This window comes from Cupressus sempervirens, chromosome 5 (genome assembly GCF_028749045.1).
Source record: "Cupressus sempervirens isolate cs-2001-9-10 chromosome 5, ASM2874904v1, whole genome shotgun sequence".
Classification (NCBI taxonomy): Eukaryota; Viridiplantae; Streptophyta; class Pinopsida; order Cupressales; family Cupressaceae; genus Cupressus; species Cupressus sempervirens.
The window spans coordinates 930,318,204-930,390,292 of NC_143122.1; the positions used below are offsets into that span (position 1 = coordinate 930,318,204).

General features: G+C 34.4%; 1 protein-coding gene across 5 annotated transcripts; it reads left to right on the top strand.

Moving 5' to 3' along the window:
* Positions 1–16,513: 16,513 nt before the first annotated feature.
* LOC149559003 (uncharacterized) lies at positions 16,514–54,996 on the top strand. Of its 5 annotated transcripts, none has more exons than XM_089832953.1 (4): positions 16,514–16,656; positions 16,747–16,846; positions 54,266–54,320; positions 54,487–54,996. In XM_089832953.1, the coding sequence occupies exon 4, from the start codon at positions 54,505–54,507 to the stop codon at positions 54,946–54,948; it is 444 nt and encodes a 147-aa protein (XP_089689079.1). In that variant the 5' UTR covers positions 16,514–16,656; positions 16,747–16,846; positions 54,266–54,320; positions 54,487–54,504; the 3' UTR covers positions 54,949–54,996. The 5 variants fall into 5 exon arrangements, with proteins under 5 accessions (XP_089689079.1, XP_089689078.1, XP_089689076.1 ...); XM_089832952.1 differs by having other exon boundaries at positions 16,747–16,789; XM_089832950.1 differs by having other exon boundaries at positions 16,515–16,656; positions 54,482–54,996.
* Positions 54,997–72,089: the final 17,093 nt, after the last annotated feature.

Genomic DNA, 72,089 nt, shown 5'->3' on the forward strand with positions numbered 1-72,089 from the left:
AACATAGTCAGGATCAAGCAACTATTGTCAGGAATGAAGGAAGAAATTAAGGAACCAATGGTCATCTATTATGATAACACAAGTGCAATCAACATATCAAAGAATCTAGTGATGCACACTAAGAAAAAACACATTGCAATCAAGTATCAATTTATGAGAGAATTAGTTCAAGATAAAGAGGTAAGATTGGAATATGTTAATAGAAAGGAGCAAGTTGCTAACACATTTACGAATCCATTACCTAAGGATGCATTTTTGTATCTAAGAGGTAAACTAAGGGTCATTCCCCTATTTGATGCTCACTAGAGTTGTTAGTGAACAGATTGTCTTTTGAAGAAATACATGCAAATATGACCCTGAATGCCCAAGTGAAAGGACAAACCAGCACCAATAGTTGGATAGGTTATCAGGGATTGATAACCTTCCTCTGAATTTTTATCGCGTACAGCTCCCCATGCAAGATTTATAGTGAATTAAATGTGGATGCTTTTACCAAAAAGCACGAAAGGATACCAAGCATCTATCTGTAAATACAAAATAGATGCGAAACTTAAGGATTGAAAAGAAAGGAAACAGAATACAACAGATTACACAAAGTTAATTTGTTGTACATTGTATCATGTAACAAGGATAACTGTGTCTTTTATCTTCTTGAAATAATTAAAATCAGAGCCTTGTAAGATATTAAGAAATGACAACATAATAAAAGAACAATGACATCAGACAGTAATTTTCAGAGAAAACTGAAAATGACTCAAAGTTTGAATTCAGTGGAAGGAAAAACACATTGTAATCAAAGTTAAATGCATTTCACCTCTAGTCTCCCTTCCCTGACTATAAAGATCACAAAGCTTCTTTCACACATTACAATCCAACCATCATTTAAACAAACAAAAATTCTTCTACCGTATTACATCAAACATCAAAAGATTGTAACCCTCTCTCAGCTACAAAGTTCTGAAAAAGAGGCAGAAAAGCTCATGCTCTGTATCTCTCTGCCCCTCAAGAAGATGAAACTGTTCTGTCAAAATTTCCTCCTTCCTTGCCTAAAGCCCAAAGTCTGCAGTTTTGGAAGTTGGAAGAATTCGGAACCCCATCTTTGCTATTGTTGGGTTATTTGTTTTCTTCTGTTGTAGGTTCCTTTTTCAGTTTGGGTAACTGATTCTTGAAAGAAAACTATCTCCCCCTTTCGATCAGTTCATCTTCCAGTTATAATTGATTTGGAACTGTTCCCACTTCCCTTTTTACTCATAATCATAGAACACCGTATATTTCTATTTTCACCAATATGACTTCTCCATATAATATTTTATCGGGTCCATACTTTATAGGCATTATATCAATTAGGGACAAAGTAGTGGGGTGGTTTTTATGGAATTAAAGGTGAATGTATGTTAGGACAGGTGGCTTTATTAATCAAATTAGGAGTTTTGATTCACAAACCAATGTATTGGGAAATGAAGGTATTCCTCTTTAACATTACTCGCAATCAGGATCCTTTTGTTTCCTTCATCGTTTCGTTGACAGGGGATAAAGAATGGCTTGAGGTTGAGTGGCAAAAACATGTACATTTTTCCATCGATTTACATTGTTTGCAATTACCTTATTTTTTCTTGTGTCTTCTTTTTCAGGTTTCGGGAATTATGCCAAACAATTCATACACACACCTTGCCAAACATCCCACAACTTTCTTCACATATTTTCATGTGTTCAGCTTATGGGATGATGCCACCTATCTATAAGTTGAGCATAAAAACTGCTTGGGCTTCCAAGATAGCCACCGATGCTTCAATCACACCTTTCTCTGAACCTACCATCAATCAGATCAGAAGAGAAATGACTCCAAATGCTTCCGTTATCTTCACCCGATATGCAATCGCATGACACAGACAAACCAAAACCTTGAGGGCAGAATGAAGCACATTATTATGTTGGAGCAGTGTTAAAAGGTCCTCTGATATATCTTCCATTGACCCAATTTCTATACCCACCTTAGACTTTCATTTGCTTACTCTCTAATAGAAGATCACAAAATTGGGCAAGATCAATACATTTCAATAATCAAACTTTGATAGAAAAGGTTGTTGTTCCTTATTTAATCATGACCAGGCAATGACCGATGATGCCATAAGGAACTGCGGGTATGTTCCTACCCATTGACAACCATTACAACTTCCAACAAGGCATCATGGGCCATCCTTCATTGTAATAGTCTCGTGGTTATCCTAGTACTCGATTTGAGTACTTTTCTGGTTCTTTAAACACCCTAGCCAGTCATTCTCTATCTGGAAGATTATATTATCTTCTCACAAATTAGCATGAGCTTGTGAGCTTCTTATGGTTTCTAAACCTTAAAAATGGGTCTTGGTATCTAACTGTCTCGACTTCATTAAGAGATTGTGAGTCATTGAAACCCTTTCCTTGTCATCTTTCACACATGCATGATCTATGTGGATTTGCACCGCTTAATACGTGATCCTTCATGTTTGCTATCAGAAACATCTTTCCCAACTTTAACATAATGTGTCACCTTTTGTTGAGGTGATTTCCTCAAACTACCATGAGGCCCGCAGCTCCATATTGCCCATGTTCACTAATTTTTGGTATCTCCTTATTCATTAATAAGATCATCAATGATAATATCTTCTCTGAATAGAACCTCAGCATTATGGACCTTGTACTCATGCGGGATTTGATAACAAAGTTTTTCATCCACGCGAATTGATGACATTGGATCTGCATTTCGAGCCCAGAATCTAAACTTCACTTGTTTTGAACCTGCAAGACGGGTCAATTGAACAATCGAACCACTTTGAACTACTTTGAACTAAGGTTCAAAGTGGTTCAAAAACATGAATTACAAGTTTAAAAATTATGACCATATCAGTTACTAACAGGGGCTCTAACTGCGGGACTGATTTTGATACAAAATCAAAGAGCTCCAGTAATCTCTGGGAAAAGAATAGTGCTTTACCATTGGGCAATAGAGTCAACTAAGAAAAGAAGAATGGGAGCTTCTTGTAGAGAGGGTGGAGGGGAGTAGGGTAAAACCAACCAACAAAACAAACACCTACACTACTGGCAAGCACGAAGCTTGCACATTATTCAAACTACACTACGCACACCAAAAAGATATTTACAAAGTATATACAAAGGTAGGAAGAAAACCTACCATAAAGACCAAAAGAAAGAAGAATCAAGTAAAACCATTTACTGGCTGAGGGAAATAGGAGCCTTTTCAAATCAGTAGGATGTACCTTAATGGAATAGCTCCAAACCATTTCTCGTTGATGACTCCTTCAATGCCAAACTTCACACTGATTATGTGCATGCATATGCTGATCCAACCTTCTTTTTCAAACAACCACAATTCATCATAGCATTCCTTTTGACTTGAGAGTTGATCTTCCACAAGATATGATTTCATTTCAAATTGAAAAGGAAATATTGTTGAAGTTTCTTCAAGAAAAGATGCTTGATATTTAGAAATGTTGTCATTAATACTCACCTTTTGCATGTGGCTCTTAATATCATGATCAATTTCCAGGCAGAAAGATGCCTCCTCTAACATGAGATCAAGTCCCGAATGTACAACATCTCCACTTCTTCCAAGAAACAAACTGTCATCAAGCATGCAATGTATGTTGTCTTCTTCCTTTTGAAAGGTGTCGTCAGAATTGCTTCTACAATCCAGATTAGAGAAACCATGCATAGAAGACTGAAAAATAGATTCATTTACCAATGTTTCATTTTCAACTTGATTTGGATGAATACCTGAATCAGCCTGAGAGGAAAGATTTGGCTTGATTGATGATAGAAATTTCTGCATAATATCGTCTTCCTCATTGAGAAAGGTGTTTTTCAGCATTTCGATTGAGTCATCAAGTTTTTCCAAAAGAATTTCATTATGAGAAGCTTCAGCCCAAGACATCTTTATCTCATCACAAACATCACTTCCATATTCAGAGTGACAAGGTTCTTCAATGGGCTGACCACCATTTTCACAATCAAACGTATCACTTTCAGCTTCACTTGGTGGAAGTAAAGCATCATTGTTGTGCACACCAAGCATCTCATCTGCTTCTTCATTTATCAAATCTTCATGGTGTTCAACCTCATTACCACAATCTGAATTTTTTATAGCAAGGCCATCTTTTTTGATAACTAATCTTTCTTGTTGTTGTGGTATTATGGATTTGTGAGATTCTACCTTTGGGCTAAAGAAAGAATGTAGAATTGCCTTCTCATTTGAGTCTACAAGCTCTTTGTTACTGCTTTGCTCATTTTCACTTACTGATTCTTGCACATGGGGTTTCTTTTTGATGAGGATAACACCATAGAAAGATTTTAACCAGCCCACTTGTTTTGCAAGTTCTTCACTAACCTCTCTGATAGGATTGTTTTGGAATGGTGGGATGAAGATAAAAATATAAGATGTATCTTCTTCTTTTGCTGGAACCCATTCCTTAAGGATTTCTTGATTTGTAAGGAAGACTATTCGGCATTCTTCCTCAATAGAGCCACCAACCTCCATCCTTGGGGAGGTACCTTCAGATTTCTGAGAAAAGAAAACACTGCAACTGTGATTCTTTTCCCCAGCAGAGTCGCCAAAAATCTGTTAGTAAATAGATTGTCCTTTGAAAAAATACATGCAAATATGACCCTGAATGCCCAAGTGAAAGGACAAACCAACACCAATAGTTGGATAGGTTATCAGGGATTGATAACCTTCCTCTGAATTTTTATCGTGTACAGCTCCCCGTGCAAGATTTACAGTGAATTAAATGTGGATGCTTTTACCAGAAAGCATGAAAGGATACCAAGCATCTATCTATAAATACAGAATAGATGCGAAACTTAAGGATTGAAAAGAAAGGAAACAGAATACAATAGATTACACAAAGTTAATTTGTTGTACATTGTATCATGTAACAAGGATGAACTGTGTCTTTCATCTTCTTGAAATAATTAAAATCAGAGCCTTGTAAGATATTAAGAAATGAAAGCATAATAAAAGAACAATGACATCAGACTATAATTTTCAGAGAAAATTGAAAATGACTCAAAGTTTGAATTCAGTGGAAGGAAAAACACATTGTAATCAAAGTTAAATGCATTTCACCTCCAGTCTCCCTTCTCCGACTATAAAGATCACAAAGCTTCTTTCACACATTACAATCCAACCATCATTTAAACCAAACAAAAATTCTTCTACCATATTACATCAAACATCAAAAGCCTGTAACCCTCTCTCAGCTACAAAGTTATGAAAAAGAGGCAGAAAAGTTCATGCTCTGTATCTCTCTATCCCTCAAGAAGATGAAATTGTTTTGTCAAAATTTCCTCCTTCCTTGCCTGAAGCCCAAAGTCTACAGTTTTGGAAGTTGGAAGAATTCAAAACCCCATCTTTGCTATTGTTGGGTTATTTATTTTCTTCTGGTGTAGGTTCCTTTTTCAGTTTGGGTAACTGATTCTTGAAAGAAAACTATCTCCCCCTTTCGATTAGTTCATCTTCTAGTTATAATTGATTTGGAACTGTTCCCACTTCCCTTTTTACTCATAATCATAGAACACCGTATATTTTCGTTTTCACCAATATGACTTCTCCATATAATATTTTATCAGGTCCATACTTTATAGGCATTATATCAATTAGGGACAAAGTAATGGGGTGGTTTTTATGGAATTAAAGGTGAATGTATGTTAGGACAGGTGGCTTTATTAATCAAATTAGGAGTTTTGATTCACAAACCAATGTATTGGGAAATGAAGGTATTCCTTTTTAACATTACTCGCAATCAGGATCCTTTTGTTTCCTTCATCTTTTCGCTGACAGGGGATGAGGCATGGCTTGAGGTTGAGTGGCAGAAACATGTACATTTTGCCATCGATTTACATTGTTTGCAATTACCTTATTTTTTCTTGTGTCTTCTTTTTCAGGTTTTGGGAATTATGCCAAACAATTCATACACACACCTTGCCAAACATCCCACGACTTTCTTCACATCTTTTCGTGTGTTCAGCTTATGGGATGATGCCACCTATCTATAAGTTGAGCATAAAAACTGCTTGGGCTTCCAAGATAGCCACCGATGCTTCAATCACACCTTTCTCTGAACTTGCTATCAATCAGATCAGAAGAGAAATGACTCCAACTGCTTCCGTTATCTTCACCCAATATGCAACCACATGACACAGACAAACCAAAACCTTGAGGGTAGAATGAAGCACATTATTATGTTGGAGCAGTGTTAAAAGGTCCTTTGATATATCTTCCATTGACCCGATTTCTATACCCACCTTAGACTTTCATTTGATTACTCTCTAATAGAAGATCACAAAATTGGGCAAGATCAATACATTTCAATAATCAAACTTGGATAGAAAAGGTTGTTGTTCCTTATTTAATCATGACCAGGCAATGATCAATGATGCCATAAGGAACTGCGGGTACGTTCCTACCCATTGACAACCATTACAACTTCCAACAAGGCATCATGGGCCATCCTTCATTGTAATAGTCTCGTGGTTATCCTAGTACTCGATTTGAGTAATTTTCTGGTTCTTTAAACACCCGAGCCAGTCATTCTCTATCTGGAAGATTATATTATCTTCTCACAAATTAGCATGAGCTTGTGAGCTGCTTATGGTTTCTAAACCTTAAAAATGGGTCTTGGTATCTAACTGTCTCGACTTCATTGAGAGATTGTGAGTCATTGAAACCCTTTCCTTGTCATCTTTCACACATGCATGATCTATGTGGATTTTCACCACTTAATACGTGATCCTTCATGTTTTCTATCAGAAACATCTTTCCCAACTTTAACATAATGTGTCACCTTTTGTTGAGGTGATTTCCTCAAACTGCCATGAGGCCCGCAGCTCCATACTACCCATGTTCACTAATTTTTGGTATCTCCTTATTCATTAATAAGATCATCAACGATAATATCTTCTCTAAATAGAACCTTAACATTATGGACCTTGTACTCATGCGAGATTTGATAACAAAGTTTTTCATCCACGCGAATTGATGACATTGGATCTGCATTTCGAGCCCAGAATCTGAACTTCACTTGTTTTGAACCTGCAAGATGGGTCAATTGAACAATCGAACCACTTTGAACTGAGGTTCAAAGTGGTTCAAAAACATGAATTACAAGTTTTAAAATTATGACCATATCGGTTACTAACAAGAGTATAGATTAGTGATTCATCAACCATACTACATTGAAGATCTATCAAGCTGATGGAAAGATTTATAGGGCTCATTACTTATGAATCAATACATCAAGTTCATTGTATACTCATTGTATTGAGTCTTTGACATTTGATGTCAAAGAGGGAGAGATTGAATATGTCATGTTAATATCAAAAGAATTAAGGGAGAGTTTGGTTAATTTTATGAATTAGAGGAAGACATTTGTATATCAACAAGAGGGAAAACTTGATCAAATGGAATCTAGAGGTAAGATGCCAGAGAGAGAATCTTAGAGGGAGTTCTCATGGTTGAAGAATTATAATGAAAGTAAGGATATTCTAAATCATTGTATTTTCTCTAAGATTTCTCTGCATAATGACATTTTGTGTTTCCATCAATACGAAAGAGGGAGATTGTTGATAACAATTATTCAATTGTATGTTGTCATTGATGTTACACAAATGTTACACTCTAACTGAGCACTGCCAATAGTAACTGAGCTTAGAAGACTTTAGTATTAGCTGAGCAAAAGTTTAGAAGAAGCCAAGTTCAATGATCAAGTGTAAACCAAGCTAGGTTGATCACTGTAGGATTCTTGTGTAAACTGAGTTAGGTTAGTTACCAAGGAGTTCAATGTAAACTGAGTCAAGTTGGTTACCAAGGAACTCAATGGTAACTGAGTGACCTAGTTTTACTATCAACTGACATACAACAAAATAGTTTTTGGTTAATGCAAGCTGACTTAGTAGATGTTAATTGTTTGTTTGAAAGGATATTTAAGCCGACTTGACATTGGGTTTCATATATATGAAGGGTCAAGCTATGGATTGAAATATGGAAGTTGTGAAAGAAGATAAGATGTGAATAAAGAAGGATATCTGATTAAGGGTAGAAAATCTATGGAGCTACAAAGAATATTCTAATCATGAAGGATCTAGAGGATAAACCAGAGTAGTGATTTGAATCTACAAATTGGTTGATGCATTAGCCAAGTCAATCATTATTACTCTCTAACAATTGTAGTAGTGAAGAAATCTCTTAACATAGTTGACTTAATAGTCATTTTGTAAATCCTCTAATAAGGTGACATTTCTAGATTGAAGTGTTTTAAGACCTCTAACAAGGCCACTCATAATAGGGTGATTCAAATCCTTTAACAGGGTCACACCTAATAGTATGTTTTGTAACCTTTAAAAGGGTTGGCTCCTAATAGAGCTCTCTTCATAAGAATGAAAATTTGCAACTATTTGCATTGGTGGTTTTCCAAATTTGGGTTTCCATGTTAAATCTTGATGTCTCATGTGTTCATGTCATTTGCTTATTGTTTTATCTTTCTGCAACTAAGTTACTAAAGGTTAATACAAATTAATATCTCAAGATTGCTTTGTTAACCGAAATATAGTGAATCTTTAGTACCAACCAAGTTGTGTAAGGATTTGAATTAATAAGACATTTGTATTGACATCTAAGGAGTTTGGAATTTTTTTAGTGGTAACTAATTCACCCCCCACCCTCTCAATTACTCCTCTTATATTTCTAACAGTCCCATCTAGTTATTTTTTCCTCTTCTCTTCTATTTTTCTCCAACTGAATCCCCCACCACTAGATCTTCACATTTCCCTTTAGTTTTTCCTTTGCAAACTTGACCCTATTAGGATCCTCAATATTTTCACACTCAAAGTATTCCTTCAACTTATTGATCCAATCAATCAACTCCTCTGGATTAAGATTTCCTGAAAATGTGGGAACCTCAAACTTAGGTCTTTTTCTAATCTTGGAGATGGCCTTAAAATTTTTCTCTTCCTTTGGGTTAAGAATTGCCTCTACTTCAACATTTTCTTCTTCTTCATCCTCATCCTTTCTTTCATTTCTTATGACAAGATTTATTCCTCTATGCATGTGTTCTTCTAATGCTTGCATCTATCTCTAGAGGGCTTTAAAACCCTCAACTATAACACCTACAACTCTTCCACCACACTCTCTTCATGGAGGTATTTTTGTGCTTCCATTGAAACCCTAGTACAAACTGCCTCACAATCAATGATCTGTCCACATGATTGGCCCAAACCATGGTCCTGGTGTGAACTACATCACAGTTGGCAAACTGTCCATACACTCAGGAACTCCAGCTCTAATACCACTTGATAAAGGGTGCTCCCCTTGATACCATAGACACATAACATAAACAAAGAAACAACAACAATTTGAGAGAATAAAATATGAGCTTCTTATTATCATTGCAAATGTAGAATTATAGAATTTGGAATTACAATATGCTAACCCACAAGGCCACCTTCTTTTCCCTTTAAACCCTAACACCTCCATTCATGGAATGACCAATGAGAGGACCAGATCAAAGACCATGGCTTCAACTCATATGTCTCTAGAGGTGCCTAGATCAGGAAAATTTAGAGCTTTGACAAAAAAATCACATTCGCGAGCTTGAGATCACCAGTTCGAATCCCACCTCAAATGTCATGGCAATCCTTGCGGCCAGCAAGGTATTGACAAAACTTCTGCCACATCTTGACAAGCTCCACACATATAGTACAATAGTCCAATTGGGTATGCACTATGCTTCCTAGCTCCAGCCACCATGCCACGTCCACACAACTCTGATACAATGGTTGCGCTAGTAGCGTAAATGGACAATAGTCACTTCTTACATGTCAATTGCTTGGTTTACAATAGTTTCAATTATCATTATTCTTCCTCTTCTACTACTACTCCTCATTCGAATCAAGTTCCACTCCTGGGAAAGCCAACATAACTTCATTACAAAGAAAGAAAACCCTATGTTATAAGAATATTTTACATAATCTTAACTAGACACATTTTAAGAATCTTATGCAGATACCATTTTCAAAGGATTACATGTTTTTTTAACTTTAGAAATCTCTCTACAAGTATTTAAGATTGACATATAAATGTCATAATTTTTTTAAAAAAATTATATAATAGGTTATGTAGTACAATCTCAAAATTTAATGTTGATAAAGCTAAACAAAATTAAACTTCAAGTATAAAACATAATGATGTTTCTATAATAAATTTTTGATTTATCTATTTTTTTAATATTAAATTATAATAGTGATGAGATTAATGTTTTAAATTAAAATTCATCACTTTCAATATTACTTTTGGACCAACCATACATTATACCATATGCACATTCACATCAAAATAATAAATAAAAATAAAATCATAATAATTATACATTTCCTCTTTGTCCTTTGAATAGTTTATAATTGAGTATAAGTTTTAATAAAATTAGATTAGTTAAAATTATGAATTACTAAAAATTATACAATTTGATTTTGGAAATTATTGCTCACAAGATCTTTCACGTAAGTGTTCAAAACTTTTATTTCAAATTTATTTATTATTTTAAGTTAACTATAGACATCCCTTAAACTAAAATTTAATAAATTAAATTTTAAATTTTATGATTTGTCTTTATATAGATATCTATTTATTAAATTAATGATGAATAATTAAATTAAAGTTGATTAATATCATTAAACTTTAATGATGTAATTAAATAATGAAGTTAAGACTGTAACATTAAACTTTTGAGTTTGAAAATTAAAATAAAAAATTAGACAAAAATGTTAGATATTATAATGCAAATAAAATTTAGAAATAAAATCAAGCATGAAAGACAGAGGGAGAGAGGAAGAGAGAGAGAGTTGGGGGGGGGGGGGAGAGAGATGGGGTATGGAGAGAAAGACGATAACTAGGGTCTATGAGAGGTAAAGATACATGAGAGTTGGTGGTAATAATAGGAGGGGACGAAAGAGAAGTGGGAAAGGATGAGAGACACGAGATAGACATAGAAAGAAACTTTTAGAGATAAAGAGGCATGCAGGAGGGGAGAAGTGCGAGAGAGAGAGAGAGAGAGAGAGAGAGAGAGAGAGAGAGAGATGGTAGTTAAGGGGAATAGATGGTGAGAGGGGGATGGATATGGTAGAAAAGGAGAAGGGGGAAGGGGAGAAATTTGGAGAGAGAATGAGGATGAGGAATCAAATGACGTAGAGAGAAAAAAAGAATAATTGTGGTAGGAATAGGTGGTCATGGTGGAGAGAGGTCATAATGGGGAAGCAATGGTAAGAGAGGGAGGGACATTGAAGAAAGGTTACAGGAGAAGCATAGAGAGATGAGTTAAATATAAAAAAGAGGATAATTGAAGCAAAAAACAAACAGAGATGAGCATGAGGAGAGGAAGAGTAGAGTAAAGGGATGAAAAATTATAGGAGGGAATATGTGAGAGAATGATACAAGGGGATGGGGGTGAGAGAGAGGTAGACATAGTGGAAGATAATGCGAGATATGTTTTCATTGAACACTTGATTAACAAATTATATATTATAAAAATTAAAGCTTTGACAACTCTTTTCTTCTCTCTCTCTCTCTCTATATATAAGCCCCACTACAACCTTTTCTCTATTGCAAATTATAATCTAATCTTAATAATAAAAATTATGCTACTGCTAATGCAAATCAAAACTCTTATTTCAACTCTAATTATTTGAATCAAAAACATATATTTTGATTGTATTAATTTGATATAAGTGGTAACATAATTTTTAATTTTTGTTTTTTGAAAGGGAATCTATTACATTAAACAAATTTTTGAGGTAAACATATACATACCATAAAATATTATATATTCAATTGATTATAATTTACTATTATAGATTAACTATGATAATCTATAAAACCTAGATATATCCTTTGGAGGTGCCTATTTTCATAATCAGACTCATGAGAAAAGTATCTCTCTATTATTACACTATCTATAATTGTAATTTTAGAGTAGTTATGCCTTGCATTTTAAAAGGATGATGAAGCATCTTAATAACAATAATTTTAAAAATAATGATTATGATATTTCTAACTATAGCTATTATAATTAATTATAAGAGATCCTTGATCCAAAAAGTTTTTTTCTAATTTAATTTATAAAAAATCCTATAATTATTATAGTAATACATAATAGTATTAATTAACAAAGATTTTTTTTCAATCTCTTGTAATTAACGTCTATTGAAATATGTTTAAACATATTGAAGAAAAAAATGATAAGTAATTTCATAATATGTAATGATAAATCAACCAACTAATTAATCTTATATAATGCACCCTTTCTTTCAATATTAATATCAAAATTATAAGTTTATATATTTTTATATAATATTTTAATCTATTTATTTGAATATATTAATAACTAAAAAGTTTTATTAATTAAAAAACCTCCTAGCCCTAGAGATGAATGTGCTCTCATGTAATTAGAAGGATATGAAGACCAATCTAATATATAATAGTATGAAAAAACAAACATTTTTTTTCAATCTTATATAATGCACCCTTTTTATCAATATTAATATTATAAGTTTATATAATTGTAATATAATATTTTAATCTATTTATTTAAGTATATTAATAAATAAAAAGTCTTATTAATTAAAAAACCTCTTGGCCCTAGATATGGGTTTCTTGATTGGCTTTCTTTAAATCAACAGAACCTTTGGTCATCGTTGTTTTCCATTTAGGGTGTTCCTCTAGCCAAGACTCAAGGTGCCAGTGCTTTGCATTTTTTCAAACATGACATCAAGACTCCAAAGGATCTCATCTCTAGGATCTCCACGAGTCTTAAATCTTGGGAGGATATTCAGGTCTAGTTCTGTCTTGTTGACCTAGATCAATAGACTTTTGATCTTTTGCTCTCTGCCCTTCTAGATCCTTTGATCCACAAGGTGGGAAACTGTTTGCATGACCTTGGTGGAAAGACTGGAAGTGGTATCATGCCACACCCTTCATTAGTTACAAGCCTAACTTAGGATATTGTTGGCTTTCTCCCCATCTTCCTATGGTGGATACTCTCAACCAACGCTAGCATCTTCAGTCTTCTACTTATCATTGGAGAATGTGATTTGACACTATTTGGAGTGCTATCACTGAGCCAAAGATTGCCCATTTTTTTTGGTGCTTGTTGTTTCAAGGGCTTCTCCTTGGGCCGCGACACAAGCATCTTGGTGGTCCAGATCCTAGCTATCCTTTTTGTGGGCATCTTGAGTCTTTTTTTGTATTTTTTTTGGTTTTCTAGGCATGCTCAGAATTATTGGAATTGGATATATGGTTTTTTCAAGCCTTTTAGGCTAGAACCCTTTTCTTGGCACATGATTGTGCTAGGTGATTCCCCTAGGATCCCTAGGAAATTTGCCTAGATTTGGCATACTTTTAGGATGGAGATTTTGTTTACTTTATGGAAGGATAGAAATGTTGTTCTTTTCACTCACAACTTTCTTGATATCAATGGTGCTCTGTACAATAAAACATGCATTTGTAATAATGCCATGTTGCAGATATAAGTCCAAGCTAACGAGGTGGCTCTAGAGGTGGCTCACCTTTAGGAGCTACTCAGTCACTAGGGTAACGCACCTTACACGGTCGCTAGAGTGCCTCCTGACTTTGCTGACCATACTCTGCCTTGGGGTTGCTATTAGGGTCACAATTCTTTTTCTTGTCACCACTCGCACACCACACTTGCAGGCTCCCCACCACCGCTCTCCAAGTGGTGATGATGATGGTTGGTAGCACCGCTTGGCTTCTTCGCCCCACTGCGGCTCTGGTTGGTCCCTAGTTCCTGTGGTTCCCCCTCCTACTACTCCTCTTGGTGTTGCTAGCTCTGAATGGCCTTTCCACCTGAATTTGGCTATCTCTCCATCGCAAGCGGAAGAGAAAGATAAAGAACAAATTGCTGATGACGGTGCTAATGGTTGGGCTGTTCCTAGTCCACTTGCCAATCCCAAGGATGCCTGGGGTTTTAATGAAGGTAATGAATCATCTCCCTCAGCTGGCACTGCTTTTGTAGCTTAAGGGACTGCTTAAATGTTTTTTTGATGAATAGTTATTGTATCCAGCTTCGACCGTGTGAACTCTTGTAGGGTGATCTTGTATCCTCGAGTCCCTTTTTTGTGAATTTGTAACTAGTATATTAATTTATTAATAGAAAGGGACTATTCATTCTAAAAAACCAAAAAAAAACCTCCTGGCATTGATTTAGAGAATGAAAATGAATGATATTGATAATCTTTTTAAACCCCTCTTCAATTTTTATCTCTTTCTAATTTTTTCTCCTCCATCTCTCCTACAAGAAAAAATGCCAAATACAGATGAAAACCCACTTAAAAGAGGTGGTTGTAGGCCAACTAGAATATTTATCAAGTAGGAGCCAATTGAATTAAGGAGGAGCAGAAGCAAGAATAAATTTTCGGAGTATGGGGAGTAACTGAAATGACAGTGAGAACATTGAAACGACATAAACAATAAATGAGATTTCTATTTTCCTCCATTGTTAAATGAAAACAATGTAACTCCCAAAAGAGAAGTTGGTGTATGTTAGCTACAAATTGAAACTTAAACCTATGCCACACTAAGGCAAGGGTCTCATGGGAGGGCTTGGGCTCTATTTTTGTGGAGCTGGTGACCCCATGATAACATTTTAAGGGGGGCTAAAGGTTTATTATCTTTTCCTATAAAATAAGAGCCCCAACTTTTTAGCCCTTTTGAGTTTAAGGCTGGGGTCCCATGGGCACCCGCTTCCTTAAAAGTAGAGCGGTGCCGTTGAGATTTTTTAAGCATATCTAAAAAGGGATGCGATCCTATGGATTTATATGTGAATCTGCTTTAAAAATCAGCCCCTAAATTCAAGGAAGATGATTGTCTGGTGAATTTTGAAAATTAAAAAATATATTTCTTCATAAATTTGTTTAGTGGGATTATTTCATTTTGGTGGGAAAATGAAAAGTAGGTTTGACAAATGGTAGAAATCTTCTCTAAGTTGATGGGGCTAAATCTAGCCCGAGCCCATTTTCACCCGCTCAAATTGAGAGGGCTAAAAATATAGGCCTCCTATTTTGTAGGAAAAGAGTCAAATTAAAGCTTTAACTCCCTCTAAAATATTACCGTAGAGCCACCTGCTCCACAAAAATAGAGCCCAAGCCCCTCCCATGGGACCCTTGCCTAAGGGGGTGAAAGTGGGGTGGGGTTGGAATAGGGAAGAATTTTGCCATTTGTCAAAAAGCTCTTCAACTTCCCACCAAAATCAATTAATCACTTTATTTTTAAAATTTATGAGACAACTAGATTCCTTTATTTTAAAAATTGATTTTTTAAAGAGGATTCAATTTCAAAATTCATGGACCGCTTTCCTCTAAATATTCTTAAAAAATCTCAGCAGCACCTGTTCTATTTGTAAGGAAGCGGTATAACATAAATTATAATACAACGAAATTGCCAATTTTAATTTCATATTAAACAAGAGCTCTTGAGAGCTTGAGTCCCTGCCTTTTGGTAGTGGTGAAAGATATTATAATTTGGAATAATAAAAATTAGAATAAAGAAAAAGAAAAAATGTCAATAACAACATTAATTATTTTGATTTTTGAATAATTTAATTCATGAGCAATTGATAGAATGAAAATATTATCATAATTATAAATTGTCTTCTATTTTTTAATAGATATTTTTTTTCTTTAATATAAATTAAAAGTAGACATTTGATATGTATAGTTTAACGGAATCTACTGATATCATTTTAATTACAAAGAAATAAAAAATGAATTATATATTTCAAATAATTTGACATTATGTGAGTAAATAATTATATTTCAATTTAAAAAAAAAAAAAATTTAATTTAATATATAGAATAAGTTTAATTATCTTGATTTCTTGATAACAATTAGATTTATTTGAATAAACAACATATACATATGTGTATATACATATACATATATATGTATACACACACATATACACATATATATGTATATGTGTATGTATATATGTATAAATATATGTATATATATTTGTGTATGTATATATATATACAATAATAATTTTTGAATATACTAAAATTTTAAATTCAAATTTATAAAATTAAATTCATATTTTATATAAAATTCTAATACCATATTTTTGAAACGTTATTATAACTATGTGACTTCATTAGTTCATAAGATTTACCCCTCTCAAAAAAATTAGATAGCCCCCTAACATAGACTTTTTAAAATTTAAAAGTTTTAGAAAAATTTAGAAATGCAAGCGGCAGAGAATAAATTAAGTTAATTGAAGATACAAAGTACATGTGTAAAGATGCAAAATAGATTTGAAAAATAAAATACAATATGAAAGCCACCTCATAGTACAAAAATTCAACATTTGATGAATTCAAGATTCGTGGCAGATGGGGATTGGAGCCCTCGGCTGACCGGCGTTTTTTCAAGAATTGTTATCCGTTTGAGGTACGCTTCTGGAGGTGCCTAGGATGTATGGGCCTGACGTGGCAGGAGCAGGCCTCCCTTGAAATCAAGTGGGAACATTAGTTCCCTGCCTATTAATAAATATCAATAAATAGACATTTTGTCTGCGGCATAGACGCTTCCATCACAGAGTATGTGAAATTTTTAGGCCTGCAAGGGAAGAATTGTCAGTAGCTTTAGTTTCTTAAACCTTTTTTAATCAGTGTTTGTGTGTCGTACAGATTTTCGGAGCACTATAAAAAGAAGGTGCAGTTCACCGCGCAGGTTTTTTTCCTCTTTGATCTTCTCTTCTCCGCTAATTATTAGTGTAATTGTTGACAGGTAGTTCTAAACACGCAGCGCGCATTCATATAACTCGCTGAATGTTAAACAAATTTCATATTTTCCATTTATGCACAATGCAAGGGATTCTGTCAAGTTTGTGTTTCTCAACGTTGCCTAATCAACAATATATGTATCCTTGATCTCTCTCGAATCATGCATGCAAGATTATCCTGTTGTTCTGTCTGACTTCCATTATTTTTCTTACTACATTTTATCGCCTGAAATTAAGGAGCCCCCGTTAATAACATACAAATTTTATTTATGTAAGATGGATATGTGGCAGAGTTGGGCGAGGCTCCTGGATTCAACATTCCCCATTCTTTCGAAACTCTCTGTTAGTTTGGGTTCCTTTTCATATATGAATCCGGTTTTATTTTCTTCAATTCAAGGAAGTACTTAGTCATGCTAGACATGATTTATAGAGATTAACCAAAACATAAATTGCTAAATTTATGAGGATATTATCCTTACTCTATTTCAAATTTCTTCTGTGAGCATCTGGCCATATATGTATATGGCATTTTTAATCTTATCATTCTGTGAAATTGTGGGAATCTCTTGTGTGTGTTTTTTCATAATCGTGTGCAAGTATACCAGTACCAGCAAAAATGGTGGGGAGGGGAAAAAATGGGGATAATAAGGCTTGCATAAAAAAGAAGCAGCAGCAACGCTTTACTCCCCGTCATCTGCCGCATGCTTTGCATCCCTTACTGCAAGATTCATTTCAATAGGCTATTGAATGGGGAAACTCCCATACTTGATAGGGATTACGGCTTGGAGGGTTGCACGATTGCTATTATTTAGTTGTTACAGATATCAGTATAAAAGCATGCATCATCAGTACGAGACTTTTTCTACTGATATATATATATATGTGTGTGTGTGTGTATGTGTGTAAGTATTTGATGGAGGTTAGTCCCTTGTAATCTCTTCTGTGTAGGAGATGTGTTTAGGGGTCATGGTCCTGAGCTCACTACGGTCTGTAAAACATACTGGAAAAAGCTATGGTGGATTTTAAAATGACTGTTAGTTTTACATTCAGTTCAATGACAGTTAGAGATTAACCAAACTTAAAATTTCTGAATCTGCGAGGATATTTTTGTTGCCTTAATTCAAATTTCTAATTGGTGCCTTGCTTGCCAAATTTTATATATGATAAAACATACATAAGCTAGTTGTGCTTGGAGGTGTCTACAATGACAAAATGAATTGGAAAATTCATGTAAACAAAAACCCTTTTTGAATAAATTTGACCTCTTCGTTGACAGTTATGGATGCATTGGATGCAGTGGAAGAATAAATAGCCTCAAGCTATGCATATTACAATTGAAATCTATAACAGCTAAAGCTGCTAGAAATGTCAGACGACCAATGTTCAGAATAACCTAATCATGGTAAATTGCATCCCCTGCAGCTGTGTCAGAACCGCTATGCACTGCACGCTGGTTCAAAGTGGCCACAAATAGTAATTTTATGCTTCACAATTACAGAACAGAATAATTATGATTATTGAAGATGAACATAGTCATTTACTTGTTTAAGAATGGTGATAGACGATCATAGTCATTGTACTCTTCGACCCATACAGTGATTGTAAGTGTCACAGTAAAATATGCAAAAATAGTACCAATTACAAATGAAGGGAACAGGGGAATCACAATAAAATAGGGTACTAAAATAGAACAGAGCCAACTATAAACTAAGCTAAACACAACATGTAGATAACAGTATGCTACAGCTTACAAACAACAGTTCTATTGATTGAGAACAGAATATACAAAATATTAACTCTATAGCATTCTCAGTAGTCTCTATACTCTCTCACAATGCAATTACATGGTCTCACAATGTATGTTTTCTACAGAAACATAATCTTCTTTGATTATATTTCAAATGCACTCTACAGACTTATGAGTTCTCTCAAATTCTTTGATTACACACAGCCCTTAACATTATATATTGGCCCCTCTGATTTATAACCGTACTGAAGAGGTTACAGTGCATACGTGTTGTTCAAGTAACTTATTGGTTAAGAACTACATAAATGTGAAGACAAGATCATATCAGTGGTTGAGTAACTTGGAGCTCCCAAGATGGTAATCGGATTGCAAGCTGTGAATGTATGCCAGTCTGTAAAGTCTGGACTGAGAGTTGGCAGAAAATTCCATAGAGTTGGTGCAAGCAGCAGTTTGGACTGAGGCAGTGGAAATAGTTGGCAAGGGAGAAATTATTTCCAAAAACGTATATAGAATTTTGACTTCAATGAAAATGTCTTCCTCAAAACATATGTTTAGATCTCTATTTTCTTTTATCAGTACATAGATCTCATATGTTGACAGTGAATAAACTCTTAACACAGATCAGTGAATGGATTCCTGAGAGAGAATGAGCTTAGATTAATGACTCTATTTGATGGAATAGTTAATAGTTGATAGGACAGTCACAGTGTTTGATAGAACAGTGAATTGTTAGAAATATTAATTTCTACTCCTAAAACGTATTTAATCATATCCGTCATTAGATGTTTCTAGAATTTTACGTTTAGGTTTAGGGTGTGTTGGCTGAAGTATTTTTCAGAAGTTTGAGTTGGCTATAGTAGATATTTTGTCTTGTTGGCTAATGCTAGATTTCTCTAGAATATTGTACACTTGCCTATAAAAAGGCACTATGTATTCATTTGAAATCATTGTGAATGAAATATAATATGTTTTTATTGTGCCGCAACACATTGTGTTTGGTGTTTTGTTATTTTTCTTGTGCCTTTGCCCATCCAAAGAGTGGTATCAGAGCTTGGTTAAGAAGCGGAGTTTGAAGGATTGTGCACAAGGAGGATTGCAGCAAAGAAAGGGGATAGGAAGTTATTGTGAGATCTGTAAGTTTTTTTATTGCCCTATTTAGGGTTTGTTATATCTGTGAATTTTGTTTATAAGTTTCTATCAAGCATGGCTTCAGGGAGTTTTCAGGCTTCAATTCCAATGTTTTCTGGAAAGAATTATGATGATTAGGCTTTTAGAATGAAGCTTATATTTGATTCCTATGAGTTATTAGATATAATCTTAAATGGTTATGTTGAACATGTAGATGAGTCTACTTTAAATGCTAATCAAAAGAAAAAACTTGATTAAAATAGGCAGAAGAGTAAAAAAACTTTGCAGATTATTGGACAAGCTCTGGATGACTGAGTTCTTGGAAAAATTAAGCCAGTTGTTACAGCCAAGCAAGCTTGGGACATTCTTGTGACTGCATATCAAGGTACAAGTAAGGTAGAGATTGTTAAATTGCAAGCACTTAGAAGAGAATTTGAGAATTTACCAATGAAGGATTCTGACTTTGTAGAGTAATTTTCAAATCATGTTATGAATGTGGTTAATCAAGTAAGGATGAATGGTGATGAGCTTTTTGATCAAAAAGTTGTAGAAAAGATTTTAAGAAGTTTTCCTCCTAAATTTGATAATATTGTGGTTGCAATTAACGATTTTAAGGATTTAATAGCATTGTCTATAGATAAGGTGTTTGGGTCCTTGTATAATCATGAAGATAGGTTGAACAAGCATAATGGTCGTTCATTGGAGAATGCATTCAAAACATAAATGACATTTGGTAGAGGCAGGGGAAGAGGAAATTTTGCATTTAGAGGAAGAGGAAGAGGAAGAGGCAGATATAATTTTCAAAAGGAAGAAGGAAAGAGTCCAGATCTAGGAGGAAGGAGAAATCAATACTTCAACTCAAGGGGATGCAGTAACAACCAGACATCTCAAAGGTATGATAAAACAAATGTTCAATGTTATTATTGCAAGAAATTTGGACATTTTGCAAATAAGTGTAGAAAGAAACAGGCTGATATGAGTAAGCAAAATGCAAATTTTTCTAAGAGTAGTTCTAAGACGTTATTCATTACTTGCAATGTAGCCCAAGAGAGTTCAAATGATTTCTAGTTTCTAGACAGTGGTTGTAGCAATCATATGACAAGAAACAAAGATATTTTTGAGAGCGAGATAGATCAATTAAATCAGAAGTGAAGTTGGGAAACAATGAGATAATGGAAGTGGAAAAGGTACAATCAATGTCATAACAAAGCATGGTAAGAAATCTATTTTTATGTATACTTGGTACTTGGTTTGAAACATAATCTTATAAGTGTGGGGCAACTTAGTCAAAAAGGTTATAGAGTTATTTTTGAGAAAAATGTGTGCACTATATTTGATATGCCTCCTAGTAACTTGGTGATTGCAAGGGTAGAAATGACAAATAACAGAATGTTTCCACTTCAGATGAAGAGCAATATGATTGATGAAATTGCAGCAAGTTTCAAGGCAACAAGTCAAGATCTAACATGGATATGGCACTTGAGGTATGGTCATTTAAATCTCAAAGGATTATCTTTATTGCAAAGAAAGGAAATGGTAAGAGGCTTACCCCCAATTGAAGCATCATTAAGTCCGGCCAAACATCATACAGAGAGTTTTCCAAAAGGGATGTCATATAGGGCAAGGGTACCTTTAGAAATTGTGCATTCAGATATATGTGATCCAATGAAAATGCCATCATTAGAGGGGAGCATTTATTTCTTAACATTTATTGATGACTTCAGTAGAAAGACATGGGTTTACTTTCTTAAATACAAATTTGAAACTTTTGGCAAATTTAAAGAATTCAAGGCTTTTGTTGAGAAACAAAGTGGTTTACCTATCAAGGTATTGAGATCTGATAAAGAAGGAGAGTATAAGTCAAATGAGTTTTTAGATTATTGCAGGGATCATGGAATCAAAAAGCAATTTACTACTAGTTACACACCACAGCAAAATGGTGTTGCAAAGAGAAAGAATAGGACAATAATGGAGATGGCAAGAAGCATGTTGAAAGTTAAGAATCTTCCTAATGAGTATTGGGCTGAGGCAGTTTCTTGTGCTGTTTATATTTTGAATAGGAGTCCAACAAAGATTATGAGGGACATGATTCCACAACAAGCATGGAGTGGTAAGATTCATAGTGTTTCTCATCTCAAAATATTTGGTTGTATTGCATATGCACATGTTCTTAAAGAAACTAGAAGTAAGTTAGAGGACAAGAGTGAGAAATGTATTTTTGTTGGCTATGATGAGCAATCTAAGGCATATAGGTTGTTTAATCCTATCACCAGAAAAGTCATTGTGAGTAGGGATGTTGTATTTAAAGAAGATGAATCTTGGGATGGAAATATAGATACAAATGTTACAGGTGCTGCAACAATAACATATGATGAGAATGATAAAAAGGATCATGAAGATCAAGAGGATCAAGCAAGTGACCAAGAAGGAACTCCACCACGAAGTCCTCAAGGGGATCACTTAGAAAATGAAGTTGAGCATGGAAAATCTTCGAATTCACAAGTAAGTAATAATTCAAATCCTATACTTGAACAAGTGGGATCAAGCAAGAAAACTAAAAGCTTGAGTGAGATTTATGATCAAGTAAAATAGATTTGCAATCAAATTTTGCTTTATTTACTCAAGATCCTATATATTTTGAAGATGCAATTAAGGAAAAACATTGGATTAATGCAATGAATTATGAAATAGAATCAATTGAGAGAAATGATACATGGGAATTAGTTGATTTGCCTAAGAACAAAAATTGCATTGGTGTAAAATGGGTTTATAAGACTAAGTTTAAAGCTAATGGAGATGTAGACAAATATAAGGCAAGGTTAGTTGCTAAGGGATTTTCACAAGAATATGGGGTTGACTATAATGAGACATTTGCACCTGTAGCAAGACTTGATACTGTCAGAATACTATTAGCTATTAAAGCTCAAAACAAATGGATGGTTCACCAAATGGACGTCAAATTAGTATTTTTGAATGGATATTTGGATGAAGAAGTCTATGCACAACAACCACCAAGATATGAAATAAGAGGACATGATGACAAAGTTTATAAGTTGAAGAAGGCGCTCTTTGGATTGAAGCAAGCTCCAAGAGCTTGGTATAGCAAAATAGATTCATACATGATGGAGAATGGATTCAAGAGAAGCACCAATGAACCTACATTATATACCAAGATCAATGAACAAGGTCATATTTTGATTGTTTGTTTATATGTTGATGATTTGATCTTCATAGGCAATTTATCTATTGACATGTTTAAATCAGCAATGAAAAGGGAATTTGAAATGAGAGATCTAGGATTGATAAAATATTTTCTTGGCATTGAAGTTACTCAAAATGATAAATGAATTTTCATTTGCCAAAGTAAATATGCAAAAGATATTTTGAAAAGATTTAGATTAATATTGTAGTCCAGTTTCTACACTTGTGGTAGTAGGCACCAAACTAAATAGAGAAGATACTGAGAAAGGGTTTGACTCAACTATATTCAGAAGATTGGTTGGGAGTTTGATGTATCTCACTACTACTAGACCAGATATTATGTATGGAGTGAGTTTAATCTCTAGATTCATGGAATCACCTAAGAACTCACATTAGCAGGCAGGAAAAAGGATTTTGAGATATACTATAGGAACTATGAATCATGGCATTTTGCATTCTACTTTAGATGATTTTCAATTAGTTGGATATATAGATAGTGATTTTGTAGGGAATACTGAGGATAGAAGGAGCACATCTAGATATGCATTTCATCTTGGGACAAGTGTTGTCGCCTGCGCATCAAAGAAGCAACTTGTAGTAACTCTCTCATCAGCTGAAGCAGAGTATGTAGTAGTAACAACAGCAACATGCCAAGCAGTATGGATGTGAAGGATTTTGAAAGACTTAATGCAAGCTCAAAATGGACCTACTACAATCTATTGTGATAACAAGTCTACTATTGCACTTTCAAAGAACCATGTGTTTCACAAGAGGACAAAGCACATTGACACAAGGTATCACTTCATTAGAGAGGTGGTTAATAATAGAGAAATTAATCTACAGCATTGCAGATCAGAAGAGCAACTTGCAGATATCTTCACCAAGGCTTTAGCATAGGAACAATTTGAGATTTTGAGGGAAGCATTGGGAATTGTAAATATTCATGATGTAGATAGTAGAAATTAGGGAGGAGTGTTAGAAATATTAATTTCTACTCCTAAAACTTATTTAATCATATCCGTCATTAGATGTTTCTAGAAATTTAGGTGTAGATTTAGGGTTTTTCGGCTGAAGTATTTTCCAGAAGTTTGAGTCGGCTATAGTAGATATTTTGTCTTGTCGGCTAATGCTAGATTTCTTTAGTATATTGTACACTTGCCTATAAAAAGGTATTATGTATTCATTTGAAATCACTATGAATGAAAGATAATATATTTTTATTGTGCCACAGCACATTGTGTTTGGTGTTTTGTTATTTTTCCTGTGCCTCTACCCATCCATCATGAATATGACCCTCAAAACATCAGTGGCTGCAGATCTCATGAAGGTGAATCCTTCGTGATAATGAATATATTATATCTTCTATGGAATAGTGAATACACCTACAAGAACAATTAATGGACCTTGGAAACAGTGAACAAACCCTTCAAGAATAGTGAATAAATCTTGTGGGAGTCAATATCTCTTTCATGCTGCTACTGTTTTATCAATTGATGTTCTTTTCATGGAAAGTGTTGTTCTTTCCTTAACAGAAAACTCAAATCGTCTCGCAAAAACACTTTCAATCAGATTCTTTTACTCAAAACCTCGTCCATCCATCTCCAATTTGACCCATGCTTCCAATTCATGCCCAATTTTTAGGGAAGAAATTTCATTTGCGCAATGTGGGTCAGATTCTGACCCATCTTGGGCATTTTTCTAAAAACCAAATTGATCATTTTAATTATATCTCTAGCCTATTCGATTTCTTCTTTTTCAATTTGGCTAAGTCCATGTTGATTCCATGTTCACATAAAAATATTGGGCCAAAAGGAGCAGAAATCACCTAGATTTGGGCAAAATTCATAAGGAAGGTCGAACTCCCATCCATCTTGGGCAATCTCAATCAAACTCAGTCATTTCCACCAACTTTTGGGCCCCTTTTAAGTTGTTTTATTTTTTCATATTTTGTCAAGTTCCATCAATTGGCTTGATATCCCAAAGGATTTTTCCAAAAGGTGAAGGTGGAATTCGGATAATGTTGGGCATTAATGCCCATAGAGGGTCGGGCATTTTTTCATTGTTGGCCTCTTGCTTTCCCTTGCTTAGAAATAAAGTTGCAATACAAAGAAACCTCCTTGTATAAAAATCAAGCATCTCTTTGAAGACAAACAATGCTAGTTGAATTTTTCACACGATTAAACTTTTCTTTTGGCTATCCCCAATGTGTGGGAAAGGCTGAGAATGTCACAATTACCAATATTGAGATGCAAAGAATCTCTCAAAATGATCCCTTTATTATAATCTTTGAGACCTTTTGGTGTGGGTTTTAGTCCACTACAACATGCAGAATAAAACACTAAATGTTTCAAAGTGGAACATTTAGATGCTCAATCCTCTCTTTATATAAGGTCATCTCTCATACTAAGCTTGCAAAGTAAGATCATAAAATGACTTCAAGGTTTCTTTAATTTGTGAATACTTTCTTAGTGAAACAATGTGATTTGTTGGTTATCACTTAGAGGACTTATGCTATTCATTCAATGGATATCAAATGCTTGGAATACTAAAGATTTAGTTTCACAATATGTAGTGAAACTTCAGTTTGATTTTCCAACTTTTACTTCAATGAATGCAAGGAATCATGGATGGACTTGGACTCAACTATGAAACTCAATCAGCAGCTCCGCCCACCTAGTACAAGCTTCTTAGGAACATTCAAATGGTTTTCAAATCAATACCCACTCCCTAATCCCATCAAATGGATGCAAAAGATTGAATATTAATTGAAGTTAAGTGCTTTCAATCATCGGCTAGCCACACAAGGCACTCCTACCATCAGCAAGAGGCTAGTTGCCTCGAGTTTTTTGAGTCACACAAGCAAATATCCACAATTACTTTTATTCAACTAAACCACTTCAACATGAAAAGAAATCTACTACAAGATGTACATTCTTCGAAATCCATGGTGCAACTTTTGAGCACTTAACCAAACTATTTACCATACCAACTAGTTATATATATATATATGGATTTCATACTAGAGGAGACAAAATATTGTGTTCTGGTGGAATCAACATTGTGTTGGCAATCAATGTAATCCCTAGAATTGTCCTCACAAACTCCTTCTATGTTGTAGGAAAGGGAACGACTTCTTCTTGCAAAGCGCCATGAGTAATGTTGATGAGTGTTTTATGAAATTGCGAAATGCCCTATATCCTCTAAGAATCAAAGAAACCATGTATGCTAAGATTGCAAAAAGATCATAGAGGCGGCTACAAGGTTCCTACTTGCAGACTTGCAACTTTAAGTTGGATATGTGCTCATTGGCTTGATGTATGTTTATAATCCAAAGGGACCTACTCTATTCCATCTAGAGATATCAACTTTCATTATAAATGATATTGTAAATGCAAGTACTTGATCCTATTCTAATTTCACTACATTTACTTGACACTATTCTAGTTGCATGACAATGTCTAAATAGAAAACTGAAATGTATATATAACCGATGGGAACACTTCATTTTTTTCCAAAATCTCTTTATCTACTTTAGTTGGCTATTTAGACACTACCTAATCGTACCCCTTACTTCCAAAAGTCATTTCCCCCTTTCCTTGAACGTGAATGATTTTTTTGTTTTCTTCCTTACTTGACCTTGACTTAGCAATTTTCCTAGCTCAAAAGGTATACAAATAAGGAAAATAGACCCTTTGCTGCTTGGATCTGATAACTACTTCCTTGACTTCATTAGGCCTTCGTTGATTTTTCATAGACCCTTGCACTTGAATCATCCACCTGTATTATATTTGAACAATTTATTTGATGACAATTTAAGGCAACTTTACCCCTTCTATACATCTTGACAACGAATGTGGCACTAAACAGATGACTTTGTTCACATTTTCTCTTTTTATCCTTTTTATGATCCTCTTGGTGGAAAATTGGCTTGCTTAGGGACTTGTCTTTTCTTTCTGTGGTTCCATTTGCTGTGCATTTTCTAGTCTCATCTTCTTGGTGGAAAATTGACAAGGATGAGACTTATAACTTCATCACACCCAGCAACCAAATGGAAAATTGGTTGTGATAGGGACAATTTCAGTCTCTTACTTGTTCTTTAAAACCTTGACAATTCATTGTGTTGCCCAAGTGTAAACGTGATGCTCAAAGGGATACATTCAAATCATGTCTTTGTCTTATCTCACACTCGTGTATTTCAAGAAAAATAAGGGCTTGGGACTCCATTGCTTGTCCTGACTGCAAGATTTACCACATGCTGGAATTATTTGTCTCATTCAAAGTAACGTGACTCGGACCCGGCTCGGACTCGGCAAGGGTAACTTGACTCACTACCCGGCTTGGACTCAGCAGTGACTCGGTGGTGACTTGGCAAAGTGAAAAAACCTCGAAATTTTGAAATTTTTTAGGATTTAAAGAACATTCCATGCACCCATTATTGAATAAAGCTTAAAGACACAATAACATCGTTAAATAGAAGATAATTTGATCATAATGCACATACTTAAAAGTTAAAACTTTAAAAGTCAAACATACATTGATTACATAAGTACAATACTACAAAGGTGAATTACTAAATACTATATTACTAGTAACTAAACAGTAGCTGAAGGAAATATTATAAAAGTAAATTGTAAAACATTTAATATATAAAATGATAAATCCATGCAACCCATCAAAATGTATATGTATTATGAAATCCAACACATCAAGATTTAATAGTCATCATCAAATGTTCCAAATTCTGATCATATGTTAAGTTAAACAAAAAGTTAAAACAAGACTATAGCTATGGCTCCTAGTCGGAGTCCTCATCATCATCCTCATCGTCATCATCATCGTCATCCTCATCCTCATCCCCAACCTCAACCTCAACCTCAACCTCAACCTCAGGCTCAGTATAATCTATAAAATGCCTCTTAGTAAGGCCTCTAAGGTAGGTCCTGCATGACTGATTAGCCATAGCATCAGCGTGTGAGGTGCCTTTAGGATCAACTGTAGTCTCTGGCTTTGCCAATGCCTGTGAGGTGCTACTAGGATCAACTGCAGTCTCAGGCTCTACCAATACCTATGAGGTGGAGCTCTCTGGTCCTCTGTTGCCATAGCCACAGCCTCAGCCTAACCCTCTCTATTTGCCTAGTCAACCCACTATAGGTCCTCATCATCAAAGACAGTATCAGTAGCCTCAGTGATCCACTCAGACTCTGGATCAACCTCCTCTAGAGTAATTAGAGAGGTGTCACTATCCAAAATCTCCCTGGTCCTAATGTGCAGGTTGTAATGCACAAAGACTAGCTTATTCATTTTCTCCACAGACAACCTGTTACGCCTCTTCGAGTGGATGTGCTCGAACATGCTCCAGTTGTGCTCACATCCAGAAGCGCTACTTGGCTGGCTCATGATGCGGATGGTGATTTGCTGAAGGTTTTTGGTTGAAAGCCCAAACATTTGCCACCATCTATCTGAATTTTGAAAAAACAAAAAAAAAAATATTAGTCTCATTTCAAAATTTGAACTTTAAAGCTAGAAATTTATAAACTAGATTGTATAAAACTTAAGCTGCAATTTTTACCTGGTTGCAATTTTGTACGACCTTCTTTGCAAATTTGACTTGAAAAAATGGGCCCTGATGCATTATTATAGGCATCCATCTCAAGCAATATATCTGCGGCATTAGTGGCCATCTTCGATATCATAGTGTATAGGCCACTAAGAACCTCCTCATCTGCCTTCAAATCTTTACAGAAACAGTATGCCGGATTGAGGTAATAGGTTGTTGCATGGATGGGCTTATGAAGCTGATTTTGCCATCTCCTATCAATTATGTCCCAAATAGGGCCATAGTTTTCTTCAACTCCTACATATTTGGCCTTAATAGCCTCCTTGGCCATATCCATGCCCTCATATATGTAGCCCATAGAGGGCTTCTCCCCATTAGCAACTCGTAGGAGGGCTACAAGGGCTCAGTGATCTACAAAACAATTAAACAAAAAAACAATTTAGTGTATAATGACACTTCGCAAAGTTGCACAATGAAAATAAAACAAAAATATGTATGAGATAAATTAATTTATAAAATTTTAAGACTTAAGCTTTTAAAATTTAAATTACCTCCACAATCTTCGAACATGGCTCCCAAAAACCTTTATTATCATAAATGCATTTTGTTGCATCTATCCCTGTAGGGGTGGTGGCAAAGGAGGAGGAACTCCATTTTGGACCAACAAATATGCACCTCAAACCTAACCTTGAACCTGGCAAGGATTTTAGTGTGATAAAATCAGAGGCAAATCTTGTGATACTGGGACGAGCCAACTCCTTTCCCTTCGTGTATTTCCTCATAGTGCTGAGGACCAAGGCATGATTATAGATGAACTTACAAAGATTTTTGGCCTTAGTAGCACGTGATTTCACACATTCAAGCTTGCTAATATCCTCTAACATGAGGTCGATGCAATGGGCCGCACATGGAGTCCAAAAGATTCTTGGGTGTCTCTCCATCAAAAGTTTTCCTGCAGCAATTTTAAATTAGTTAGTAAACAATGAAATTTTTTGATGTATTAAAAACTTTTAATTTTCAAAATTTAATGAAAAACTAAAATAATTTTTTTAGAACTTAGAAAGTTAGAAGTTAAAATTTTCCCTGCAGCAACATAATTAGCTGCATTATCGGTTACCACTTGGACAACATTCTCTTCCCCCACCTCCCTTATGACCTCCTCAATAGCCTCACATAAGAATTTTGCATTTTTCACATGTGAGGAAGCATCTATAGACCTCAAAAACATGGTGGATCCTGAAAGTGAAAATTAAACAAAATAATTATTATTCAAGAATCAATAGTCAATAAAACAAAATTTTCGTTATTCAATAATACATTAAATTTGAGACTTCAAGAAGTAGAGGATGATGGATTAGTAATTACCTCTGCTAGAAACAAGAAAATTTAGGAGGGTCCTATTCCTCCTATTTGTCCATCCATCTGTCATAATGGTACATCCCTTTTGGCTCCAAATCTTTCTATGGTCCTCCAACTCAAGTTTCATCTCCTCAACCATATCTAGTAAGAGGGGGCCACTCAACTCATCTTCAGTGAGGGTTTTAAACCCCGCACCACAGATGGAAACTGCATCAATCATTCCCTGCCAATAAGGAGTCCTATTACATTTATAAAAACATTTTAATTAGCATATTTCAAATTTTCAACATCAAGTTAAAAGTATAAAATTGAATTTAAATTTTAAAACTTAAAAGTTTAAAACATAAAACAATTAAATATAATAAAGTTGAAATGCTTGGCTGCTATAAATGGAATGTTGCAGAAAAACCAAAACTGCAAATTGCTTTTATTCCAACTTCATGGATCTCTTTATTCCAGCCCAAGCTCTCAAGTGAGGGTTGTGCACCAGGAGTGGAACGCGGTACAAAAAAATTGTCCAACCTAGGTTTTTTGACTTTAGGACGAAAGGTAAAGCCAATACTACTAGAAGGGGTAGCAGTCGTAGCACCACTAGCAATGCAAGGAATAGATGTAGAAAAAGTATGCCTAGCGAAAGCATTAGGACGATAGGGGGGAAGGGAAGAACTTTCTCCAACACAACCTACTGACTCAGAAACATTTCCAGATGAGCATGGAAGGGAATTGGAACCAATCTGAGCTAACTTTGCTAATTGTTTTTTTTTAATTCCTTTTCTTGTTCATATTTTTCTAAGGCAACATAACAAAAACATTGAGCCTCAATAGTTGCAGCTCTACAAGGCTCAACATCATGACCACGTATGCTAGCAATATGGTATTTCAATCTATTTATCCCCTCACTATTAACAATTTTACAAAATAGGCATTTTGTTTGAGTTCTAGCTCTATTTGGAAAGTCTATGGTGTACTTCCAACACTCATTTTTTTTATTGCCTTCAGAGAGCTTGGGTTTTTTTTACCTCCAGGAGCCATTATGAGTAAGGAAAAATGTAAAAAATGCTGCAATAAGACATTTTAGACCAAATATTACTATTTAAGCATTGTATTTTATGAAGATCTAAAGCTAAAAAAAATCCATAAACATATTAAAAAAATTTATCCAAAAAACCCATAAGCATAGAGAAAAAAATCATCAAAATCTAAAAAATCAACTCTTACCTCTTTCAAATGCATTGGGAAGTGTTGAGAAGAGCTCCTATAAACTCCTTAATGATCTAAATGCAGCCTCCAATGTCACAAATGCAAGTTTTTCTCCTCTTCCTTTCAGTTTGTTGCAAAACAATGACACTCTATTTGTCTTCTTCCTCTCTCTCTCTTTCTTCTTCTCACAATAGAGTGTTATGAAAGGCCTTTTAGGGTTACAAGCATAACATAGAACAAAAAAAAATTAAAAAAATCATTGTTTGTATCATATTTTAACCCAACTGGGTGTCTGTTGCTGTGGCCGGGTCAAGTGATTCGTGACCAGGCGAGTCACGTCACTTGACCTACCACCCTCGGGTCATGGGTCATATTGATTCGGCAGGCCGGTGGTGACTTGTCAACTTGGGTGACTGGCCCGACTCGCGGCGAGTCACGTTACTCTGGTCACATTACATCACTAGGTGTTCCACCATCATGGTTTTCCATCTCTTGATAAGGTAGAACCAAATCCTTTAGTGAGGTTCTAATCCACTTATAGCAGTTATAGAACCACATAATCAGATACTTTTAATAGGTTCACTTGACGAGAATTGTGACCATGGACATAAATTCCATTTTGAGAAGGAAGAGATATCCAATCCATGTGCAACAGCTATAGTACCACATACTGAGATTTTTTTAACTAGTTGATAAGAATTTTTCTGACAATAGACATAAATTCCTAACCCTGATATCTATATATGGAACTAAATCTTTATTGCCACTAAACATACAACAATCTGATATTTGAGGAGTAATTTAAAGCATGGGACTGACTAGTTTTCCTAGAATTACCAGCTCTTTCCAAGCACCACCAATTGAGATTTGTTTATCCAAATAAACTCTCATTGAATCTATCACAAGACCATCAAAATGCCACCCTGCTTAAGTTTTGGTAAGTTCCTTTTCAAAAAAAAAATCAACTCCTCAAGCTTATTTCCATGCAATTGTGACAAGGTTTTTGTTTGGCATTACCATCATTTAATATTCTTAGCCATTCTTGGTCATTACCTTCAAAATCATACTCTGGAAGGTGCACCAATGCAAAACATTTATATTCCTTTGAACAATAGCGATTCTAAAAGGCCGTGGTGTGCAAGTTATATGAAAATTAGAGTCTAATTGGGGTACGTTTACAGACTTCAAGGTCTTTTCATTTCCTCTATCTGAACCACTCGTAGACATGGTCAGCTTGTGGTTTGTTAAGGTATATGCCGCTCTTCAAAAGCTAGTGCACTAACCACATTTACCAAAACTGAAAAAGACTCTGCTGATTCTTTGTCACTCTTTCAGTTGATTCCCATTAGAGTGTTGCCTTTGTATACTTTTAGACATAATATCTTCAAGCTCTTCATTTGTAAATACAGCAGCGTTATTTTCCAACATTTCCATCTCATTGATTCTTTTCTGATTTTAAGTGTTGCTTTCTTTGCATTCTTTTGCAAATGTAGATATATTAGTGTGTCTTGATAAAGTCCCATGGTATAGATCTTTAACAAAGAGAACTTTTTATTTTTTTGTCTCAGAATCTTAAATAACTTCCAAGCCACCCTTGGGGTAAGACATGGGTTTCCATTTGAATGTAACATACCCGAAAGCCTCCTCAACTATATACCAACCAATACCAACTCCATACAACTACTTCATCTCCATCAGAAGCTTGATACCTTTGTACTCCCCACATACTACCTCTGTACTACCTCCATACTAGCACTGTACCACCTTTGTACTACTTTTGTACTAGCACCATACCACCTATGTACTAGCTGTTAGCATGAATGTTGATGATACTACATTGGGGGAGTATCCTAAGCATTGGAGAGTATTGACATGTTGCATTCATGATTGTATTTGTCATTGATGTCAACATAGTAGTAAGTCTGTGAAGACTGAAAGAGTAGCAGAGAGAGATCTTAGTTGTACAAACAAGGTTTTGCTTGTTTGATAATGCGCAGTCATGGACATGTTCTGCACTATGTCCTGATGACGAAGTTTAATGCGCATCGTGTAGGTCGAAGACGTATAGAAGTTGTACTTGATTTACTAAGAATAGTATAGAGATGGAATGCTTGGAAAGCAATTTTTGATGTTTGTATTATATCTTTCATCTGAGATGTAATAAGAAGATGCATGGTCAGTTAGTGACAAAGGACATGTTGATGATGACTTTAGTGGATGCGCAAGCCCTAGTATCACACGTGTGAGAAGTTGTATAGATTGTGAGCCAACAATGCTATTGTAATTGTAATTAATTAATTATCTTATTATAATTAATTAGGAAAGCCTCAAGGCCGACTCAAGGAATTATTTTGAAGCTATGGTATAAAGAAATGATGTTTTCTTTGTTTGTAATGTGTAGTGATCGTTGTATGAAGTGCGAAGTGTGAAAAGGAGCAGAGTGTTTATGGAATGTGAGTAAGTGATCCAACGTATTATTGGATGCGAGTTTTGTGATCTGGTTACAAGATCAGAAGTAGCAGAGGTCTGGTTGATAGGACAGAGGAAGGAAGTACTATTCATTTCTATTATTTTGCAAGGAATGATACAAAGATCATTTGGATAGTGGGTTCATTGGTCTTGCCCTTGAAGCTGTTTGGATAGTAGGTCCAGTTGTCTTCCACAACTCCTAACAGGTTTGGAATCTCCTAACAAGGATTCAAAATCTTCTAACAGGGACTAATATGTATTGAATGTTGTTATAGACTCCTCCTAACAGGGTCCATCCTTTAGCAAGGAATATTTATATTAGTACATCATCTTATGGGTACCATCCCCACTGGGTTTTTCCCTCTGATAAAGGGTTTCCCTAGTTAACATATCTGGTGTTATTGGGCATGAGTATCTTGTTGTGGTTTCTGATTATATTGCTCATGTGGTTAAGTTTGTTTAAGGTTGATAATTGTGATAATAGTTGGATAACTGATTCACCCCCCAAGTTATATTGGTGGATTATATTTTCTATCACTAGCTTCATACCACCTCCGTATTAGCTTCATATCAACACCATACCACCTCTATATGAGCTCCGTACTACCTCCTAATTCCACTGTATGGTGGTCTTTTCACTTAATGAATACTACATTATCTGTACTTAGATATAAGGATGGAATTTGTGGATTAGATGGCCAATGACAAAAAGATAGAGTTTAGATGGAAATGAAGATTTGCACATTCAAGAGGAAATATGTAAATAATGATAGCATTTCACACTACATCAATGAGATGTTCAATACAACAAGATCGGACCAAGAGCAGAATAGGGTGCGGATTTCTCCCACCAAAATTGTGGAATTTAAGTAAGGAGGATTTTTCTACTTCAAAATGGAGAATAGCAGAACTACAACAGGAATTTGCAGATACAAAGAAAATATCAAATTTTTGTACCTTCAACAACCTATGAGTTGTTAAATAGCCCTTCAGATAAACTCCAAAGGGTTTACAAAAGTGCTGACACGACCAACACCTGCAAAAAATAAAAATAAAAATGGCCTTGTGAGATAATTAAACTACATTAGGGGCATTACAATGCTGCCCACCCAGAGATTGCTTGCCCTCAAGAAATCACAACTTCGATCCTAAGAATCTCGCTAAAGGAGGATTATTAATCTCTCTTGTGATGATCATCTTCAATTTGGAGTAGGGTACCAAGTAGATTTTACTGTGGTAGTAAATGATATAATAAACTAATCTATATCCATCTACCTATATGTAGTAGTCCCTCAACAAAAATACAAAGTGTTCTTGAAGTACTTTACCAACAAATGAGCCCTCCACTCATTCAAAGACTGAAATGAAGGGTTAAGGGTAGACACCTCAAGTAAAGTGTTGACTATCATGTTTATCCTCATCTCTGTAGTGTTGAAGTTACATGTCTAGGTCATATTTTGTTTGAAAATTGCCTCTATCTTCTTGATTGTGACTTCCCTTGGTCTTCTGGTTGACATCTCTCTTAGCATCGACTTTTTGTTGTCTCCTCAAATGAAAACTCCATCCTCTTGAAACTTTTTGTGCATTGGTCAAGGGTGTCCATCCATTAAATGTCGAGTATGACATCTGTTTCATATAGGTCTAACACGAATCATCTGTCACTGCATAGTTTCCGATGGAAATGCTTAGCCGAGGAGTCACATGAGTATAGGGTAGTAAAGTTCCTCCCGCCACCTTGATCTCAAAACCCCCATGATCTACTCTATGTAAAACTCTTTTAGAGACCAACGATGAATTAATGAAATTGAGTGGAGCACAACTATAAGCATGACTGTGACTTCTCGTGAAGTGTGCCATAAACCCAAAGTATATTGTTTCCAGAAGTTACTGAGAGTGTAGTAATGGAAGCTCCCTTTTGTACAAGTGTGTCAATCCTCTCTGCATGATTGGTGTCTTCTTCCCATACTTTTGGTATCTTACTTTCTTCATTGTCTTCACGTAACACCTCAATGTGGTCAATCTTTCCATTGTTGAGACAATAGTAGCCTGGTCCCTAAGGTTCCTTGAAAGTGAAACAAAGCTTCCTCCTTCAAAGCTCCTGATGTGTGGCCTCGTCCAAAAATGGTTTCTTCTTATTTGTCTCCTTGTCTTTGTCCTCTTGTAGGGGTGGTGGTGGGGCATGCATGTAATTCTTGGAAGAAGATGTGGGCATGTCCCATGCTTTCTTAACTGCTGCAGTGAGTGTGTTGGGTTGAACCCTTTCACCCAACTTTTCAAAACCTTCATTAGCCCATCCATAGAAAACACAAACTGATACTTCTTTGTGATATTTGTTGCTAGCACAAACAACCTCTAGAATTTTGCAATATAACCGTTGACTAATATGGTTTGCCACAACTGTGCCAACTCCGTAAAATAAAGATCTAGATCCTTTTTGTTGAAGTATTCTAAAAGCCTCTCTGTGAACTTGGCCTATGAAGTTACTTGATTGTGGCCCAAGGGACCATTCCATGATACAATCATACATGAGTGACTCTTTCCCTGTGAAGTGCAGCAAACTTGATTGCCTCATCCTCCAACACCGGGTTAAGCTAGAAGTATGTGTTTGTCTTCTATACCCAAGCTTGTGTAGAGATTGATTTAGTTCCATCAAAGGATGATAGATTTACCTTCCCTATCTTTTGTGTGAGGTCATCATTTTAGTGGCCATGTGTCCTAGAATATCTCATCCACAAATCCACATAATTGTTGAAGGGTAATTCTGCTCCAAACCCAACATCAAACCATTCTTGATTGAACTGATCTTGCATTTCCAAGAAAGTAGGTTCTTGTTCTTTGCATTGGTCATGTCTTTAGGGAAATCTTGGCATCATTGTGGGATTGTTTTGTGTGAGACCTCATTGAGAAAGCTATCACCATGCCCATTGTTTCCTCCATTTGTCCTTCCTCCAGCCAAAAGTCAAAGGGTTTTGCCAATTCATTGTTCTCCCTTCACCAAGTCATTGTTGTCCTTTAACCAAAGTTTCACTAGGTGGTTGTTGTTACCCTCTTGTTAATTTCCATAGCAATGTCATCATTTTTTTTTTGCATCTAACATTACTCAACAAGATTGCAAGATCAACAACTCTGATACCACTATAATGTACCCAAAGCCTTTTAGCTATATGGTGACCAATGCCAACTCTGTACGACTACTTCGTCATTGGTAGCTTGATACCTATCTAGTACGTGTGTACTACCTCTATATTAGTACATGTGTACTGCCTCTATATTATTACTGTACCACCTCTTTTCTACCTCTATACTAGCACCATACCAGATCTATACCATCTTCATACTAGCTCTATACCACTTCTGTACCAACACTGGACCACCTCCCTACTAGCTCCATACCACCTCTATACCAGCTCTGTAGTATCTCCTAATTTCATTGTATGACATAATGAATACTACGTATTTCATACTTAGATATAGGGATGCAAGTTGTGGATTAGATTGCTAATGACAAGAAGATATATCTCAATGGAAATTAAGATTTGCACATGCAAGAGGAAATTTTTAAATAATCATAGCACTTCAGATTACGTCTGTAACAGCTGGATTTCTTACTAACTTATTTCAGTATTAAACTAACTGATTTAGAATTCACAATGACATAAGATTCAAAAACTGTTAGAAACTGAAATTAATCTACATTGCCATTCTATTCAAACAAGTTTGTCATTAAATAATAATTGATATAATCAGCTGAAAGTAAATCTAAACTAACCATAGATTACAGAAATGAAAAAGTAGTTAAATGCTCATGAACTAACTAGATTTTTAGGATAACATCTAACTTTTCGGTAAAGAAACTTTCAGTTTGAAAAGACAACACTAACTTAAAGGTTAATTAGAACATACTATTTTTAGTTGGCCGACTTTATAGATTGGTTGTCCAAGCTCTGACTTTGGTAAGAGGAGAAGCATTATCATAGGCTTAACCTCTCAACCGCGGACCTTTTTACTTATCTCCACAAGTTCTAATTTAATAGAACAGCCCTCCCTACCTTGAGGTCGGGCATGGGATGTTCATTGATCTAGCCATCGGAGTATTCAGGTGGGTTGAGGTCCCAACAACTATTCGGATGAATAACTGAAGCATCAGGACAACAACGCGATCAATTTGTTGTGGCAAGTTTGCCTATTACCACTCTCGCCAAGGATTTCAGATGTGGGTTTATAACCCGATCTCCACCATTCAGTTTGACAACTAATTCTCTAAAGTGAAATTGCATGAGCTAAATGCATTAGATTTATTTGTGTAGTTTCAATTACTGATTTCATTCTTTTTTTTCTTTTAATAGGTTCATCTACAGCTCCTCACCATTAACAGGCCATCAGACCGGTGTCTCTTTGGTGCCTGAACCATTAACTTTTATTACTATAACATGTATCTATTCACATGATTTCTAGCTCTACAGCCTGTGAATTTCCTTGATACTTGGATTTGTACTCATATCAGAAATGAACATTGTTCCATATTGTTAAACATATTTATCAGAAGAAAAAAACATTTTAGGAAGATTTGCAGAGTTTATCTTATATTTAAAAAATATTCAAAGTTGTGGTAGTCAATTTCTCTTGAGAATTTATATTAAAAACAATAAAACATTCACAGTCGGCTTTTCCTATTATCACTAAACAACTTATGTAGTGGACATGAATACAGACTTAAAATGTAATAGTATTCAGAACATAAAGAAGGCAACATGTTTAATACTGTGTGGAAGAAATTAAGATTAGGATCAAAGCTGACTCAGGTAGACAAGATTCTATAGATGAAATATGGGAAAAGAATTTAAAAACGTCTTCCTTACTTGACTCACAGCTCTATAGTCGAATTTGAGATTTCTTGGGCTCAAGTACCTCCTTCAGATCTCCACAGGAACAATTGACAATGAGAATGCAAGACGTATAGACTCAGGTGCTAAGGGCACCATAACCGAGCAAGGTGATTAATGAGAAGTTTTGCAGAATAAAAGAGAAGACGGTAATCAGTATATGCGATATACGACAAGGCCATCATATTTATTGATTAAGAATTGTCCTTACGGCTTCCTGTCGTTACAAGGTTTATACTCAATTCTTTAATCCGATCAGTTTTGAAAGAACAAAAAGAAAAGAGGGAAAAAGAAAATGAAATGAAGAGGAAAGATGAAGGGTCAAATTAATAATATTATTTTATATTATTTTATCATCTTCATTAAGTTTATAAATACGTATATGCAAGGTGGCATTATTGGATTAATAATTCTAATGTAATGGTGCCACTTTGTATTTATTTATTTATGATCTTAATCGAGAGAGTAAAATAATATTAAGTAATATTATTATTTGATAAATTTAATTAAGGTAAGAATTTTATTTATTTTTAATATTTATATTGTTTTTAGTTTTTAATTTTAGCTCATGCGGATTCCACCAAGGAATTTATTGTCAAGTCCTAATAAACTTGCCAAGGCGATTTTTAAGTCAAACTTGTCATTCCTAATGACTGAATCTTATGACCATCCGATTCTGATGACTTCATTTCGTAATGCTCCTCCTCTCTCTCCGGTCTTCATCCTACAACCTTTAAATTAACATTCTCCCCAAAACATCAATTCATGATTCATAATTTGTTAGATAAAATCATTAGGAAATTTCATTATAAATACTAACTCATTCATCATAAATGTACAACGGCTAAATTTAACTGACTTCATTTCACATGAACACAACAGCTATATTTAATTGACTTCATTTCACATGAACACAATGTCTAGATTTAATTGACTTCATTTCACATGAACACAATGGCTAGATTTAATGGACTTAGTTTCATATGGCTAAAATATAACTGTTTCAATTTCACATGAACACGAATAAATATACAATGGTTATAACTACCATGATAGAACAATGACTAACTTAATTCCACTTGAACATGAAAAATTAATTTGGTTCAATGGCTATATTTAGCTTAAAAAATTTTAGGGCAAAAATTGGGATGTAACATACCCACTCCCTTAGGTTTTTCATCATCCACGATGGAATAATATCAAATTGTTTTTAAGATTTAAAATAAAAGAAATGGAATATTTAGTTTCCAGTTTCTGAAAATAGATAGGGATATTTTTGAAAAATATCATGATAGTCTTCCCATGTAGCATTATCTTCTATATACTGGTCCCACTGGACCTTGCATTGAGTTACCTCTTAATTTCGTAAGCGTAGCTTATGCACCTCAAGTATTCTGAGCAGTTTTACCTCCACCACCCCTGGCTCTCGCACCTACAGCAATTTCCAATCAATCATGTGCTTATGGTGACTAACAAACTTTTTAAGGTAAGACACATGGAAGACGTTATGCATCCTGGCAAGGGTTGGAGGTAAAACAATCTTGTAGGCCACTGGGTTAACAACCTCCAAAACTTCGAAAGGTCCTACATATCTGGGAGCCAATTTAGCATTCTTGCCAAACTTAATAGTACTCTTTTGAGGCTTCACTCTTAGTAACACCTTGTCCCCTATTGCAAATTCTCTGGGTGTTCTTTTCGCATCAGCATAACTTTTTTGCTTGTCATTTGCTTCCTTCAACCTCTGGCGGATCTGAAGTACTTGTTCTTCTATCTCTTGAAGCATTTCCGGCCCAACAATGACGCTATCCTCCAATCGATTCCAACTTACTGGGGTTCTGCATTTACGGCCATACAAGGCTTCAAAAGGTGCCATTTTAATTGAAGACTGGTATGAGTTATTATATGCAAATTCAACCAAAGGTAAGTACGTTTCCCATTGATACTGTCGATCCATGCAATAAACCCTTAGAAGGTCCTCTAATACTTGACTCACTCTTTCTGTCTAACCATCTGTTTCAGGATGATATGCTGAACTTATATTCAATTTAGTGCCCAAGGCTGAAAATAGTGTCTGCCAAAATTTGGAAGTTATCCTTGTATCTTGATCTGAAATAATTTTTCTCTGGAACCCCATGTAATCTGAATATTTCTTTTATGAATTTATGGGTTATCTCAGGTGCTCCATCGGATAAATTCTCTAGAATAAAATGTGCAACCTTGGTCAATCTATCTACCATGACCAAAATAGTGTTATGTCGATTCCTGGTCATAGGCAACCCCTGTACAAAGTCCATGGATATTACTTGCCACTTCCATTAAAGTACCTCGTTTGGATACAACAATCTTGCTGGGTATCTATATTCCACTTTCATTCTCTGACATTCTAAACAACTTGCTACAAATTCAATTATCTCTCTTTTCATTCCCTTCCAAAAGTATAAGGGTTTTATGTCAGATAACATTTTTGTTGCCCCCGAATGTCTCAAATATGGGGCTGAATGATACTCCTAAAATTAATCTTCGCAGCTCAGGATGATTGGGTACATAAATCCTGTGGCGATATCTCAACAATCCATCTTCTTCTAAATTAAAATCTGAATACTTGGGGTCTTGTGGATCTCTAATAAGTGCCATACTGATTTCTGCATAAAAATCGTCATGCTCCAAATGTTGTAAGATCTTGTCCCTTAATTGAAATTTTACCTTAGTCATTGCTAAAATATGTCTTCTTCGACTTAAGGTATCAACCACCTTATTCTCTTTCCCCTTAATGTAGCTTATGTCAAACTCATAATCTGCCAAAAACTCTAACCATCTCCTCTGTCTTGCATTCAGATTTTTGCTGAGTGAAAATATATTTTAAGCTTTGATGATCGGATCAGAGCTCAAAGGGTTTTCCAATTAGATAATGCCTCCACATTTGTAAGGCGTGTACTATAGCTGCTAATTCTAGGTCATGTGATGCATAATTTTGCTCATAATTTTTCATCTTCCTAGACTCATAGGCAATGACTTGTTCCTCTTGCATTAATACACCACCTAATCCTTCAACTGAAGCATCAGTGATTACCACAAATGGTTTTTGCAGATCAGGCACCCTTAAAATAGGTGTAGTAGTCAGTTTTTCTTTCAGAAACTCAAACGCTGAATGACATTTCTTTGTCCAAACAAATTTCTTCCCCTTTCTCCGAAGTGATGTGATTGGATAAGCTATTGTTGAGAAGTTCCTAATAAATTTCCTATAAAATCCAGCTAACCCCATGAAACTCCTGACTTCAGATACGTTTCTAGGTATGGGCCATTCCTTAATTGCTTTAATCCTATGTTCCCCCAAGTTTTTGGTACGGGGATGGCGGGGGACGGCGGGACAGATTTTCGAGATGGCAAATTTTTTGGGTGATTTTGGGGACAGGGGGGAACGACAAACGGGGACAGCTATATATATATAGGGAAATTTTAAAATATATATTAAAATTTGCAAATATACATGTCATTCATATGAGCATGTCATTTAAACATTATAGAACCATAAAATACAACATTTGAATGCCATCTAGGAAATAATATCCAATTGTAGTACCCAATTGTCAAAATGCATATCAATATCAGTGAACACTGAATAATGAATATTAACAATTGTCAATATCATAATGTCATAATGATAAACATGATAAATCTGAAAATCAAAATCAAAATATGCCCAAAGCTATAGGCCCAAAGGGTAGAGGGCTGCCATAAAGTCATAAGTATCAATGTATCATAATCATGTTCATGTTCAACATAAAAAAGAAAACATAGAAAAATGAAGCAGCTTGCTGCTCCTATTCTGCCTCTACTGCCTTTTAGGGCATTTGGAGGGGTGGGGACAACTTGGCCGACCAAGTTGGAGGCTTTAAATTTTTTTTTTTATGTTAAACTTTTTAAATTTTATGCAAACAAAAATGGGGGATGGCCAGAAGTATCCAGTACGGAAAGGGGACGTCCAAACATCCCCTTTTCATACCGGGTACGGCTGGCCGTCCCCCTTTTTCCCCTCAGGCGTCCCCAAGTTTTTGAGACGTCCCTTGCATTTTTTCACTTTTTGGGGGGGGATGGGGGATGTCCCATACCCGTCTCCCCGTCCTCGGGACGTCCCCGTCCCCGAAACGCCGGGTTTTAGGCCGAGTACGTGTCCCCAGGGAATATAGCTTTAATCTTAGATGGATCTACTGATATGCCTTGTGCTGAAATTATATGCCCTAGGTACTGTATTTCTTTCTGGTAAAAGGCACACTTTGATTTCTCGTATAACTTATGTTCTCTAAGTCTCTATAATACTATCTCTAAATGTTTCTAGTGTTCTTCATTTTTAGAATATATAAGAATATCCTCTATAAATATCAACACAAATTTGTTTAGACAATCATGAAATATACTGTTCATTAGGTTCATGAAGGCTGCAGGGGCATTAGTTAACCCAAATGGTAGCACCGTGAACTCATAATGTCCATACCTAGTTCTGAAAGCAGTTTTGTGTATGTCTTCTTCCTTAATTCGGAGTTGATGGTAACCTGATCTTAAGTCAATTTTTGAAAAAACAGTCACACCCTTCATTTGATCGAAAAGATCATCTATCCTGGGTAATGGATATCGATTTTTGATGGTGACTTTATTAAGCATTCTGTAGTCTATGCATAGCCTCATGGTTCCATCCTTCTTTTTTACAAATAACACAAGGGCTCTCCATGGTGGGACGCTAGGTCGAATCATCTTCTTATCCAACATATCCTGCAATTGAATCTGTAATTCCATTAGCTCTGTGGTGGTCATCCTATATGGGGCTCTGGATACAGGTTTTGCTCCTGGTTTTAAGTCTATAGTAAAATCAAATTTTTGGGAAGGGGGTAAACCGGGGAGTTCTTCAAGAAATACATCTTGATAGTCCTTCAAATAGGGATATTTTTCTTCAAATGATTCTTTTAGTTTTTGCTTAATTTCTCCATCTTTATAGATATAATCATCCCCATACGTGGTTTCTCTTGTATCTTCAACCTTTACTGTGAAAATTTCACAGCCTTTCCTTTCGTATCTCTTAAGTTGCATTGCTGAAATCTGTTGGGCTCTAATTTCATGTTTGATCCCTGAAATACTTTTGGGTCTACCTCTATCATCCACACAATTGACGGTTTTGGCAAGGCAATCTACCTTAGCCTTATGTTCACTAACCCAGTTTATTCCAATGATAATGTCATAAGATCCTAAAGGGGTTACATATAAATTCAGTTCTGTAGAGAAGTTTGGAAAATCAACCTGAGCTTCAAACAGGCATTGCTCTACCTTGGCCCTTGACTGGTTTGCATTATCATAGGCTTAACCTCCCAACCATGGACCTTTTTACTTATCCCCACAGTTTCTAATTTAATAGAACGACCCTCCCTACCCTAAGGTTGGGCATGAGACGTTCATTGATCTAGCCATCGGAGTATTCAGGTGGGTTGAGGTCCTGACAGCTATTTGGATGAATAACTAAAGCATTAGAACAACAATGCGATCAATTTGTTGTGGCACGTCTGCCTATTACCACCCTAGCCAAGGATTTCAGATGTGGGTTTATAACCCGATCTCCACCACTCAGCTTGACAACTAATTCTCTAAAGTGGAATTGCATGAGCTAAATGCATTAGATTTATTTGTGTAGTTTCAGTTACTGATTTCATTCTTGTTTGTCTTTTAACAGGTTCATCTACACCTCCTCACCATTAATAGGCCATCAGATCTGTGTCTCTTTGGTGCCTAAACCATTAACTTTTATTAATATAGCATGTACCTATTCACATGATTCTGGCTCTACAGCCTGTGAATTTCCTTGATACTTGGATTTGTACTCATATAAAAAATGAACATTGTTCCATATTGTTAAACATATTTATCAGAAGAAAAAAACATTTCAGGAAGATTTGCAGAGTTTATCTTATATTTTAAAAATATTCAAAGTTGTGGCAGCCGATTTCTCTTGAGAATTTATATTAAAAACAATAAAACATTCACAGTCAACATTTCCTATTATCACTAAACAGCTTATGTAGCGGACATGAATACAGACTTAAAACATAAAAGTAGTTAGAACATAAAGAAGGTGGCATGTTTAATACTGTGTGGAAGAAATTAAGATTAGGATCAAAGCCGATTCAGGTAGACAAGATTCTATAGATGAAATATGGAAAAAGAATTTAAAAACGTCTTCCTTACTTGACTCACGGCTCTTTAGTCGAATTTGAGAATTCTTGGGCTCAAGTACCTCCTTTAGATCTCCACAAGAACAGTTGAAAATGAGAATGCAAGACGTATAGACTCAGGTGCTAAGGGCACCATAATCGAGCAAGGTGATTAATGAGAAGTTTTGCAGAATAAAAGAGAAGACAGGTATCAGTATATGCGATATATGACAAGGCCATCATATTTATTGATTAAGAATTGTCCTTATGGCTTCTTGCCGTTACAAGGTTTATATTCAATTCTTTAATCCGATTAGTTTTGAAAGAATGAAAAGAAAAGAGGGAAAAAGAAAATGAAATGAAGAGGAAAGATGAAGGGTCAAATTAATAATATTATTTTATATTATTTTATCATCTTCATTAAGTTTATAAATACGTATACGCAAGGTGGCATTATTGGATTAATAATTCTAACGTAATGGTGCCACTTTGTATTTATTTATTTATGATCTTAATCGAGAGAGTAAAATAATATTAAGTAATATTATTATTTGATAAATTTAATTAAGGTAAGAATTTTGTTTATTTTAAATATTTATATTGTTTTTAGTTTTTAATTTTAGCTCATGCGGATTCCACCAAGGAATTTATTGTCAAGTCCTAATAAACTTGCCAGGGTGATTTTTAGGTCAAACTTGTCATTCCTGATGATTGAATCTTATGACCATCCCATTCCGATGAACTTATTTCGTAATGCTTCCCCTCTCTCTCCGGTCTTCATCTTGCAACCTTTAAATCAACATTCTTGCCAAAACATCAATTCATGATTCATAATTTGTTAGATAAAATCGTTAGAAAATTTCATTATAAATACTAACTCATTCATCATAAATGTACAGTGGCTAAATTTAACTGACTTCATTTCACATGAACACAATGGCTAGATTTAATTGACTTCATTTCACATGAACACAATGGCTAGATTTAGCTGACTTCATTTCACATGAACACAACGGCTAGATTTAACGGACTCAGTTTCATATGGCTAAAATATAACTGCTTCAATTTCACATGAACATGAATAAATACACAACGGCTATAACTACCATGATATAACAATGACTAACTTAATTCCACTTGAACATGAAAAATTAATATGGTTCAACGGCTATATTTAGCTTAAAAATTTTTAGGGCAAAAATTGGGATGTAACAACGTCAATTAGATGTTCATTACAACAAGATTGAACCAAGAAAAGAATTGGGTGAGGAGTTCTCCCACCAAAACTGTGGAAGCCAAGTAGGGAGGATCTTTCACCTCCAAAATGATAAATAATAGAAATCCAATAAGAATTCACAAATACAAAGAAAATACCGAATTCACATACCTTCAACAACTTTTGAGCCCATATTAAATACCCCTTCACATAAATTCCTTAGGGTTGACAAAAGTGACAACATGACCAACACTTACGGAAAATAAAAATAAATATGGACCTGAGACATAACTAATTGATTATTTAATTGCATTGAGGACATTACACTAAAGCATAAACAACGACAGTTTTACTTTAGCCAATTTGCCCGTTCGCAAGTATGCAAACATTATGTCCATCAATAATTGATTGAACCAAGTACCTTGTATCTTAAAAAACTTCTGCTTGAGTGGTACTACCATCAAGAACATGGTTGAGTTGGTGTTGCTTTGACTTGCTACCCTTTTGTGTTTGCTCTTTTGTAAATTTCTTTGGAGCTACAATAATATTTCTCCATTTCTCTAGCCTCTTTTTTACCACAAAGTGGATGCCAATGACGATAAACTTTGAACCTGCCTTTTATACCACTCACCTTGTTAAAGTACCTCTTTCTAATAAATTGCTTTAAATTGCAAAGATCCATAATTTCAGCTGAGCGATTGACTTGTTTCTTTAAAATTGCAGCAGCGTGTTCAGTCTTCCTATCAAATTCACCACGATCTCAATCCACTACATGTGAATGTCCTTCAACTTGAATAAAAGGATCCTTATGCCACAATCTATAGAGTATAACCTTCATCTCCCAAATTTTACTAGGGATTTCATGATAAACATCTGATTTATCCTCATTGGGGACAAACGAAGTTGACTTAATCACCGCAATAGAAAAACTAATATCTTTTGAATCATTGTGACATAGTCTAATTACCTCCACACATTCTCATCATTACGTGTTTCAATTATTTCCATACCTGAAAATTGGGTTGATGTTTCTTGGACATCACCTTTATGGAGGAAGAATCTTCTTCAACATCTTGAAATTTTCATTCATCTCTCATCCCATGATGATTAGGATGTTGCAAGTCACAACCAATTGATTTCTTTTCTATTTTTCTTCAACGGTAACTTCTGCATTTTCTTTCGTCAGGGATGCTCCTTCGGCTTCACAATTTGACCACCTTTTGAGTTTGGTTGAGATTCTAATTCTGTGTCCATTTCTTCTTCCCTTTTTCTTATGTAGTACCTGTCGAAAAAATTGGTGGCTTTGACATGCATAGGTTCATCTTGTATCCATCAAAATCTTTGATGATCTCCTTGTGACTAGTTTATATAATATTTCTTGTCAATCTTAGATGTTCATGGAATGTTTATAGTCTTGAAATTCTCATGGTTGTTATAACATTCAGAAATCTTAAAAGCCCCAGTTTCCTTATCCCTTTGTTCCATTTCTGTAATTGACAAGGTTGCATGAGGATGGGGGTACTTGGGTACTTTGGGTGCAGGTGTATCTAATTTTCAAAATAGGGGATGGGGGTGCTTGAGTACATGAAACTGTTTTTTAATATAATTTAATATTTATAATAAATCTGAAAAAATTGAGTCATAACAATAGTTTTTCAAAACAAGAACAATGATCATTGTTTTCAGTTTCAGATTTGCAATATGTTTATAATATCATATATGCTAAATGTTTAGATGCATAACACTGAAGGCGGACTTTAAACACAAAGAAGATCATAAATCATATAACAATGACATATTGCAAATGATAAACTTCTATTGCATGCATGCTGCTGCTAGTCCCAATGACTATCATCTCTGTGCTGTACACTTACTGATTTCTTTTAACATTCTCGTGAGAATACAAATGCAGTTTATTAGCCTAACTTGCTCCTCTAATTCGTTTATAAGAGAGGTTTGTAACAGCAAACAGCTGCGCATGCCTGAGATGTAAATATACTCCATCTCTATTCCCCAAATTCTTTGTTTAGGCTTATATGTCTCTCATTCTTGAAATAGGTAGCCTGTTAAATGATAAAATTGATCATATGGCCAATTTCAAGGGTGCATGCAAACCCACCTGCATATAATAAATGCAACATAATTGCTCTAGCAAAACCTACATTAATGCCAAAAATCAATAAAAGGGGGTTGCAGTTAGCCAATAAGAACTATAACAATATAAAGTGCTAATGATGCCTTTTAAAACAATAGTTCACTAGTGACCACACTAGGCATAACTGTGACAACTCGATATTCTCTCCACAATGTTTGCAAGAAATAACTTTGGCGGTAGTTTTCTATCTCCAATACAGGTGCAGGTTATAATTTTTTAGTATATATTTAGCTGATAGGCTATCTATTAGGGGATCCTCCATTGGGAAGTGTCCTGTTCAGGTTGGGAAAAACCTTGCAGTCCGGGAATTGTCACATCCATGCTGGAAAATACTCCAAGCTCGAATGATGGATGTTGGGAAGGCATTTTAGAGTGTTTTTATGGTGACCATGTTGTCTGTGCCTTATCCTGTCACCGTACTGCTTGCAAATGACTGCCCTGGTTGCAGAGGACAGAGGCCACAGAGTTACTTAATAATACCATACTATTTCCATGGCACATTGTCATCTCTCGCCAACTGTTAGGTAAGGAGATAAGCTTTGGGGCCACCTGAAGATTTACCACCATCAATGGTCAGGGCAAAATGAACACCAATAGAAACTATTTATATAGTAGTTATTGTTGTGTCTGGCAAAACCACTCTCCTTTTAAATGCTCCATCCCCTACAAGTGTGCTTGAAATCCTTACTTCTACATCCTGTTGAGTGTCATTGGTTTTCCAATTTGTCCCATGTCAATTGGGTTGCATTGGTGCCTACAGGACAACAGGTGAGAGGCTGCACCATAACTTCTACACATGGCTTTGTGATCTATTTGAAGAAGACATGGTACTATACTTATGTGACTCTTAGAAATATATCTTTTGCATAGTAAAATTTGTGTTATCTGTGTTATTGTCATACATCTTCTGGAAACTTCATATCTTTGCACTTCTCTCTTTGTGCTTGGGCTACAAGGCCACCACTATTTGTGACAATGATTTGGGGTTTTCACCTTAAATATTATATATACAATGCATGTCATCTGTTTGAAAAAATGCTTCAAAGAGATGTTCTCTCATAGAACACGATGACTGCAGATATTTCCAAATGGATTTGTTGAAAAACTTTTCAAACTCTTAAACAGATGCAGTTGAGAATTATGACCCCACAATTGGTAGATTCATAGATCGTGTTGCTGATGTGCTTCACTCCCTTGTGCCTTGAAGGATGCCTAATGACGGGCCCAGTTGTACAAATTGCATGGACTTGATAATTCCACGACACTGACATTTAAATGTTGATGGACACCACAGGAAACCGAGTGTTTGATTAAAAAGAAAAGAAACAGCTTCAGGATGAGGAAGAGATGGTTGGGAATAACTTGGGATAGATTGAGAAAACTATTAATATGAAATGGCACCTTATGGTTAAACAGTTTTAACAAGCATTTAGTTTAAATAGTGTTATATTTCCCCTGCATTCATCTACAGCAAAACAGATTCAAAATAAATTTCTCCACTCTTACTAATTTTTGCCCTTCACTTTATATATCTCCCCCTTACAAATGAAGTCAGGATAAGATGGATGATAAAGTTCTCCACTCTTACTAATTCTTTATGCAGTTATTGCTTCTTGGTTCCTGTATCAACATGTCTAATGTGTTCTGCTTAAAGATGAACACGATAGCTCATTGCTTTCAAGAAAGAAAGTTACCATTCTGCGACTGCCCTCATTCACACAAAAAAAGTGGTAAATAATCAGCTTATATTAGAGTAGAGAAAGATCAACCTTTGACCACTATGATCTTTAAGAAAAGCCTGCCAAATGAGTTGAAATCTACTCTTCCACTCATCATATGGAGTAGAATGGAATATTGCATATAAAGAATGACCCATGAACAATTTTTATTACCAAAATCACTTCTAATGTGCTTATACATATCTGTCAGAGCACAATTCTTGTGATCCATGTGGCTATTAATCAACTATAGTCTGGACTCTGGACCAGGTTGGTCATGTAATTTTATCTGCTTTAGTTTTTTGTTTTGCAAATACAATCAAGGTTTGAGATATTACTTTAAATAGAATCATGTTTTTATCCTTGGCTTGCAAACTTATCTAAATTCATCTCTCTGTTCCCATATCAATTTGAACACAAAACTCTCTTGTTATTATGATAAATTCAGTTTTTGTTATTTTTATAAAGTGAAATTCCATTTCATCTTATTTATTGTTAAGGGGTATTTCATTAATTTTACAATGTAGACTTGAGGGTAACACCTGTGTATAAAACCTGTGTATTGTTCCATTCAGAACTAAAGGACTTATTCTTTTGATGGTTATCTTGACGATCACATGAAATAGGCTGACTGGAAGAAAGGTACAATAGTCTGTTTATGTGCTCAGCATAACTGATATAAATTGAAATTTGTGTTACTAATGAAGCCAACATGTGCGGCTGAGATCATATGGATAAGCTTCTTGTAATGTAAAAAATGTCGCTCCTCTAAAACTGTATAATTATTTTGTACAAAACGATGTTTCATTAATTTGTATGCTCTATTTTGCCATGACTAATGCTCTGCCCCTAGCCCTACTCTGCAACTCCCTGCTCTCCCTACTCAGCGTTGAAGGCCCAATATCTGGGCAGTAGAAGTCGATGGTGCTATGACAAAGTTGAAAGTTTCACAAAAATTCATGCTCTGCCCCCAGCCCTACTCTCCAACTCCCTACTCAGCGTCGAAGGCCCAATTTCTGGGCAGTAGAAGTTGATGGTGTTATGACAAGGTCCAAAGTTTCACAAAAACAATACCTTAATAATAAAATCAAATGAAAGGGGTTAAACTCAACTCTTAAATGATACATGAAAATTTTACCTTTTTCTAAAATTGAAAATTTGCTTGGATCTAAAGAAAAAAAAATGACCTTTTTGCATCGATTATCATCAAACTATTTATCCTTCAAGACTTCAAGTTCACAGTTTCAAAAGTTTCTCAAAAATGCCCCTTTGAAGGAATTATGCAATTCTTTCTTTTCAAACCAATTAGCTTTGCAATTTCTTGCTTTGTCAGTACGTGTTCTGTTTTTCAATCATTTTCCTTCAGCATCAACCCTCCATTTTAAAATCTTACCAGATTGGAAGTTTACAGTCCAATCATCCGTGTGTTATGATTGCTGCTGCTTTGATTTATACAAGTGAAGAAAAAAACACAAATGGCCAGTAAAATGTACCAATATATTAGTTAATATAAATTATTCTTATATAACTTACAAATTTCTAAGAAAGTTATTCTATATGCTATTGCCAATGCCACAATTAAACCAGTTTAAATTAACAGAAAACATGCTGAAAATTGTTAATTTCAGAAAGGACATGATGGATAGGACCTCAGGGTCTCACCAAATCTTACAAGACAAACTCGAACATATAAGAGTCAAAAGAAAGAAGGATGAACGAAATTACAAGACAAACTCGAAGATAGAATAGTCAAAAGGAAGAAAGATGAATGAAATGAGGGCAATGAGAGAGATAGAAGGTCTTATTACTTTGGCCTTGATGCAATCTATCTAGAAGAAATGCTTTTTCTTGAATATGTTGAAATCAGGAGTGGAAGGAGGTTAAGACCTTTTCTCTTATATCTTTAGGCCTCTATCTCTTTCTGGGTCTTTGTGGGCTTTTTGTTTGTTTTAGTCTTTATTGCTTCTTTGTTTGTTTAGTTTCTAGATGTTTTGTTGATAAAGCTTTTAGTCCACCTTTGAGCTTGAACATTCAGACTCCTCAATCGACTTAATCAGAACTGATTTCTTCCTCCAAACTCTCATATATTGCTATATCCTATATCAATTGAATAACTATTTTCCTCATTCTTATATACCACAACTTTTACATCTTAAAAACAGAAATAGTTGTTTCCCTCCCCAGGAAAAAATACTATAACTAAAAAAATTCTAACAAATAAATACTCAAATTAGGAAATTGTATTTTTGATGATGCAAAATTTATCATTCCACCAAAGAGTTATGGCATGGTAGCACATTTGTTTCTGGGTGCTTTTTAAAATTAATTATTCCATTTATTGTATGGATTCAATTAGAACTTTCCCCGTGTCCCTCTAATCCTCTTCAATCTTGCCGAATATTATCACGCTGAGTTGCCAAATATTTCATTTCCAACACTTTTCTTATATCTTGAGAAAGACACACCCACCTGGAGCTGCACAAGCAAAATCCTACATAAGAAACTCTTTATATTATATTACGATTGGAGGTAATGATAATGCTGCCTATATTGCCAATACAGCTTTCCAAAACACCACTTTCTCTTCAACAGTTTGTTGCATTACTCCTCTCCAAATTTGATCAGTACATAGGTGTGCGTTTCAAATTTCCCACTCTACATATTATCTTGAAGAAAGACTACAATTTTCTGTAAGAAGCATATGATTATTGAAGTGCAGGTTGACAGGGGCTTTATCAAGTCGGGGTAAAACAATTTTTTATAGTCGACATTCCAGCAGTGGAATGTACTGTTTATACAAGACTTTTTTGAATATAGTATTGCCAAAGATGCATATTTGGAAAGCGCAAATCTGGTGGTTATGACATATAACACTGCATTGAAGTCACTTGTGGATCACCTCAGTAAAAAATTAGCTGGAGTAACCATCATCCATCTCAAAACTTATGATTATTTTATCAACATAATTCAGAACCCAGAAGCCTGTGGTAAATTACACTCTTACCCAATTTCTCAAATATAAGAGCTTTTTGTTTGAAAAGATTTTCAGGATTGGGTGGCTTAGAGAAAAAATAAATTTCATGTAAATTTCTGGATGCATTATTTAAGAATGCAAGCTTAGCATGCTGTGGGTTAGGATTGTTTTAAACACAAGTAAGATGTGGAAATACAAAACACTACAATATACGATTTGGAATGATACCAGTGCCTATGTCTTTATGGATGGAATCCATCCCATTGAAAAAGTTTATTCCATGATTTCATGCCAGATTTGGAAAGGAAATTCTTCATATATTTCTTCACTCAATCTCTCTACTCTTGTCTTGGGAGAAAAGGTGTCTTGTTAATAATGGTGCACAAACCCCCTGTCTTTAATATAACAATATTTTATTATTATTTTCAATAATAAACAATAGCATGCCATCATATGGAAGATAGGGCATTGTGTGTTATTCAATACAACAATAACATTTTATTTCTTATAATTATAAACAAATCAAGCCATCATATAGAGATGGGGCATGGTGTGTTATGACATTTTAACATCTTGTTTTGTAGAGGGAATAACTACTGGATACAAAGATTAAAACATAGAAAATACTCTACTCACTCTCCTTCAAATCATTATTACAACTGAAATTATCAGTAGCCTGTTTTGATATCTCTTTAATTTATACAACTTGTCTGATTGTTTTCCAAAATAAAATTTCTCCTTGCAACAAAGAGGAAGAAAGAATTCCAGAATTTTGCAGTACAATAGAATGGTTGGACAAATTTCTTTTTTCCAAATAGTGGTTGTTTTATATGCGACTTTCAGAGTTTTTAACTCTTTTTGTCTTTGCGTATGACATTTCCCCCATCCTTCTAGATATTAAGATGGACTTTTCTTAAGATCATTATTCCTTTAATTTTGAAATCATAAGGTTACTCAGCCTTACAAATGTTTAATTTGGCGGAGAAGTGGAATTGCTGCCCAGGTATGTAAGGAGTGTATTGTAAACATGAGAGAAATATTTGACAATCGGTGTAACCCTTGGACCTGTCAGGTACAAGTGCTAGTAGATAGAGAGATTTGGATTAGATGTTAAACAATTTTTTTTGTGATTTATAGATACAATTATTTGTCTCTTATTTCAAAGTAATAATTGGTTGTCATCAAATATAAGTAAAATTCAAATGGTACTAGATCAATTGTCACTTATTTAGTTGTTTACAGGTATATACAGGCTTACTTGAATTACCTCGGAATGCTCTATTTCAACTTTATTTTCTAAAATTTGGTTTTTAAATCAATATTTTATTTTATTTTTGAATTGCTTCCCATGTTCTCTTGATTCAAACTTGATTTTTTTAATAATTTCTAATAACAGTTTTCTTCATATTATAAATGCTAAACATTTCCAAATTTGATTAGCTTACATTTTTTCATTTTCTAATGATATCTCTAATTAGTGTACTCTATTCAAAATACGTATACCAGTTTCATCATCTTTATTTTTCAATATATTTCGTAGAGAATCAGATCTATCATAATATAACGGTCACAGATCATCATCAAAGATAAGTCTTTTAAGAGATCATTTTTTTCTTTGTGTAGATAAGTACAACCTTTCTGTTGTATATTTCAATTCTGGTGGTGACTCTTCAAAACAGTGCGCATATCTTACCCCTGTTATCTATGTTTTGAACTTATTCTGGTTTTGCATTTTCTTGAGGCACTCTGTTTCTGTGTAGTAATCATGATTCCATGATTTAGATGTGTGTCCACTGGGTATTAATATTTAATATTTTAAATCTTCCTGCATGTACACAGTGCAGGAGGAAGAGAGTACAGCTATGTTGTACAACAGGAGGAGTAATTTTGACATCCAGCTGAGAATGACAATGGGGTTGGTGGTAGGGAGCTTCATTATGATGCTGAAAGTGCTTCCACGTATGGAGGCTGCTGGTAGAGGAGACGAAAAAGCTTTGGTATTTTTCACCATCACAGACACTTCTGCTCTTTTCGCTGCGATGATGGTTGCCATGACTTTTCTTACTGGCTGTCATAAATCTCCAAAAATGGAGCACTTGATCCGCATCATTCTGTGTTGCGCAGCATTGTCCTTTGTTTATGCAGTCCTTAGCGTAGCATATATGCAGCTGCTCCCCACCACTCAGTGGATTGTGCTGTGTGTAGGTGGTGTGCCTGCCACAGTATTAGCACTGCTGCTCTTATATCACCTTCTCAACACATTCCCTAAGCAGCAGGAAGATGGTGACTTTAAATTACCTATGTAACAGAATTCCAAATAGTGATATAATAGGGTATTTATTACATTTTCTAAAGCTACGTTGGAGTTCAAGGATTTTAAGATTCTATTTTCTTTTTAGTGTGTGTATTAGAAATATCTATCTTCTTCTGAATCAAGCACTATGCATTTATTATATCCTTTTTTATTGTCTAAGGGTTATATTAGTGCTCCCTGAGAATGTCTTCTATGCTTTCTGAACGGTTCACTTTTCGCACGTACTTTTTTTGGTTCGTTTGTGTTGCCAACATTCAAACCCTCCTCCCTGCCTTACATGCTTGCTCTCACTTATATCATCGCTTTTGTAGAAGATATCAGTTTATTTCAAATATTTCAGATATCTTATTTTCTGGATTGATGATCATTGATCAGGATTAGGTTTCCTGTGACTGTTCTTTGTTGAGCAGTAACCCCTCCCATGGGACCTGTTTTGAGTACTTATAATGTGGTCTCTAAACTTCCCCTGAACTGTTCAGATGGTAGAATAAATATTTGAATATATTTTAGTTTACAAAATGTTAGGTATTTCAGCACCTTAACTGTGTGCTTATCAAAATGTCATGTGACAATTTTAAATCACTTTAATTTTTTTATAGCAGCTTACTTGACAAGTTGCCTACATATAATATTTTAAGTCCACATCATCAATTATAAATGTGGTATCAAATCAACAACTCTTATCACAACAATAGAACATTTTCAAGTACTAGGTCCTTTCCTCTAGCTAAGAAATTTACTCATTTCATTCTACTAAATTGGGTTTCCTTCTATTTTCTTCTGAAGTCTGTTCCACCTACACTAAAATGGATCTTATTGTTAAATTAAAAATTAAATAATATATAAGCTTGGAACCTTCCTACAGTCCATACAAAAATCAAAATTTCATTAAGCGAATGTAAAATAAAGTACAAAAATTAAAATATCCACAAGTCTCCCTCTTCAGTAATAGTGTAAAACTTGCTTTCGAAATGCATCAAGTTATACTTCTGTAAGTGCTCATTGTGCTATTCAAAAGCTGTCTAGATTAAGTATTTCTCTACAATCACTTGCTATTCAAAAGCTGTCCAGGTTAAGTATTTCTCTACAATTTCTTAAAGGACAAGAAATTGGAAGTCTACATAGAAAATATATTATCCTTATTGTTGGTTCTTCCATTATAAGAACTTTGAAAAGTAATAGTTCTTTTCAAACTATTTTACTTTATTGATAAAATTTATATAATTGAAGTTCTAAAAGAAATTAGAGAAGATATACACAAGATCCATTCTATCATAAAATCATTCAATCTCACATTATAGTCTTTATGTATCATCTTAAAAAGGATACACTTCATTTTGAGACCTTTTAGCCCTCCTTAGTGTGGTTTCAGTTTCTTTTCTCCTCTCCTCCATTTTGCTCCTCTTTGTCATCTTTTTCTTTCCGACATGGTCTTCTAGGTGTTGTTTTGATACTCTTTTGACCATATCTTCTATTTAGTTCGCTATCTTTTGGTTTCACTTGCACCACCTCCTGACACTTTCTGTGGCCTTCCTGTCCAATCCTTTAGGACCATGTTGACCTAGGTCAACCTGGTCTAGACTTGGTCGACCTAGTCCTTGTGATTGTGGGGTGTGGGGCTTGAAAGTTTTGAAGTTTACCAATTAATTTAATTACCTCCCTTGTTGGCCTGAGTTGTTTTCCCACCCAAAAACTAGTATAAAAGAAGGCTTGGGGGCTTCATTTTCATATCTCATTCTCAAGTTATCTCACCTCCACAAACAAGCATTCAAGGTGTTCTTCAAGCAAGCATCTTCAAGCATTCAAGTTTAAGCATATTCTTCTTGCATCAAGCTTCTTCTTTCAAGGTGGTAGTGGAGTTTGGCTCTAAGGAGAAGATCCATCATTCAAATCCATTCAAACTCTTCCATCATTCATCCATGACATGTCACATACATTTCAATACATGAGGTTTTTACTTCTTTGATTTTCTTATAATTTCTTTGACTTACAACTATTACACTTACATAATTGATCATGTATCAAAAGTCAATTTCATCTTCAAAGGTAATTGTATCTTTCATTTGATATTATTCACATCTACTAGATGCAAGGATTTTCTTTATTAATTAAATTTCAATTTACAGTTAATTCCTTAACCTAGGGCTTGATCAAGGTAAGACCTCATAAAACCCCAACCACGAACCCTTCTTTTTTATTTTGATTTGTAGGATATCAATGAAAGGTTTACAAATTTGGAACTTACTTTTCAGGAGATTTCTAGAGAAGTCAGTTTCAGGTCATCAGACTACATCAACCTAGTTGTAGCACGTCTTCCTAAATTGACCAAGTCCTCTAGTCTCTATTTTTTGGGAGATTTCTAGGCTTTGTTTCTTTTGTCATTTTATTCCAAGATACATGGAAGGATATTCGAAAATAGTTTAGATGTATGAGTTTTAGAGCCAAATTACATCTTCCTTTACTTTTTAAGGTGAGCCTTTCATATTTTATTTCCTTTCATATCTTTAGCCTATATCTCTATCTTAATTGGGCTAGTTGTATTCATAAAGCATCTAGATTTACATTATTTAAGCAATTAGTTCAATTTCACATTCACATTATCCTATAAAGGGCCAAAAACTACAATTCCTTGTGTTGCATTCCTCTTTACAAGTTTAGTATTAGCACCCTTCTTCTTTTTGGGTCCTAACTAATCTAATTTGAATAATAAGTGGAATCATATTTGAAAATTTCCCTCTTTCTCTCACATACATATTTGAATAGTTTAGTGGCCTGGAAAAGAGGAGACCTACAATCCTATTAAAGTGTCTACCTTCCCCCACTAAACATTTTGGTGAATTTGACATTCTTACCCTCTTTTTGTTAGCATGAATGCTGATGGTATTCTTTTGGAGGAGTATCTTAACCATTGCTAGAGCACTTGGGAGATTGTTAATGTTGCATTCATGACTATGTTTGCCATTGATGTCAACTTAGTATTGTTTTTGTAAAGGCTGGCAGAGTAGCAAACATAAAATGAGGTCGTCCAAATTTATTATTGATGATTAGGTCAACCGTGGTTTAGTATGTGCTCTACATTGTTTCCCAATGAAGTGGAAAAGAGTGGGTTTAGAGATTCAAAGACATGAAGGAGATATTCCCGATTTACAAATGATAATATACAAAGTACTTGAGAAGTAGTGTGTGATGTTTGGATTCCTAAAAGAGATAGAATTGTGATATGAAAAGTTGAATAGTGATAGTAGAAAACCTAATGATGATGTTAGCGAGTGCACAAGCTTAGAGGTCATACGTGTGAGAAGTTGTAAAGATTGTGAGTTGACAATTTTTTGTAATTGTAAAATAATTAATTATCTTGAAGAGGTCTTATTATAATTAATTAGGAAAGCCTTAGGGTCAACTCAAGGAATCATTTTGAGGATATGGTATAAATGAAGGTATTTTCTTTGTTTCTAAGTATGCAATTTTGATTGAGATCAAGTGAGTAAGAGCAGAGTGTTTGGTAAATACAAGTAAGCGATCCAAGGGATTATTGGATGTGAAGTTCGTGATCTGGTATCAAGATCAAAAGAGGTTTAGTTTGGTCAAAGGACAAAGAACTAGCTATACATCTATATTATTCTACAAGGAATAATATAGAAACTAGTTGGACAGTGAGTTTGATGGTCTTGACCTTGAAGCTGTTTGGACAGTGGGTCCATCTGCCTTCCACAACATTTAATAGGGTTGGAATCTCCTAACAAGGATTCAAAGTCTCCTAATAAAGACTGATATGTACTGAATGTATTTCATTGGCTCCTAACAAAGTCCATCCTCTAACAAGGAACTTTAATATTAGTACATCATTTTGTGGGTAAAATTCTCATTGGGGTTTTCCCTTTGATTAAGGGTTTCCCAAGTTAACATATATGGTGTTATTGTGTTTGAGTATCTTCTTATGGTTATTGATTATATTGATTACACACTTAAGAATTAATAAGGTTAATAAATGTTTTAATAGTTGGATAACTAATTCACCCTCACCCCCACCCCATTTGCCTTCTCAATTATCTTGGTGGACTTTACTTTCTAATGATTGGTATTTGAGCAATAGGTCATTGAAGAGAAAGCTTAACAACTTTGGGAGATCAATGACATGTCACTTTAGAAAAGAAAGTTCTAAATTTGATAAATTTAACTATGACAACTGGAAGGAAAAAAGAAGAAGACACATTTGCTATATATGGGTCCAAGATATTGGCCGATGAAAAAGAATGAAAGAGAGATTGTGGAAGAAAGCAAATAAGAGGAATGTAGTGAAGTTGAAAGAGATATGTTTATTTGCAATATGCTTTCCATAGAGACATTATTGTCAGCTCTTTTTGAAAATGAATATAGTCAGGTAAAATCACTAGAAACATCTCATAAAATTTGGACAACCTTAGAATCTACTTTTGAATGTGATAAGAATGCTAAAAGAATTAGACTATAGAATTGGATATGTTTGTTTCAAGATGTTAAAATGATGGAAGATGAATATGTGAGAAGAAATTTTGGTAGAATATCTTAAATTGTTGTAGGAATTAAGTCTTGTCAAGGATCTAAATAAGAAAATTAGATTGTTTGGAAGATTTTGAAAATATCGACACCACCTTTCAGACAAACAATATAAATTATTGAGCAAGTGATACCTTGAATTGAGAAGTTTACCAGAGAGACTTTACTTGGAAGGTTGGAAGCAACACAAGTAATCTTGAAGCAATCCCAAGAATTTCCCAGAGTGGAAACAACTTTTAGTGCATTAAGTGTTCGTCCTTCTTTATCAAAAAGTGCAAGCACCAGTAGAGACTATGCCAACAAAAATAGATCTAGATCTAAAGAAGATAGAAAAATTGAAGAAGGAATAGCCCTACTTGTAAGAAGAGAGCCAGATGGTAAGGAATTTTTTAAATGTTGGACTTGCGATGAATTTGGTCATTATGCTTCTAAGTGTCCTAAAAGAGAGAAAAAGAACAAGAAGAATTTCAAACCTACAAGACCTAAAGATTGTTTGTATGCAAATGAAGATGATGATTTGAGGAAAGAGTTTAGAGTGAAAGTGATGATGAATTAGGATTTGAGGCTATAAAAGAAGATAATTTTGAAAATGAAATTAAAGAAGAAAAACCCTCAGTTTCACAAGTTGAAAAGAAATCTGATTGGATTATAGATAGTGGATGTTCACATCATATGACTGGAGATATGAATAAGTTTTTCAAGTTTAAAAATCACAATGGAGGAATTGTTAGAGTTGGTAATAAAGAAACTTGTCTCATCACAAAAATAGGATCCATTACTTTAATGGAAAGTCTAATATTGATGATGTTTATTTTGTTGATGGACTAAAGAACAACCTACTAAGTGTTGGATAGTTGGTTGATAAAGATTATTAGGTGCAATTCATAGAGAAGACATGCATTATCAAAGAAAAAGATGGTAAGTTGATTGGAACCAGTACAAGATCCAAAGGTAATGTGTTTCAATTGAATCCTACTTAGATGACTTATTTGGTTGCAAAGCTGGATAATAGCTAGTTGTGGCATAGAAGGTTGTGCCACATAAGGCTAGTAGCACATTTGTTGTCAATGATTTACCTAGAATCATAAAGCCTACTAATATTGTTTGCAAAGAATATATTATGGCTAAACAAAAGAAGGTTTCTTTTCCTAGCAAGAAGTTCACTACCAAAACAAAGTTGGAGATTGTTCATACAGACTTGAGTGGTCCTACTCAAACAAGAGGATTCTATGGAGAAATGTACTTTATGATTTTTGTTGATGATTTCACTAGAATGATATGGGTAGCATTTCTTAAAGAAAATTTTGAAGCATTTGAAAAGTTCAAGTTGTTCAAGAATAGAGTTGAGAATGAATATGTTGTAAAGATAAAATGTTTAAGATTAGATAGAGGTGGAGAGTTTACTTCTAGAGAGCTTAAAATCTTTTGTAAAGAAAATAACATAAAAAGATAGTTATCATCACCTAAGACTCCTGATCAAAATGGAATTGCAGATAGAAGGAACCAATTTGTAACTGAAGCAACAAGAGAAATGATGTATCCAAGACATTTTGGAGGGAAGAAGTTAACACAACATTGTGCACCATGAACTGAGTACAGATCATAAAAGGTACACACAAGATTCTTTATGAATTATGGTTTGGACATGCACCATCAGTAAAGTATTTTAGAATATTTGGAAGTAAGTGTTACATAAAGATAGATAATGATATTGGTAAGTTTGAAAGAAGAGATGAAGGTATATTCCTTAGTTATTCATTGAAAAACAAAGCTTATAGATGCTTTAATCAAAGAACTAAGATAATTGTTGAGTGTGCAAATGTGAATGTAAATGAAAATTTTGGAGTCAAAGAGAGAATACTAGATTATATTTTTCATGAAGAAGAAGATAATCCTAAAACTTCTAGAGAAAATATTGAAGTTTTCCTTGAGACTAACAATGATTTATAGAATGTTGTTCAATTTTTTGAACAAAGAAAAGAACAAAGATTTGAACCGAGAGAAGTAAGAGTTGGAATAGAAAATCCTACACCAAACATGAATTTGACAAAGAATCACCCTGGGGATCAGATCATTGGAAAAAAATACAGAGGAGTAACGACAAGAAATAAAGTACATGAGGAATTATGTTTGATTTCTCAAGTTGAACCTAAAAGTGCAAATGAGGCATACAAGGATGATCATTGGATTCAAGAAATGAAGGAAGAACTAGATCAGATTGTGAAGAATGAGACATGAGAATTGGTTCCTAGGCCTAAAGACAAGAATGCTATAGGAACTAAATGGGTATTAATAATAAGATCAATGAACAAGGTAAAGTTGTGAGGAATAAATCAAGATTGGTATGTAAAGGGTATTCACAACAAGAAGATGGAGATTATGATGAGACATTATCCCTTGTTGCCATAATGGAAGTAGTATGAATGTTCATGGCTTATGCGGCAACTAAGAAGTTTAATGGTATCAGATGGATATTAAGTTAACATTTTTGAATGGAGAACTTGAAGAAGTTTACATTGAGCAGGCTGAAGGATAAAGCCAAGGAATTCATGGAGATGTTCATTGAGAACGATAATATAAGGGACAAGGTTACATAAATGGTGGGGGAAATAGAGAAAACATTCAAAAAAATGAGTATCGAGATGTTTTACAATAAGAAAAGGACATGCTTATACCTAAAATGTATGGGGGTTTGGCAATTTTAGGTGAAATGGAAAAACCAACCTAAATTAGAGTCTACTTGGGTAGCAGAAAGTGATTTCAAAAAGTTAAAATGGACCTAACTTGTTTGTTGCAGGGGGAGAATGGTGTAGGAGCACCTAGGGTTTGGCTAAACCCTCATCATTTTTGGTTTGTGAGTGGCCTTACCCTAACCAATGGAGAATAAAGGACTAAAATAAACTCCCTAGAGTATGTTTAGTTCTTAGGGAGTCATTTTAGGTGTGTACAAAAAGTTGCCAAGGATTGGGAAAAAGTTGTCATGCATTGGAAAAAGTTGCCTAGTTGGGTCAAACTTGGCCAATCACCAATTTTATGTGCAAATTCTTGGAGATCATCTTGGCATGTGAATGCATCTTCTATAGAAAATATTTGTGTTTTCAAGATTACCAATGTCAAATTTACCATTCAAAATTTACTAAAATATTGTGAAGGCATCATAATTTTAGTTGTCCTTTTTGTTGTTGTTCCTTAGTATGCATATGTTCCACACAAACATAAACATGTGTTAATTCGTCAAAAGTCAAGGGAAGTCACCTAGGGAAAAAGACACCTCTAGAATTGGATGCAATAAACAATCTTCAGCAATTGAAGAAGGAGAATCATCTAAAAGTGGAGAGTAAAGGAACACAAAATCAAAAGGAAAACCTACATGTTATCAGTACGGGAAAATTGGACACACAACTAATATATGTAGAAGCAAAAGTGGTGAGAAAATATCTAAACCTAAGTCAAGTGGTAATTGTTTTAATTGCAAGAAAATAGGACATCAAACACATGATGTATATCAAAGAACAATGACTCAACCAAAAAGGTATCTAGATTCCAAGGTCATTGCTACGATTTTCAAAAGTATGGACATAGAGATTATGAGTGTAGAATTAAGAAGAAGTCACACTGGTCACCTAAAAAATAAACTCATAAATCAAAGAAATGCAACTCCTACAATTGGGATTCTAACACATGGTACATCGGTCACTATTGTGGAGAGTATGGACACATTCTAGAGAATTGCATCAAGACACATTTAAGAGGAAATTACAAGAAATTGCTAAATGGAGAGATAATATGTTTTAGTTGTCTCAAAGTTGGGCAAATCAGTAAGAACTACAAAACTAGGACACCAACACTGACACCAAGCAATGGAAATGGAAAACCAGAAGAAAAGAAGACATGGATGGATATAGTAAGAGCTGGAAGCAACAGAGTAGATAAGATAAGATAAGATACGATAAATTTATTAATGTCCAACAAAATATAAATTTGTTAATGTCCAACAAAAGACCACAACTTGGGTCTATGGGATTGGAAGCTTATAACCAAGAAGTTAGTAGATAAATAGATCTCCAAATGGTGTCCATAAGAAGTTGTGCCTAGGTCTAGCTCATGGGAAATCATAGCTATAGAGTATGTCGTAAAGCTGTAAGGACTCACGAAGATAGAGAAAAATGCAACATTGATCTGTGTACCTAAAGAAATCTGAGAGGAATCTACAATCTCTAAATAAACAATAAAATCTCCCTCTAATCTTATAGTATATGGGGAATTTCAAAAGGAAATGGATCTTAGATGTTGCCTTTGCTAAGGTATAAAGTTTACAAACCTAATCCTCTCTAGCAATATGGTGATTGACATGGATTCAGAGTCGGTGCGAGCCCACCCTGAAGGAACCAAGGAAGATACACAAGGTGTGTGTCCAATATCTATGTAAGTAGTTAGGGCATACAATAATCCCATCCTAAATATTTAAGAAGTGCTCAACATAGAATGCCGTCCTCAGATGTAGTCCCCTTGGAGGATCAACCTAGGTTTGTATAATATATTCCCTATAGATGTCAAGTTTGATATGCCCGTTCAACTCCTACCAAGAGGGGAGGAGATAAGAAGGAGTGTCTAATGAGAATTGGTATGGAGGGAGATGGTTGATGTCGATCCTAACTGATCTCAATAGGATAGTAGCCTAAGCATACCAAAAATGGGTTCTAGTGGCTAGATCAGAGTCTACAATAACAACTGAAGAGCCTAAGTAAGGGTATCTATGTTGGCCTTTAGCCAAGTCTGGAATGCCACGAAGATGGTGGAGAAACTAAATCAAGTAAAAAATGGTTGCCAGCCTGAAAGGGTGAGCTCCAAACTCAACCAAAATAACACCATGGGGGATAGATCTATGACATCTAAGAATCTAATGGAGGAAAAGAGTCTAGGTGCACTCAATCATGACCCAATCTGAGTCCAAAAGGGAAGGACTGCATACCACAGAACCATAGAGCACTATGGGTCTTACTAAGGAATCCATGAGGGATAGCTTAGATGATGTGTTCTGAAAGTGGTGTCTAAAGCACTATCTCTCAAGCATGGCAAGGAAACCCAACCCTTTACTGATCTGAGGTTAAATGGTAGATCTCAAGCTAAAATGAGATCTAGAAAACTTAACCCTAAGGTATGTGTAAGATGATGTAATCTCAACTTCCTAACCTTGGAAGTGAAAATGGAGATGTGAGTGTTGGAAGCATAAATGCTAATAATATTCCTATGGAGGAGTATTGTAGAAACATGATTAGATCATTATCATGATGATATGTTACATTCATGATTGTGTTTGTCATTGATGTCAACATAGCAATTTTTTGTGGTATCTAATAGAAGAATAGTGGAAAGATAATGTTGGTATGAATAGATAGTTGAGCATTTTCACTAAGAGAGGTTAAAGGGAGATACTACTGAGTGTCTAGTATATGTAGTTAATGTCAGAAGCACACGATATTAAATCTAGAAAAATTTATGTAAGTTTTGGTAAAGATTGTTTTGAGATAGAGTTTATAGAAGCATGTTCTAGTAAACTTGCTATATCTCTTAGTAGAGTTGTTATTTTGCGAAGCCGAAGTTAAAGATGTGAAGAAGACATTCTGGAGATGATGTAGCTAAGCTCACTTTCCATAATGCTACATGTATAGAACATTATTCAAGTTACAAGGAAGAAGATTAATATTAACACTAAGTGTAATGTGTTCTTAAAGTGGTCCTATAATAATTAGTTGAGAAGGTGTAACAGTCGACTCAAGAAATTGTTTTATGGATTTAGTATAAAGGAAGGACATTTTCCTTTTTTATGTATGGATGAATGCAAATGATTATGAGAAACACAAAGAGAAAAATGCGAAGATAAGAAGAGTAGAGCAAAGGTGAAGGAAATTTTTTTGTCAAGGTTTTATTGTGAGATCTGAAGTTTGATACTTGGATCTGAGGTTTGTGGCCTAGTCTACAAGGTTAGATAGTGATTGGTCTGGTTGATAGGATAGAAGAAAGAAGTTAAAGTTTAGTACATATAATTATTTTACAAGGAATAGTTTATAGATCAGTTGGAAAATGAGTTCGGTGATCTTTCCCTATAAGCTGTTTGGATAGTGAGTCCTTCTGTCTTCTACAACTCCTAACAAGGTTGAGATCTCCTAACAAAGATTCAAAGTCTCCTAACAGGGACTCATATGTACTAGATGTTGTAATAGACTCCTATTAGGGTCCATCCTCTAACAAGGAATATTTATATTAGTACATCATCTTGTGGGCATCATTTCCACTAGGGTTTTCCCTCTAATCAAGGGTTTCCCTAGTTAACATTTCTGGTGTAATTGTGTATGTGCATCTTTGTATGGTTGCTATTTACTTTGGTTGAATGGTTAAGATTATTTAATGTGGATAAATGTTTTATTTATTGGATAACTAATCCAACACATCTTTATGAAATCAAGTTGTCTTAAAGGGTCATCTTGTGTACTCCCACTTTCACATTGTACACGGATGTGATTTTTTCCCATGATATTTTCCCCTTTTTTCCAATCATTATATATACATTTTTAAACCTATATATGGATATCTCAACCTACCTAGTATTACACATTTTGTATTTTTGTATACATTATTTTATATTTTCCCAAAGTTAAAGTTAGTTGTGTGTTAGAGTAATATGTAATTTTCTAATTAATCATTTAGGTCTCTTATATAGTAGAATACTTAATCTTACCTATGTCATGTACTTTTTCTTCCTCCAATCATAGGATTTTAATATATGTTATGATCTAATTTAATGCTCACTTAGATTTTAATTAAAATTTCTTATTATTTACCATTTACCATTGTATATTATATCATTATTTATACTTTCTCTTTTGCATCAAAAGAATTTATGCTATTACAAAATTTCTATATAATTATTTCACTCTTTATATGATAGATGTTTAATTATAGATTATTTATACAAGTAATATAATTAAATATCAATTCAAAGAATGCACATCTTTGAAATAAAAAAGAAAAAGAAAAAATAACATACAGATACAACTAAAATTCAACACACAAAGATATATACTTTTAACATTATTTTTACAATAAAACTAAAAAAATGTATATTGCCTAAAAATATATACACAAAGATACATACTTTAATATTGTTTTTACAATAAAACTAAAAAAAGACTTATATCACCTAAAAATACCATATATTTTATAATTAAATAGAGTTAGAAACAAATAAATCTTTTCAAATATTTATATTTTTCATAAAACTCAAAAACTTCCATCCATACAAATACTTGGGGAAGAATCTCTTTGAGCTAGATATCCTTTTAGCTAACTTGAATGTCAAGAATAGAATTTGTTAAGAGACCTTTTCAAACTCTAAGTCTAAACATATTTTGTAGAGGCTATTAAGGTGACTAAGGTGTTGTGTGAAGACTACTAAAAAATGCCAGAAACATGCCTGCTTTACAAACTTGGCTGAAACGAGGGCAACTAGGTGTAAATTGATAGAAAGATGCTTCACAAGACCAAAACAATCTTGCTAAATTGCTAATCTCGTCAATTATCACAATTTATTTTAGCAAATCACAAACAAAAGAACATAATAGGAAGATTATGAGGAAATATCCTATGAATAACAAGCTAAAAAGATCTAGCAAGCAGGCGAGTGACATGAGTGGGTGAAACAAAAAATTTGACAGTATTAGTTTTGTTATCTAATAAGTATCATTAGATCGTACTTTCAATCATGACAACTAAATATTGGTGATAAAAAACAATTATGTAGAATTTCACAGATATTGTGAAATATATTGAAATAGTAGTTTTGCTATTTGATAAGTATCATTAGATTATACTTTCAATCATGCCAACTAAATATTTTTGATAAAAAATATTTATGTAGAATTTCATAGATATTGTGAAATATATTGAAGGTCTCTACTGCAAGAGAAGAAACTATTGCAAAATAAAAATAGAGAAAAAATGGAGATTTAAAAAAAGAGAGTAAAGTTTTGTTATTCATTGATTATTACACTTAACTTATCAATTCATAATTTATACAATGAAAAGTTACTTCATTAAAAAATGTGTGCAACATATAAAGGTTAATTGAGAACACTTTGCATGCGAAGAAACTACCCTCCACACATGAATTATGGTGGAAGAAGAGGCATGGATCAATGCAATCTTAAGATCTCATTAGTGTTAGAAATGCTTTAGAATAACTGGGGGGGGGGGGGGGTGTGAATTAGTTATTCAAGGTCAAAATATCTTGATAAAACTTTTTAAAGTATAGTAAGCCCCGATGAACTAACCATGCATCCAAGCTAAACATTCTTCTTAGCAAGTTACTAAAAAATCAACATGCAGGAATAAGACATGAAAGATCAACACATAACATAGTGATTTATGTTGAAACCTAATTTGGGAAAAAATACCAGTAACATGCTACTCCTTTCTCACTCTTTTGAAGTGATGCCTTGTGAAAGGCCTACCCTATTAAAGGCTACAAAACACACTGTTAAATGTGACCTAGTTAAAGGACTTTTGAACATTCACTTGGAATGCCACCCTGTTAAAGGATTTACAAAATGGCTATTACACCAAACTAAGTCCATAGGATTTTTCCCTAATTGATATAATTTCCAGAGAGTAACAATAAGGGATTTTGATCTAATACAACTCACAACATAATTTGCAGATTTTAGATCTCAATTTAGCTCACAAATTTTGCGTAGCTTTTAGTCTTTGTAGTTCTAACAACTTGTCCTTTCAAGCTTTGTCTCCTTGAGTCTCCATCCTTGTTATGCCAATGCAATCACCTCTATGGTCACCTATCAAAGTAGAGTCTCTGTACTATGTTCCTTCCTCTCGATGCCTTCTCCTTGACACCATATACTCTCTCCAACCAACCACTCTTGCTTCTGGACCTATAACTCCTTAAATAGAAATTTGGAATACTTTTCTTTCTCTAATCTATCTGATCTTTATCTTTGGTTCAAATGGATTAGGTAAGATATGATGTATCTACCCCTTATCTTGTTTCTTCTAGAAACATAATGTAGAATCCACCTGTATTCACCTAAAAATGGTTAAACTAAAATTCTATGCCACCAGCTCATCATTCTTATCTTCCATCTAGTTCAAAAAATTCAAGGTAACAAACTTGTCGGCTCAAATCTAGGGAATCTTTACTTTCTAGATAAAGTAGTAGCTCAACACTATTGAATTTCTAATGCTCGGCACATACTATGTTACTTGACACCTACTATGGATTCACTTGGCATCAACTAAATTTATTGATGCTCGACACCTATTACATTTTGTCTAGCTCGACACCTGAACTTGCTAGGCACCTTCTGTTTCACTCGGCACACACTAGAATTTGTATTTACTTGACACTTACTAATAATTTTCTTGGCATTAACTAACCTGCTCGACACCCACTGATGAATTTAGTCAAAATTTGCAAACAACTTTGTTACAACTTATTCTTCTAGAGTTTCTTAGTGTTGCCAACCTTTGTACCTTCGAGTGTATTATCAATACATCATTTTACCATTGTCTTAACTGATCCTTGTACTCCATTAGAAAACCATAACTCAAACTTTCCCTTAGGTGCTTTTGTTACATCTTATTGATTAAATCCTCTTCATCAATCAATTAAGTGATAGTACTTGAATCTTATAAGCAATTGTCATTCCAACAAATAGTAGGTTTGATATCAATGACAAAACAATGATTGAAAACATTCTTTATCAACAATCTCGCTCTTTGCAAACAATCTCCCTTCTTCAATAATGATCTTTTCAATCAGATCTTCAACAAGTAGTGAGACTTATGCATGAGAGACCAATCCACTAATCATAGAGAAAGCATATGGACCATGAACACAATTGAAGTTGTCCACAAACTACTATAGTCTATTGCACTAAAGTTTACACTAACAAATTGAAACTTCTAAGTATATATTATTTGTAGATTAATTTTAACTTCTACAACTATTTCTCGAAAATTGGCTAAAGAAACCTAATAAATTCTCAAAAATCATTAAAATATAAAACTCAAAAATAGGCTAATAAAACCTAATAACTTCTCAAAATAGGTTAATCAAATCTAATTATTATTAGAATATTATGACATATTTTAAAAAATATTTCAATAAAATTGATTATTTGACAATTTTGATTCAAATCTTTGAAATTTAAAAAGACTAGACAATTTAAGATATGTTAATAATTGACCAAAATTAAATTGTAAAAATACAATTTTAAAAATAATTATCTACTCTTATCTTTTAACTACTATAACTATTATATGATAACTCATTGATATTAACAATATTGTTATTAAAATGTTAGAAAAGCAATTCCCAACAATGCCTTAGCACTTGCTATAATTCCAAAAAAAATGGATTAAAAAAGAAAGAAAGAAATGTGTTGTGTTTCCCATTTTTATTAAAGAAAGATTAAATGTTGTCTTTAACCATTGCCTTTAGAAAAATGAAACTATAATTTTAAAACAATGGTTTCTTCAAAATAATGTATATCTTTTAGAAATGCAAAAACTAAACTAAAAATAGGGTGATCAACTATTGGACCCTGCTCAACTATTGGTTCCTCTCCCCTAATAGAACACATAATTCGTCAATGAGAAAAACGATGAATCACTATTGTCCTCATATTGTCAACAAGGAAGTCCACTTGCATGCATGTCCCCCCCCCCCCCAAATAAAAATAAAAATCAAAGGAATTTGTTGTCATTCACAAACTGACCTATTCCATGGAAGGATACTTTTAATATTCAACTCATCCTCTCACAAATATTCATTCAAACATTTAATTAAGTGAATTTAATGTTTCTCATTTATCCAATTTTCTAAATAGTTGATTGGTTCACTATTTTTTGTCCCCCAATTTGTTTTTCACTAATATTATGAACCTTCTCATATCATTTAGAATGTATAAGAATGATTTTAGTCATTGTCCGTACAAGTCTTCTACCCAATTGACACTGTTGCTAGAATGCTAGGCCAAAAGAATATGCCCTAAAATTATCTCTATTTTGGAATTCTTTGATGTTAGTCTCTAAATGTATCAGAGATGAAAAATGTAAGAGGGTGCTCTTCAATTTGTTCCTACAAATAGGCTGGAAAAGATAATATACACAACAAACTAGTTTTTAGAATTCAAACTCTAATCAAAACATGGTATTATGTTATAGATATCAAATTGCAACTATTGTAAGCATCAATTTGATAATAATTTCTTTCACCCAACATTTAATGGCTTAGTGTGAAAATTTATTATCATTAAAATATCAGGCTTTTAAATAAATAAATCACATCTACGTATCATGGATGGGGGATACATGATAATTTGAAGCTTATCACAAAATTTTAATAGAATAATATGTTGTTAATAATTTGAGAACTTCTTTTTGACTATCTACAGTTAATGGGTCATATTGAATTGATGAACATCTTTTAAAAAGTCTGAGCATCACCTAGATCCAATGAGTGTTAAGTATTCTATTTATTGTCATAAGAGATGGATTAGTGTGACTCACTACTCATGAAACATGAGTTAGTAAGTTTGATTCAAAAGCTACACAATTAAATCTTGATAGCAATATCACAATGTATTGATGCAATTATGAAGGATAGCAATTGATTTTAGTATAGTTTAGATCTCTATGTTGTACTCCCATTCTCTTGAGTCATTCCTTCATCTAATGTCAATACTCTTTGTCAAGTTCAATTAGCAAGGAGATATTGGCTAATCTTTTTCCATGGTCAAGTAGATCACAATAAGACTTATAAGATTTATAAACAATAGCACAATGTAGCCAAGTTGATCAATTTTGTACAACCATACATGTCATTGAAGTAATCCAAAATATATTTATTTAAGTAACATGAATCTCCCTTGTAAATGTTGTGGGGTCAACCAATCAAGTATAGGAAAAACTATCTATAGAAAAATTATAAGGGAATCTAATGTTATTGCATATACAAGAAGCGGGGTTAGCAAAGAAAAAAAACTTGGTTATCATTTATGCATATGTGATGTTGAGATAAATGAAATAAAATAATCAGCTTGACCCTTGGATCTATTAGGTACAAGTGCTAGATATATTTTCCTAATCTACACCAACCTTTAGTAGGCTAAACTATAATTTCCTAATCTAGACCAATACATAAAGTGGGAAGATAGAATACCTCATCACAAAAGAGAACAATACATTATGGGAATCCATGGAAGGAGCTATAATCTTCTATAATCTTAGTACACTAACTGATAAGAATTGGTCTATATAATCTATCAAGAGAGAATATCATATGAAGGACAAGAAGAAAAAGTCACAAGTAAGTTTGATGTAAAGACAAAAGGACTTTAAGATGATGATGAGATCAGTTCAGTTGAAAATGCATACAGGAAACATGTGTGAGAGATGGGTGTTGACCCACTCTATATTTATATGTTATCATGCACATTATAAATAAGAGTTCATTTGGGATATCAAACATATCTTCAACTAATTAGTCTAAGTTTGCATTATGTTAATTTCTCTAAGATAATC